The sequence below is a fragment of the Barbatula barbatula genome (genome assembly GCF_947034865.1).
Source record: "Barbatula barbatula genome assembly, chromosome: 2".
In the NCBI taxonomy this organism is placed as follows: Eukaryota; Metazoa; Chordata; class Actinopteri; order Cypriniformes; family Nemacheilidae; genus Barbatula; species Barbatula barbatula.
This window is the reverse complement of record NC_136767.1, coordinates 31,008,281-31,070,747: the sequence shown is the minus strand read 5'-3', so window position 1 is coordinate 31,070,747 and position 62,467 is coordinate 31,008,281. Positions and strand designations below refer to the sequence as shown.

Here is a 62,467-nt window from a genome sequence, read left to right as displayed (position 1 = left end):
TGACGTAAGTTTTGAACAGTTTTATTATGTCGAGGAGTGAAGTGGTCAAAAAGCAGAATTATGAGTCATCAATTGTATACTACATAAATGTGGTGCTTGTGCTGATTTTTCTATTTGTATTCCTTGGAAGAAGGAAAGTTAACTGGCACAAGGGAGAGTAAATTTCAGCATATTTATGAGTAAACGATGAATTTTAATGAATTATATTTCATAAGTCAGAGCCCAGAGAAGAGCCCTCTGTTGGTCATTTAGAGGAATGGCCGTGCTTGTATTTTCAGTGAGGTCACCTCCTCTGAAATGCTAAATAAACAGTTGAAATGCAAAGCAAATGCAAAATTAATTTCCTGTGTTTCCCAGCTGAGCTAATGAAAGTCTCATTCGTTATTCATCCCTCGTCTTTAGCTGTTTTGACCGCTGACTATATGCAGGGTCAGAGCTTGGAATGAAGGACCCCCAGAATGTATTTAGCTCTGGGCCCCTTCGTGTCAATATTAATATCATTGTTTTTGTCCCCTAGAATGAATCTCACACCCTTTACCCTTAAAGCCAAGATGATGTAAATGTTGTCATACGCTCAGGTGGTCTTCTACACATTTCTCAGGGTTATCAGTGCGCTCATTGACACAATCCAGCACATTTTAGTTGTGTTAAATATAATGTATTGGTGTGGAATGTTAAATACAGATTGCTCACACTAATTTATGTAAATGTGTTCTCATGCAATCGGAGGTAATCCTTATGAAACCTCATTAAACTTGCATTCAAACACATTCACTCAGGAGTCAGCGATAGGAAGTACAATCAGGAAATGTGCTTCTCTCCTGAAACCTTAATTATATTGTTACGTGACCAGTTACATCCTCAGACGTGCACGGTTTTGTCTTTCTTTGTGACCTATTTTCTGAATGTTGAAAAAAGAAGAAATTGAGATGCACTAAAGATTCATTCAGAAAACTGAGATGCACTAAAGACTAAAGCAAAAGTTTCCCTTTTTACAATTGATGTCTAGGAGAAAGAATTGAGATATTAAGGTGATCTGTGTATTTTATGAACAACATTTCACACAAAAAATGGAAAAGAATTTGTTACACAAAGAGCATAAAGTTACACGAGAGATTTCATATGAGTCTAATATTGAGTTTAAAACAATGACATCTTGATATATTTTAAAGTTCGCAATTTATGCTTTTACATTTTTATTACACGGTTTTATGTCTTTGAGTTGGTCATATATCATCTGTTCATGGTCAGCAGCTTCTTATGAAAGATCATAATTTATAGGACATCTAAGATGAATATTGATTTATTTTTAGATTTGTGGGTAATTTCTATAGAATGTTCCCATCAGGTTGTGACCTTTTGAAGTGCGGCTGTAAAACAGACAAATGCGTCTCTTGCAAACACAGAAAGACAATTTTTTTATAGTTGTTGACCATGTTCTCTTCAAGTTCCATCGTAGGTTTTTTAGATCATAGCTGAGCATAACAATAACCGCTCGCCTTGTTTGGCATCTTTCTTTCATTCAACTGTGCCGAAGAAAACAATCACAGCTTGATAATTTCAGATCTGAAAGTTTTATAGCTTTTGTATTCATTTCTCTCTGGAGGAAATTAGATTGTTTCTCCTGGAAGCACAAGTGTTGTGTGGTGATAGCTGAACGTGATTACAAAATTAAGTGTTGTTATAAGGAAGCTGAGCTCTGAAGGTCCGACTTTGATATGAAAATCAAAAACAATTCAGGCTTTGGCATAACAAGACTTTATCTATAGACCTTACAACACCTTTGCAGTCATTGCAGATGAAGTGGAGTTCTTTGAAAGCATTTTAATGCAATATATACAGTATGTGAAGTCTACTGATTTACACCCTTAATCTGGCTTGCGTCTTCTGGGAGGAAATTCTGTTTCTTTCATAATTCAAATCTTAATGTTCTTGTCTTCCTTCTGTGGATCCCGCGCTGCATGTTTGCCTGTTATGCATGACTGCGGACGTCGGCGTGCCGTTTCTTCACATTTATTGTCTTAATCACTGTCTTGTATTTGACTGATGTTGTATGACGGTGTGTAATGAGAAAACGCTTGCATCAGTGAGACATGGGGTCTGATGGACCTTGATGCCTGTCAACAAACTCAAAACCCTCGCTTGTGTCTGAGTCATTGAAAAATGATGGACTATTAAAAAACACGCTGAGCCTTCAGTCTTGTTAGATCATTTGCCTGCTGCTTTTTAAAACCTTCTTTATTATAAAAGGGAGAAATAAAAGCAAAATATCGTATTGATCTTTAATAGTGATTTGAATGCTTTAATGCCAACACATTGACTCATCGATCCGATCATCAAGCACATTTGAATCAAACTCAGGCTGTTTCTCAATTCCATGAATGCAAAGAACGGACTTGTGTTCTCGTAGAACGATGAACTTGGAAGGACGCGCCGCTGTGTCTCCTGGGACTTCAAAAGGGTTCTGTACGCGCCCAAGGCTGCATTCGATGCGTCCTTCATATCGAGAACACATCCGCGTACTTTCAGGAGTTCTTGCGTAGTGGATCTGGACATTGACGCTTGATGACGTAGAGCGAGCACACAAGACCATTATAGAGAAACGGCCTCAAACCACATCGGCTCTGGAGATGCAGGATCTTATACCTGCGCTTTTACCAAAAGATTCATGAAACTGATTTGTGATCAGCATCAGAGTGAAAATGCACCCAAGCGTAGCTCCCTGAGACAGAACGCAGGTGGCCCGGTGAGACTCCAGCTGGTGACAGATTGTGTGTGTAGGTGAAGTGATGACAGCACAGAAAACACACATTTATAAAAGACATTATAGTGCCACCCGTGCTGTGCCAACAGACGCATCTTCATTCTCCGTTTAGTCGGCGTCTGTGGGCATTTCAAATCAAGGTTTTGTGACTTTTAGGCTTTGTTCGATTTTAAGCTTTTCTTTTTTTAAACTCTGCCAGCATCTTTTTTACATTATAATCCTATGGAGTAAACTTGGTTTTAGTCCTGAGCGCTTTTTTGAAACTCTTTCTGCAGCTCAGAGCGTCTTTTGAAGTTGGAAAAAGTCAAACTTCTCTAAAAAGAAAAAGCACCCTACGTCAAGCACCTTTTTCACAGCTAACCAATGACAAGCGAGTAGCGAGACCTGTCGTTTCCATCACAGCATGCGAGGAAGGTGATTGGTCAAGCAGGATCAAGCTCGAAAAATTTATATGCAAGCCGAAACGCATAGTGAGCATAGTTTTGTATAAATATTTTATAAGTTCCCACATTCAATGACTTTTGAACTATAGTACAGTTTTGAATTATGTGAACAGTTATTCGAAGATGCTCTCTGTTTATAATTCATAAATGGCTTTTTGAAAACACCACGCTGCAAGCTTTTTTTTACTAAAAAAGCGCCACTGTCATATTTTGTCTAGTCCAAAAAGATGTCAAATGTGAACACAGCCTTAGGCTATGGACAGTATGTAGCTGTGTGGTAAATATCTCTGTGCTAGGGCTCTTAATAGTTGGAACATGACTTGGAATTTTGATCGCAGAATTGACAAATCTGAGCTCAGATTTACGCATTGTTGATCTTCTGAAAACTCTAGAGACTCTTTTTGTAAGAGAAATATCTGCGACAGGAAAGTTAAGCAAAGGTTTCCATTTGTTCTTCATTTAATCTAGAAGATGTTTAAAGAGTAAATATTCCCTGGTTGCCATGCATTGTTAGTCAAGTCAAGTCAACTTTATTCATATAGCGCTTTTTACAATTTACAATAAATATAATCAAAACATATGAGGTTATGCAGTGAAAACACAGGTCAAATATCAGACAGACTTCCTATATGCAGTGTTTAATAAAACTATATTCTAGTTAGGGTCTTTAAGTTAAGTTATTTGTTAATATAAGTATTTGTGGGGACATTCGGTCCTTCATATTGTAGAGTCTATTTAGAGGTATGTGTTTTGGTAAAATTATGATTGTTGTTTCATTCTGTGAACTACTAACAATATTTCTCCCAAATTTCAAATGAAAATATAGTTTCTATTTTCATTTATTTCCAGAAAATGAAAACAGGAGTAACAGGTGAAAATAACAGAAAATATGCTCTGTATTTTGTTAAACCTCAAACACTGCAAAGAAAACAAGTTCAAATTCACTTGGAAGCAATACAAGACGTATTTATTTAGGAAAATATCAAAACATATTTCTTTATGTGATAGCTTTGATTTTTATGTCTTGTCAACCTTTCACATTTCTGTTGGTTGACTTTGTCACTCCCGTGGTTTGATTTAGTTAAAATCCAACAGATACTGGACTGAAATGACCACAATACATTTAGAAATGATCATTTAGGCAAAAATTGGAACGGTTTCTTTATTTTTTCTGTGGCTATATGCAGCATATATACAGTATCATAAACCCCATAGAACAGAAAAGAATACAATGTTATATAATGGTATAATATATAATTTGTAACGTGTATATATATATATATATATATATATATATATATATATCACTTAAAACCCTGTAAGTGATTCTGCATCTCATCTCATCAGTGGCATTTTAAAACAGCTCGAGTTGAGAGTGGGACGTCGCCCCCTACCAGCTTTAACCTCATTACTTTCCAATCAGCGTGTGTGTGTGTGTGTGTGTGTAATGTGTGTGTGTGTGTGTGTGTGTGTGTCGGGGTGAGAGGCTTATGCAAATGCGGCTCAGTTGACGGAAAGCACAACTAATTGAGTGTAACTCTGGCAGTGAGAAGTTTTCAGCCTCTTCACGCTCGTCTCATCTCGTCCTGTGACTGACACCACAGCAGAAGAATTTCAGATGCCTGTAAAATAAAGCACAATGAACATATTCTGTCCATTAAATGTTCATTTTTGTCCCCAAAGATTGAAGATTAATATTCGACATTTACATGTTTGACGACGGACATTTTCAAAAATGTTAAATTGTTATAATTGTTTCAGTGTAAAAGAAAATAATGGATTTGGATAAATCTGAATTCATGGTCACATTAGGCATGTTTGGTTCCTCGTAGAGAAACGTAAGAGGATTAAAGACAGAATGATGATGATGTCGTGGCATTCAGAGACGAGCGCTGAAGATGACATTCTCCTCACATTCTCTTTCCTCTGTGCGGATATGTGACTGTTGAATAATTCATGTCACCACCACCGTGCATAATGAATAAGCCAGTGTGATTAAACAGACGTATGCAAATTAGAGAGTGTGTGTTTGTGTGTGTGTGTGATAAATGTATCTAACGTTTCCACCTTTAGACAGAACGAAAGAAAACGTCCAAACAAAGAGACTCGCTGATAAATGACAAGAGAAACTATTCAGTTCATGAAAAACCTTGTCGACATTATTTGACACTCTTGACTGCAACAGTGGAAGAAGCAGACATCGTTCCATTCTGTCTTTAAAGTGATGCGGGCAGAAAAACGCTGCTCTAAGATTAAATAAAAACGTTTCTGGAATCTTCTGCTACAAGAAATGTTTCGTTCAATCAGAAGAGATCTCAACAGCGTTATACTGAGAAGTTTAACTGCGTGTCAATGTTCGTCTCAACAGTTGATGCTTATAAACGAACACGAGATCTCTATTCTGTCTCCTGAGCTTTATACAAGCAACCTCCGAGGAAAAACACGTTCCTCCAGCGTGTTTACTCTCCGTGTGATGCTGTGCATTCAGATGAAGTTACGTCTATAGTGGATCATCCTGAGGACCTGAATGACGTGTGTGTGCGCATGTACTGCATTGTGGGATCACGTACGGGGTTCCCACACAGCCGGAGGCAAACCATTAAAGAACATATGCAGTGTGTTTGAATGTGTATGTGTTTTGACCGGTTTAGATGAAGTTCTTGTGAGATGTTTTTATACATAAATAATTCTGATCATTTTGCTAGAATATCACAGCTCTGTTTTCAATGTCTCTGGAGCCGTGCGCTCAGCTGCACAAATAACCCACACTTGATCTTCCCAGAGCGTTTAACACCAGCTGCACGACCCTCTGGACTTCATCTAACAAGGCTTTTTTAACTTATACGATATAGAACATTTGCTTTGTCTTGTGTCGTGAGATCAGCGGTAAACTGTGGATTGTTGACCTGTGAACAGCATCTCTCTGTACTCATACTGTAGATGCCGATAAGCGTAGGACCGCGGCTGGACAATCAGACTCCATCTTCCTCTTCCTGATGTTGACCTGGCAAAAATAGAGAAATAGAGAGAGATGTTCTGTGATGGTGGGGGTGACATGAGGCAGTAGGTTAGAGGTTGGTATGCTGGGAGATTTACTAAGCACTGTAAAGTCACAGAACGTTCTTTCAAACAAACAAACAAAAAACTTCAAACATGGCCTGAAAAAAACATGATATTAAAGTAAATGTTAACGTTGAGAGTGAAATTATATTTTTATTCATATGGTAGTCATGCAGTTTTACTGTACATGTCAAAGTACTGTGATATTATCATCTGTTGCCACTTTACCATAATGCTGCTTTATTTTTGCGGTTTTTACTTTCAATGATTCATCTTAAATGACCTCCAATACAATAGTATACAGTATTGAATAGTATCCCTTGCAAATATATACATTTACAATACTTCAAGTTCATTTTCTTTAACTATACTGTACTTACTGTAAACAAAGTGCATTTTTAAGTATACTTAATGTAGTAAGCACTAGTGCTAGTATACAAGTAAGTGTGCTATTTAAGGACTTGGCACAGTTTTTGTTTATTAAAGTACACGTTTAAGTATTTTTAAGTGAAACAGTATTAACTCAACAAGTTTACAACTACCTTTTTATTGATATTGCAACTATACTGCATGTGAACCTATATGGCATCCTGATATTTTACTGGTTCAATACTTTAGCATGTTAAAGTTGATGAAATTACAGTTAGAAGTAAACATTCAGTAAACTACTAGTAAAGTATTTTCTATGCTGCAAGTATACTTGTTTTTTCCTTAATTTAACTTAATTTAAGCAAAAAAGTATTTAGTCAGCCACCAATTGTGCAAGTTCTCCCACTTAAAAAGTGTAATTTTCATCATAGGAACACTTCAACTATGGGAGACAGAGTGAGAAAAGAAAATCCAGAAAATCATATCGTCTGATTTTTAAAGAATTGGTGGAAAACAAGTATTTGGTCATCTACAAAAAAGCAAGATTTCTTGCTCTCGCAGACCTGTAACTTCTTCTTTAAGAGGCTCCTCTGTCCTCCACTCATTACCTGTATTAATGGCACCTGTTTGAACTTGTTATCAGTATAAAAGACACCTGTCCACAACCTCAAACAGTCAGACTCCAAACTCCACTATGGCAAGACCAAAGAGCTGTCTAAGGACACCAGAAACCAAATTGTAGACCTGCACCAGGCTGGAAAGACTGAATCTGCAATAGGTAAGCAGCTTGGTGTGAAGAAATCAACTGTGGGAGCAATTACTAGAAAATGGAAGACAAACAAGACCACTGATAATCTCCCTCGATCCGGGGCTCAACGCAAGATCTCACTCTGTGGGGTCAAAATGATCACAAGAACAGTGAGCAAAAATCCCAGAACCACACGGGGGGCCTAGTGAATGACCCGCAGAGAGCTGGGACCAAAGTAACAAAGGCTACATCAGTAACACACAACGCCGCCAGGGAATCAAATCCTGCAGCGCCAGGTGTGTCCCCTGCTTAAGCCAGTACATGTCCGGGCCCGTCTGAAGTTTACTAGAGAGCATTTGGATGATCCAGAAGAGGATTGGGAGAATCTCATATGGTCAGATGAAACCAAAATAGAACTTTTGGTAAAAACTCAACTTGTCGTGTTTTGAGGAGAAAGAATGCTGAGTTGCATCCAAAGAACACCATACCTACTGTGAAGCATGGGGGGTGGAAACATCACGCTTTGGGGCTGTTTTTCTGCAAAGGGACCAGGACGACTGATCCGTGTAAAGGAAAGAATGAATGTGGCCATGTATCATGAGATTTTGAGTAAAAACCTCCTTCGATCAACAAGGGCATTGAAGATGAAACGTGGCAGGGTCTTTCAGCATGACAATGATCCGCCCGGACAACGAAGGAGTGGCTTCGTAAGAAGCATTTCAAGGTCCTGGAGTGGCCTAGCCAGTCTCCAGATCTCAACCCCATAGAAAATCTTTGGAGGGAGTTGAAAATCCGTGTTGCCAAGCGATAGCCCCAAAATATCACTGCTTTAGAGGAGATCTGCATGGAGGAATGTGCCAAACTACCAGCAACAGTGTGTAAAAACCATGTGGAGACTTACAGAAAACGTTTGACCTCTGTCATTGCCAACAAAGGGTATATAACAAAGTATTGAGATGAACTTTTGTTATTGACCAAATACTTATACTTATTTTATTTAGTTATCTGTTATCTATTTTTGGCACGTTTTCGCTTTAAGAACTACTACTATCTGTTGTCCTTTTTGGGTATTGTTAATTTTGACTGTTAATTCTTGAAATATACTACGAAGTGCACTTAACGTTGATTTGGAGTATATTCCAATGATCAGTGTTAGCATCACAGGTTGCATTTCCTCTATAAGCTATTCCACCCCACAGCTGACTTACTATATAAACTATACACATCTTGTAAGCAGTAACAATAATATGAATTAATATATTAATTTGCTATGTTTTTATGGTAGAAATATCAGGTACAAACATCTCAAAAAATGTCTTGGCAGTAAAATCTCTCTGGTTCTGTTGGGTTTGGCACATGTTTCAGAAGTTTGTCCTGCCAGAGTTTATCCCTCGAGCCTGCTGAGATCATCTCACAGGAGACACGAGACCTGTAAGGTACAATACAGCACCTGTCCTGCAATAAATACTGCTGACTGTTATCTCAACACAGTCCACCAAACGCTTTAACATATCTCATATATCTTGACCAATAGCAATGTTGTTTAGAAGGATGTTGCTACATCATTTTACAAAATATATACTTTTTTTAAGGACCTTAAATATTCAATATATTATTCACAAGTTCGCCTCGCATGTAATAACTACAGACAGGTGACGGATATAATGCATATTTGGAGAGGGCTCCGGGCTCGGTGGTTCCTCCAAACCGGAAATATCAAACAATTGGTTCAGATGAAACACTTGATCTCACTCAATAGATTTTATGATGATATCCAATATTTCTGAGTATGACCTCTGATGTATATAACAGCAGATACAATGAATGATTTGCCTGTAATATTAATCATGTACAGGATATTTGGACAATGTGCTCACAGAACAATGGGTGTACAACAATAGATGATTAATTGTGACGTATCAAGTTTTTCAAACGTGTGTCAATGTGATAAGGCTGGACTTTCACAACAAAATCTGAACTTTGAGTAAACTGAACTCAGTCTTGATGATTCCACACCCCACTCCTAAATACACCCACCAAGGAGAGCAAGGTTACCAGGGGCAGGCACTAGAAACTAGCCTCAAATTTCTTCAGGACAAACCGTAACACCAGGTGTTCAAGTCTCACTTCTCACACACGATCACACAGTAAAGTCAATCGTCAATAAGACTGGCTAGCTTCCTGCCCTGGACCTCGACTCCTGTAATATAAATAAATAAAATAAATGTAACTTTTAATCTGTACGTTAAACAAACAATCAAAGTTACAGAAAACAAAGAATAACAAATAATAAAGCAATTGGACGATCCCCACTGTTTGTGCCACTACAAATAGATATCAAAACTAGATGCCACATTAGCATCTGTTTCTAAGGGCCGCTATTCGTAGGTCGTCCGCCATATTGGAACGGTGCGAGCCGTTCTGTACTTTTTGAACTTTTAAGCAAGTATTATTTATGCTCCGACAGCAAGATTACACACTTACTAAAGTTTGAAAAATTGGATCACAGGGAACGCCATCTTTAAAAGTAGAAACATCAACCATCTGTAATGAGCATTTGACAAAACTCTTGTTTAAACTTCAATTGTTATGTGATTTTATCAAAGCATCACATGTAAGAGAATTATTTATGTTTATGGTTCGCGTGTCTGAGGACTCGAATCACAACATTCATTTTACAGCAAAGTTGACCCTCCACACACATACTGAACTTCCTTCGGTCTCAAATCAGAACACTTCACACCGGAGGTCACAGACGCTGGATTTGCAGACCTACAGTCCCAGGTTTTTTATCACGAGCTCACAGCTTGACAGCAGACATCACGAGTGTGATTCTGTGGTAAAGGACTCTTTTCCCACTATTGTGACAGGAGCGTTTGATCTGAGTGTTTGCAGTAAGCACCCGTCTCTCTGCTTGCCGAACTCTTAATTTCATGTCGACGCTGAACAAAGAGCTTCTGGCCGCAACGTTTTCATCTTCTGACGCCGTGACAGCTATGTGAAGGAGATTTAGCCCCCACACCAATTTTCACTTCGTTTCCTCTAAAAATATTTAAGAAAATGTCCAGTGTGATCTTCTTTCTATATTAAACCCTTTACCATACAGTTCTCAGTTGTGTTTCATCTCAGACGTTTCTCGTTAAACTGCGTTTCTCGAGTATGAAGGTGTAAAATAGAAAAAACTTCATGTCGAGATCTTCAGTAATATTGACTTATGATTGCAGACTCGACAAATCTGAGCCTAGTTTGACACATTGTTGACATCTCTTCTCAAACTCGGAGACATTTGTGACGTGCTTTCCATTTACTGTTATCTGTCTAGGAGAAATAATAAAGATGTTAAAGCGATGTCATCCGGGATTTTTCTTTCTCACGAGCGGTTATAAAGTGATCTGAAATCAGCGTGTTTCTGTCTCTCACGTCTCTGAACTGTCCAGAGTGGATCTGCATCAGCGGGCCGTGATCGCGTCGAGTCGCTCACTTCGTCTGATCATGCAGATTTGTGATTGACAGCGTCTTGGGGTTATTTTTGAGTCAGCGCAGCATGTCACTGGTGTTTTGTTTAATTGTTTCTGGCTTACTCGGCATTTCTGCTTGTTTGGCTTATGATAAAGGTGCTTGTGATTCGTTCAGTTTGTTTTTTACACCCTGCGCGTGTCCTATACGACTATAATATTATCAGATGACTTATTAAACTGTTAAAGGGATAGGTTCTTTTATCATTTAAATCTGTATGACTTTGTTACTTCTGCAGAACACAAAAGGAGATATTTTGTAGAACGTCGATAAACAAACAACACTGAACCCCATTGACTTCCATTGTATGAACACAAAACCACAGTGACATTTCTCAAAATATCAACCGCATGAGGATGAATAAATAAAGTCAGAATTTCGAATCTATCTCTTAAAGTTGTTGGTTAAGAGGAAAACGTGTGTTGTGATATGACATTCAGCCTGCCCATCTAGAAGACTGACGCTCCTATTTTTCTACTATATAGTTGCTTATATTTGCCAAACGGCTCTTTGTATTTTTCATAGCTTTCTTGTAGCTCAGTGTTAAGAGCATTGCGTTAACAACGCAAGGTTGTGTGTTGAATCCCAGGGGATTGCAGATACCCATAATGCAATGAAAGTCGCTTTGGATAAAAGCGTCGGCCAAATGCCTAAATGTCAATCGTTCGGTGTTGTGTCTGTCAGGAAACTGTTGTTGACCCTCTCATATATCTTTAATGAAGTGTGTCCACATATTTTTATTATATATCATTGTGACAAAGTGCTTTGTTGGCTTAATTCGTGCAGGTTTTGCACAGAGTGCTCTCTTTAATAGTTTCATATCCTAAATAAAACATGCAGTAGAAACAGCGTCCGTCAGAAAAATGTGAAGGTCACAGTCTCTCCCACGATGCTTGAATTTGGGCTGAGACTCTCTTTTAATAGTACAGCCAGACACAGAACACCAACCCAACATATGATGCTCTATAATAATAATAATATTCAAAGAATGACTTAAAAACGTCTCAATGCAATATCAAACCAATGGACACACAAGCATAATTTTCAAGCCAACATTTCACCTTTTCTAATGATTAAAAAAACAATATGATGGACGTTGTGCGATGTATTAGTTGTGCTTTCACTGTGTGACCTTCACACTAGAGGTCTTCACGGGTCCACTTAGATCCGAAAACCCGAGGTCCGGCCCGAGACCCGAGCGGGTTCGGGTCTAAAAGATTCACGGGAGCTTCGGACACGGGTCGGGTATATTATTAGTGTCTTCGGGTCTCGGGTAATATAAAGTAAAAATTTTTTTGCTTAATTGACCCGAGGAAGACCCGAACTATCCTGTACAATATCCTGTCACACATCGACTAACATCACCTCAACAACAGAAGTCTGGTAATAATGATGACATAAGTGCACAAAGACTTTTTTTAAATCAGGATGGTTATATATGTCGGTAAGATTCTCTTCAGCGTGACTCGGCTGTAAGAGTGTAAGTGCTGTTTTTCTCAAACTTTGAACTTTTTCTGCATGAGCATCAACTTTTTGTGCTTGTGCATTCAAACTTTCTGTTAGGGGGGGAATATTTGAGCCTGTCATGAAATATTCAAAAGTTAGAAAGACTCGACCGAGCCAAGACCTCTCCACCCGTCTCTCTTCCTCCTCTTCTCTCTCCACATTGGCCACCATTTCTCTTCACTCTTTCACTTTCTCCATTCTTTCCTTCACTTTCTTCTTTTTCTCTCCTTTTCAGATCTTTTTCCCTCTATTTCTCTTTTCCTGACCTCTCATTTTCTCTATTTGAAGGGTCGTTTGAAGTGGTCTTTTTCTCCTCTTTCTCTTTTCTTATTCTTCGTTTCTCTTCCATCTTCTATTCTCTCTTCTTGCGTTTCCCCTCATCTCTCTTTTTTCTTTTTCCTCTACTTTTCTCCCCTCTTTTCCCCAATTTCTCATTTCTTTCTCTCCAATCTTTTACTTTTTTTAAAACATATTGTCCCACTTTCTCTTTTCTCTCTTTCTTCAGACTCTCCACACTCATCTTTTTCACACACGAATGATGATTGTGTCATTCACTCACCATTATTTTATTTTAACCCTATGTGACATTCTTTATGTTATAGGCAAGGCAAGTTTATTTATATAGCACATTTCATACACAACAATGGTAATTCAAAGTGCTTTACATAGAAGTTCAAAGTGCTTTACATTTACAAATAATACAAAATTTAAAAACAGTCAGACAGTCAGAGGCACAGTGCACATTAATTTAATGCAAAGTTAAACAGATGTCTTTTGAGTCTGGATTTATATGTGACTACTGTGGGAGCACATATGATCTCTTCTGGAAGCTGGCTCCAGCGGGGCTTTAATCTTTAGGCGATAGGGCTAAGTATATCTGTGTGTCGTCTGCATAGCTGTAGTAAGCAATTTGGTTATTTCTCATTATTTAGTTCATTGGGAGCATGTACAGGTTGAATAGGAGAGGTGCAAGAATTGAGCCTTGAGGGACTCCCCATGTCATGGACTACAAGTCTTGTCTTCCGCCACAAGCGCTCTGCTTTTCTGCATTGTCTTTTCATATTTTGCACCGCTGTTGAGTTTCTCCAAGGTGCTTTTTGTCTACCACTCTTCCTGACTTTCACAGGAGCAATATCATCAATTACACTTTTAACCTTCGAGTTAAAAGAATCAAGGAGAAAATCAACAGAGTCAGAATAATGCTTGGTGTTAAAGATATGGCCTTCATAAATAGTACACTAGTGTTCTCATTTAAGCATCTCTTCTTGACGGACACAGATCTAACTTCAATGGCAGGGGAGATCAATATATCAAAGAAAATACAGAGATGATCAGATAGTGCTACATCCTTAATAACAATCTATGAAATGTTTAGACCCTTACTGATAAGTAAATCTAGAGTGTGTCCACGATTTTGTGCGAGTCCATGTACATGCTGAGTCAGGTCAAAAGTTTTTAAAACAATTTTTTTTTTATTTTGTTTTCTGCATTATCTATGTGAATGTTAAAATCTCCAGCAATAGAGAAACAGTCAAACTCTGAGGAAATTGTGATAACAGGTCTGTAAAGTCCTCAGCAAAGGCTAAAGAATATTTTGGAGGCCTGCAAATAGTGATTAGTAAAACGTGAGGAGCACCTTTAAACACAATACCCAGATATTCAAAAGACGGGTAATTACCAAATGATATTTTCTTACATTGATCTTTAAAAAGAGCAGCTACTCCCCCACCTCTCCTAACTGATCTGCAGACACGCATAATAGTAAAGTTAGGAGGGGAAGATTCATTGAGGACTGTTGCACTGAAGCTGTCTTCTAGCCAGGTTTCATTTAGAAACATAAAATCCAGGTTGTATGTGGTTATTAAGTCGTTGACTAGAAGTGATTTATTTTTAAGTGAGTCTTGCTTTTTGCCCCGATATCAATCTTGGTTCGACGTACAATGGGCACCAGATTAGTTTGGTTTGCTGTACGGCTATTGAAGGCCTTAGACTTTCTATCATGTGATAGAACAGCAATAGAGAAAGATACAGGCACACTGGATTCCCGCTTGTTCTGTAAACATTTGATAAAGTTACTGTTATCATACCCGACACATATCACTTAGAGCTGGTATCAGTTGTTTTTGGTTGATCTCGAGCAGATGGAGGAGGGTATGGGCCCTGGCGTTGTGGCAGAGGCCGAAGAGCTCTCCCAGGAGGAGGGCCAGCTGGGTCCGCAGGCTTTGGTGGTTGTGGGGCTTGTCGTTTTTTGGTTGATATCTGGTGGCTTCCAGCAAGTTTGGTTCCAGCATACAACAGTTTTTCCATTTTCTCAGAGAAGCACAGAAGTAGAGATGCTGGAGAGAGAGATAACGTGTCTGGGTAGAGGGGCTGTATCTCTGGTGTTATTAGAGGCTGTAATACGCTGTCCTAGTTTCCCTGGCTGTTTTCCAGGAAGTCGTCCTTGGGTGCTGTATCTTGGAGCAGTTCTAATATGTCACAGTCTGTCTGTGTTGAGCTCGGTGGGCAGGGCTCAGCTGAGATTGTGTCCATGAGCAAGGGTTGTAACTGAGTTACATGTATAAGGGTTGTAACTGAGTTACATGTATAAGGGTTGTAACTGAGTTACATGTATAAGGGTTGTAACTGTGTTACATGTATAAGGGTTGTAACTGTGTTACATGTATAAGGGTTGTAACTGAGTTACATGTATAAGGGTTGTAACTGTGTTACATGTATAAGGGTTGTAACTGTGTTACATGTATAAGGGTTGTAACTGTGTTACATGTATAAGGGTTGTAACTGAGTTACATGTATAAGGGTTGTAACTGTGTTACATGTATAAGGGTTGTAACTGAGTTACATGTATAAGGGTTGTAACTGTGTTACATGTATAAGGGTTGTAACTGTGTTACATGTATAAGGGTTGTAACTGAGTTACATGTATAAGGGTTGTAACTGTGTTACATGTATAAGGGTTGTAACTGTGTTACATGTATAAGGGTTGTAACTGAGTTACATGCATGAGGGTTGTAACTGAGTTACATATTTGTCTGTTGTTTTGTTATGATTCTCCTTTTTTACAAACAAACAAACAAGCGGAGGGAACCTGTTTTTCTTTTGATCTATAATTTGACATGAAAACTGTCATTTCATTGGATAGCAAAAATGTAATCGTGTTTTGTTAAGTAGACATGAACAGTAGTTCTGTGGTTCTATTTTAATAATGTGTTCAATGATGTTCAGTTATTTGAGTGTGTGTGTGTGTGTGTGTGTGTGTGTGTGTGTGTGTGTGTGTGTGTGTGTGTGTGTGTGTGTGTGTGTGTGTGTGTGAATCACTCTGTTGGACATCTGAGATCTGCTTTATTTCCCTGTTAACTAAACCTGATACACACTGCGGTCATTCAGGCGAGAGGTCAGAGATCTACATCAGCAAACCTACTTATCTCCAGCTGAGAACTGTGAGAATAAATAAGATCATTTCTGACTAATGTCATTGTTAATGTGTATGTTTGTATGGTAAACACTGTCTGTGGTCTTTATTACTGAGTGAGCCATGTTACCACTCATACCTTTGGAAACATCCCTATACTCCTTCTTAACTTTTATTTTTGGTCAAGTCAGCTTTATTTATATAGCACTTTTGACAATTTTCATTGTTACAAAGCAGCTGTACAAGAAAACATTGACTATAAGCAAAACATATAAGGTTATGCCAGCCAGTCAAAACAAAGGTCAAATATCAGACACACAATAAATTCCTATATGCGGTGTTAATGAAATAAAACTATACAATTTAACCCCCCCCCTGCTAGGCAAACAGTGCAGAACAGTATGCAAACGGTGGCGAGGAACCCAAAACTCCATTGGAGGAGAAAAAAACCTCAGATGGAAACCAGGCCTAACCAGGGGATTCCAGTTCCCCTCTGGCAAAAACTGCAGCCTCTGCACAAGCTCGACAGTGCTTGCACAACAAGGCAAAATAAAAAAAGTTAGATTTAAGATTATCATTAATAATCTAATAGCGACTGAAGTTTTGTAGAGTCGCCACGTCCTTCGTCCAGCTCTATCATCACAGCATTTGTCAGGTCTGGGTATGGACTGCGTCCTGCCCGCTCGAGTAACCTTGGAACAATGAGACAAGACTGGCTGAGAGTAGAGGACTGTTCTGCACTCTTTGATGCAGCAAATGCATCAGTTGTTATTGGAAGTGTTCCTGGTTCCGGTTGATCTAACTAGTGCAGCCTAAACCTTCAGAATATATATATTATGATAGTGTAGTGTATGCAAGATTAAAAAAAAGATCAAATTGGGTCTTTATCGCTTTTTATGTGCGGTGAGAAAACAGTAGTGAAAACAGATGCAATTGGTCTGCATGAAACCGACCGATGCTGGATCCTAACATTTACAATTATTTGCAGTTATTAGTAGGATTTTTCACATTTCACATCAATGACGAAACTATGGCGTTTACGTAAATGCTCCTGATGGTTTTGTATCTGTATTGTAGAAGGTTTAATAATTCATGTTGAACAATTGTTGTTTGTTAACTTAACCATTTAAAAACATAAATGATTACACAAGAATTAAATTAATTGTATCCAAATATTTTGTCTTGTGCAACATTAACTATAAAGGCAAAGTTCACCCAAAGATTTTAATTCTGTCGTCATGACATGGATGACTAACGTTCTTCCGCAGAACACAAAAGAAGATATTTTAAAGAAAGTTGGTAACCGAACAGCACTGGCCCCCATTCCCTTCTATTGTATGGACACGAAACAGGGACCTGTTTATTATGTGCGTAATGGCGGTGGCGCATATTAATATATATTGTCTTTGCCTGTGATCAGTTTTTGAACTCTTGATGTCATTGACTATATTAATATTAGGAAGCGATGAACACAAAAGGGTCATTTCTGCTCTCAGGAACAGGAAGACTTTCATATTTCCTGCTTTACTTCCTGTCTTCAGGAACGGTTGTCGTCTGAGAGGCGTGTGTCCGCTGTGCCATCTGGATAAGGTATGGAGCGAGAAGAATGCTGAAGCCTTTCAGTGAGTTTTTAAAAGGTCATGACCCCACCTGTCCTCTACCCATTCATATATTTACTGTATGGTACCAAGAGAATGTGAAGCTAATAGCGGTGCTTGCCCATGCCTTGTTCTTGCTAAGCAGTCAGTGTTAAAGTGTCATGTGAAATATGAAGGGCATACTATGCAAATATGCAAAGTTATTTCACATTTTAATTGTTTCAATGTAATATTTTGATCTAACAAATCCTGAAACTGAAAAAAGAACTAGACTTTAAGGCCATATCTTACAGTGTTGGTGTTAAGTAATATTAATATTGTTGTTAGTTTGTCGTGCTGATTTACATCTTTTGATTTTTTTGGGTGATTCTCACGAAATCTTGGTTTTCACGAAAAAACACTTCAACAAATTCCCTTTTATATTCATTTAAAACAAGATGTGACATGTTTAAAGGCTTTCATTTCCTAACTTTTACTGACAGTTAAAGACAATTTAAAAAAACGTTTGACACAAAAAGGCCTTAAATTCTCATTACCGCAACCACTTAAAACTGTCAAACTCATAGCTTGTTTCGCTTACATTTAAATCGGATGTTTGCTTAAAGTTTTCTGCTATATTTATTTGATTTACTTTTGAGATTTGACCGTTGCTCTGCTCCCGTGGCATCATGGGATAGAGAAGTGTCCTTCCGATCCACACTCACGAGTCTCCGCGCGTAGTAGACCATCCGTTTATTTCTCACCTACTGTTTTTTGCATAGATTTCGGACATTTAGTATTCATGAATCATGACTCATACTCATTTTCGCCTATATAGTAACATCTAAAGTAGGCCAGTAATTATTACAAAAATAATTAGTACAGGACAATATGTCTAGCAGTTGTGAAGTTGGTACATGTCTTTAGAAGCATCATTTATTTTAGACTTAATTGTTGACCAGTTGTGGTCTGTGCAATAAATACTAAACGTTCTTAACTATTCTATTGTGTTTTATTTTTCCAGTATATAGTAATGGTAAGATTTACAATAATAATGTATTGATATATAAAATATTGAATTTAATAGGTCTCTCACATTGACTCACGGCAACATTAAAACTGTGTTGTTTAGTGTAAAATGTTTTATACAAATAATTGATTCTATGTAGTTTCCATTTCATCCATTTAACATATTTAATATTGGGTGCATCCGGGTTATTTGATATATTTGAAAAATGTTTAAAAGGTAATAATAGTTACATTCCCTAGTTACTTTTATAATGATGTAACTCAGTTACTAACTTAATTACTATTTGTTAGAAGTAACTAGTAACTATAACTAATTACTTTTTTAAAGTTATGTACCCAACACTGGTAATGAGAAGGGAAAAAGTCATGTACACAGCGTGTACGTTTTTAACTAGAATTATATAAAGTAATTTGTTAACTTGTTTGCCATTTAAAATGTACTAGTAGATGTATTTCTTCACATAAAATCAAACGTAATGTAAATGTCTTTGCGTGTGTTTTTTTTTTACTGAGGATGAATGAATATTTTGCCAATCGTTTTTGTAAATTGAGAACATCTAGTAGAACATCCAGTACATCGCAAGAATTGCACCCATATTGCTTTTCAACTTATTTTATTGTTATTTCATGTATATTCATTTACTAATGTCATCAAATGGAATCCTTGTAAAGTGTTACTCACTTTGTTGTCTGTCCAGCAGGTAAAGGTTTTGCATTTTGTTAGTTACATCACATCTCTTCTCAATAAGTACTATCATTTATAGTATCATAAAATCGAGATCTTCTACAGTTTTGTGCCTCTCAAAACACTAATAAAACGTTTAGCATCTCAGTTGATCTTTTCAAGGGTCATTTGAGGAAGCTGACAGCTCACGCTTCCTTCTCAAAAATAAATATTTCTGCTAAATAGGAAGATGTTTTCTTTATGAATGTTTCTCAGGATCTCACAACTTAACAGCGCAACTGTGTTTATGTTTCCGCCAAAAATTCATTTGTGTTAAGAATCCAAACAGCCGCCTGTGATGAAAACATGCTCCCCGGCAGTCTTCAGGGTGTTTCGGAGTGATTGTACCAGAGATGTAAACATCTGAGACGAATACTGAGCACTCCATTAAACCTACTGAGCAATGAAAGAGCAACTTTTGAGCAAGAACATTTCAGGATCACAGACTCAATGATGCATTGGCGTCACCGTGGCGTCTTCCTGCTGCATTCATCCGGATCATAAATCCTACCGGCGCAGATGGAAACGGAGCGGTCGATTCAAGGAATGTCAAGAGGCAGGTGAATAACACAAAAGAACGCGTGTAAAATTAGTCTGAGCATTTGTTCCCGCAAACTTTAAAGGGTTGCCGAAACACTGAAGCAGAAGATTGATGGAAGCCTAATGCCCGAGGACAATGATATTGCTCAGATGTTGCTCTTTCATAGCTTGGCAGATCCATTGTGTTTAATTTCAAGTCTCTGATGTGTTTTTCTCAAACTGCTTAGAGAAATTAAAGAGGAACGGCGTTTAATTGATGAAACACATGAATACTATGAATGTAGATTGTAGAGGTAAAATAATCTGCACTGTAAAAAAACTGTTTTAATGTATTTTTGAAAGGCAGTCAAAACACATAAAATTAAAAAGACAGCAAATTTACAAGAAAAATGGGGAAACCGTGTAATTTTACAGGGAAAAAACATTATTTTACAGCTTACTTTTGGTACCCCAGCTGTACCCAGCATGCCAGAAATCTTTTGCCAATGTATGTTTTACAGTTTATTTATGAAATACGGTGACAAGATTGCAAATTTACAAGAAAACAGGGAAAACGTAATATATATACTTATATCCTTATATGTACAATTATTTTACGGTATATTTCTGTAACTCCAGCTGACAGAAAATTTCCATTTTTTACTGACTTTTTTTCCAGTGTGGATTTGTGTCAATTTGATGAGAAATGTTTGAGTTCATATTGAGATCTTCAATAATATTGACTTTTGGTTGCAGACTTGACAAATCTGAGCTCAGTTTGACACATTGTTAATCTCTTCTGAAACTCTTACGACAGACACATGTGTCCGATTTTCCTTCTCGGGCGAGATGAGACTTCCGCAAAATTTCCTTTAGTTTCCAGTTAGTTTTGTTGATGTTTAGGAGAAATAATCGAGACATTAAAGAGATCCACCTTTTGTTGTAAGGAACAGAGGGGTGTGTACACATCTACAGTAAACCTCCTGTTGTGATTCAAATGAGGTGAGCTATTCATGGCTATTTTCTCTGGGGGAATTTACTTTAGTAAAGTTAGTCATTTCTTAAGAAACAGTCTCTAGAAATAATCAGTGGATCTATTAGTAGTTATGTGGTTTGTAAGTGAAGCTTGTAATATTCACACCGCCTGCTCTTAATGTGATGTTATTTTTTCCTCTGTGACTGTTGGACTTCTTTATAGGGAGGATACGTTTTCAAAATCAAGGTTTTTTTACCAATCTGGGCCGGCTCCTCAGTTGTCCTGTCGATTGTTTGACTTAGTTTCTCAGATCACGGTGACCGAGATCAAAAGAGACAAAGTGACCTGAGAAAATCAGAAAACAACTCTGCCTCGAATGTTTTGATGAATTAAAAAGCAGAGTTGTTGAGGTTTATACTTAAACAAATTGAAATGTATAGACGAGTATATTAAAAAGAGAAATGTGATAGTTGTGTTTAGTTTGATTGGTGTCTGGAGAAGTTCTGCATTTTGTTCTGTGGCTCAAGACCTTTGAATTTTACTGTTTTTTATTGTCATTTTATTGTCATTCTTTGTTTGTTTCTGTCTACATCCTTTCTAAATCACTTTAAATGACCTCTGTGAGATCAACTCCAATCAACTCTAGTTTAGATTTACAAGCTACATAATAAGTGGATTAATTTTGTTTTTCAGGATGTTTATTCATTTAAATTTCATAATTTAGCAGACGCTTTTATCCAAAGCGACAATTAAGTCATTGTGCCCTCGAGGTATAAAACACAGCAGCCCACAATAGTACTGCATGTATTAGAGATTCGAGCGGCTCGGGGATCTGGATGAGGGGTTTATTTTGACCAGAAGCTTCCTGTTGACCAGAAGTGTTGCATCCTCCTTGGAGCCTCTGCACTTCACAGCTGCTTCAGGTATATGACAGGACTGATCTCAGATCAGTGTCACCATTACATCGTTTTGAGATAACGTCATGTTCGTTGTTTATTTATAATTTTGTCTTGGCACAGACGTCCAGTTGATAAGACCCGAACGCCATGTGTTTCAGGTCACCTTTGCTGAGTTGATGTGTGTGTGCGTGCGTGGGTGACACACAGGGCATGAACTGTTTATAAATGAGTGTGCATTATTTTGGAGACGTGCTGTGTCTCTCCGCCATGTTTATTAGTGGTGTCATACACCAATACAATTATTATTGTTCATACTTTGTCTTTATTTTTCTGCACGTGTCTGTCCTTCCGTCCACTCGTGTTCTCTTTAAACTTGGACCAGTAAGCATTTCCCTAGCAACCGCATCACAATTCCCTGGGAACAATGGAGCTACACCCTATCAGCCACCAAAATACATAAACAAATGTTGCTTCCATTGGCTTGGAAAATTAACAAAATAGTTTTCTCTAATGCCATTGTGTCTTTAAAAGATTTATTTTTGTCTTCTTTTGTTTATCATTTCCACAATTTCAAGCGCTCTCTCTCACTCTCTCTCTCTCACTCTCTCTCTCTCTCTCTCTTTATCTCTCTCTGTCTCACCTCACCTCACCTTGCATTGTGCACCGAGGGTAATGAAATGTCAGTGATATGGAGCAGAGGTGATAGGAAATCTCCTGCAAGCCCAGCGTAATACAGAATGCCGCCCGTTTGCACTCCAGCTACTATGCGTCACACAGTGTCTCCTGAATTTACTCTGGGTGAAAGTTTTCCATACGCACTGATCTTGGATCAGCTTTCCTGCTCATTATCTGATGCAAAAAAATCAAATGATAAACAGAAAACACACATCCAAAGGCGTGATTCTTTTATGATGCTGCTTTTTTCTGTAAAGGGGAAAGATCATTTTTAAGTGATTTCTCTTGAACAGCGTTATTTAAAAATAGCGGTAGTTGTTGTGAAATATTAATAAGCGGACACGTGCCAATCAGGATTTCAGACTGTGTTTATTTACTTTAAAACACAAGGTTAAAGTATAAGATCCATGCTGAAGAGGACGTGCTGTGATCATAAAATCAAATTCTCTGTAGTTTTTTTAACACTGATAGAGAATCAATGTGATGTGATAGCTCAGCTTGGCAGTATGTTTTTATGACCTTTGAAACAAGTTGTCTATCTCCGCAAGCCCAAGAGCGTTGAACTCTGTTGAACACACAGTTTCCACTGACACTCAATACAGGAGTAGTATCATCAGACTAATGTGATCTGTCGTCATAATCGACTTTACCAATGAAAAGCACCTATTAGCACCTATCGTACTATTGCTCTTTGTATGACATATCGCTTATTGCTCCCCGAACTCTTTGTAAGTCGCTTTGGATAAAAGCGTCTGCTAAATGACTAAATGTAAATGTGAAAAGAAGTGTTATCAATGTCAAGCATATCAGATGCATGGAGAGAACTTGGAGAGAATCACTCAGTGCTCTGCTCACAGATCTGTATGAAACCTTTCTTTCCGCTGCCTGTATATGACGACATTATAGCATATTAACTGAAATAGAAGTGAATGTAGTTTGACCTTACATAATGAACCCTAATGTTTTTATCATCTTAGAATGAGCTAATCGTTATATCATTCAGAAAAGAAGCGGAAACGTGACTAGATGTTTGTTCTGTGTCAGCCATCGTTGCCCTTTGAAAGGGAGGGGCGAGTGAGCCATTGGTTGCATTTCACAACCTCACCACCAGGTGACGCTAACATCTCCACATTGCTTCTTTACGTGAAATGGTTCACCTGTTTTGATATCTGTTGTTATTGACTCATACAGGAACCAAAGCAACGTAATCTAAACGACTCAAGTGGCTTTATACATGTGCTCTTTAAAATTATCTTCTTCATGACGTATACAAAATAAGCTAGAAATAAAATTCTAAACCTTTCTGACTTTTCTTCTTCTGTAGAACACAAAAGATTTGGAACCAGATGAGGATGATCCCACGACCGCCATGAATAATTCTCCACATATTTGGTGAGTTTCACGTTTCCAGAGAGCACCTTTTTCTCACCTCGACACGAATGGGGTCTTTTGTTTTTCTAAGGAGGTTTTCTTAAGAATGGTTTATCTTTGTTTGAGGGGGTGGCCTGCAGACCCGGAGTTTGACATCGACATGCTCAAGTGATCAAACACACAAGAGTCAATGGACGTGTTCGCTGTCCGTCATATATCCCGTCTCATCCACTGAGACCTCACAGCGTAAAGAGCATCTCTGTTTCACCACAAACCTTTGTGTTCTGAAGTTCTCGCTGACTTTGCTTTTCAGCCCATGACAAAACCTCTTTTGACTTGAGTTTAGAGGACGGAGAAAAGAAGACATCTCAGGAGAGATAATGATGTGCCTTGGGAGAATCCTGGGAAATACGTAAAGGACTCCGATAGGATGTCTTAAGAGTCTTGTGTTTGTGTGAGCACAGTTGAGCTACAACATTAGAAAGCAAAAACAAAAAAGAGAGAACTGAAATAGACAGAATTTGATTGGATCTGAAATTGTTAACCTGAATCAATTTATTACAATCCTGATTCATAAAAAAGGGTTTTATACGTCGGGGGTTCACAGACCATGACAGAAAGTGAGACTGTAACCCAAGCGTCAATGAATCCTGTGATATGAAATAGAAGTGATAATTCATTGAAATAAGTTTTACTTTGCTAGAATTTTCATAAGAATCTTTACATTGACTTTCAAGAAACACAAACAAGAATCATTTTGTGAGTTGGGTATTTCCCGTCTGTCGCTGCATGAGAGAGAGAACTTAAGCTGCAGTTCTGACACGGTTGACTATTCATAGTATGTTAAAGACTTCTGGTAACACTTTAAGATCACACCTACATTGAGGAATTCCGTATGTTATGACCTAACTGCAGTTTAGAGGTCAGGTCAGGGTTACACACTCATTTACTGTCATACAGATACACATATCAGCACAGAGTATGAGTCAATTAGAAAAGGATTAGATGTTGATACGATTCTGTAGGAATGTGAGATCGACACATATTAACATTCACAGCCGGGGAAATCCTTTGACCTGAATACGTATCGTCTCACAGACTGTGCGCTCGTGGAGAGATGAATGTGAAGGTATCAGAGTACGGTATGCATCTAATACCTGTAGACAACAATACCAAGGATTTCAGGTTAACAGGTTCACAAACGGGTGATTGAACTAAATGGTTTCACACATCCGCACGCTGCGTTTCAATCTTATGAGGACAAACCCTGTTAGACGGATTTGTTGTTTTGGCACAATGGGCAAATTACTTTCAGTCAATGGGCAATCTCCATCAACAACCAAGAGCAAAATTGGGCCGCTTGTTATTTTAATACTAAACATTTCTGTCTTTCTTCCTGTAAAGATGCAATACAATACAACATTGTAAAAAGCACTATATACATAAAATTGAATTAGAAATAGAAATATGCTTTATATAGTATAGTACAGAAGTTCTCAGACTGGGGTGCCCCAAGATGAATCCAGAGGGGGCCACAGAATTTGTGGTATTTTATAAATCACATAAATTTATTATATATTTTATGCAATCGAACATTAGAGAAATAAGACCACCAACCAAAAGAATGGATGTTCCAGTGTTGTATAACTGGACATGTTTTTGGTTGAATTAAAATTCATCTTTATTTGGGGGGCCGCAGAGTGATGCACTTTGCACGAGGGGGCTTTACAACAACAAAGTTCAAGAACCACTGGTATAGTATATAGTTGCTCATTTGAATGCTTGAGAGGGTTTAATATTTAATATTACACAAAATGTATTATTATTATGTCTTTTAATAACATTATTGTTACAAATGATTCAACTAATTTGACCGTTCGTGATGTTTGAACGTCGTTTCTTACATTAAAACCGAAACTAAACTGCTTTTGCTAGCGGAAGGTCTGCATTCGGTAAAAATGACCTAATAAGATATTTCAAATTCACATTTTATGTCCAGTTCTTTTTCATGTGGCAAGTAGCCGTATAATAAGAGGGATAATGTACAAACAGCCGTCTGTTATCGTGAAATAAGCCCCTTCAGTGTGATTCAAGAACCTCGGGGTGAGCACACTGTCTGGGCTCATTTCTGCAATCACAACCGGTTGCATGTACATTATCTCTTACTTAATTTGGTCCCAAGTAGTATTAAAAACTAGACACTTACAAGTATACTACTGGTAATTATTACATGAACTACACAGAAAAATAAGCATTTGCTTGCACTTACATGTCAATGAGCTTAAAGTAGACACGTGTTTTTATGAGTGTGATGTAGGGATGTGCAATTAATCGAAAATTAATCGTAATCGTAAATTTTGGCCTCGCTCAATTTCAAAGACAAAATAACCGAGGTATACGATTATTGTACCGCATGCCATTTTGTAAGGATCCTCTCTTTTCTTGTAGTATAAATCCACAGCGCACGCTTTCCTTTACAGCGGTTCAGCAGTGCTATTTCTTTAAATAAATGTTTCAGTTCAATTCAGAGGTTAAAAGCCAAGTTTTTCTATTTTCTATGTTGTTTTAAAGATTAATGAGTAATCGTGTTAAATAATCTGGATCTCAAAATTGGCCAAAATAATCGCAAATATGATTTTTATCATAATCGAGCAGCCCTAATGTCACGTGTTACACATTATGTCCCTCGGTTCGTCATCCAGTTTTCTCTCTAGCATTGCTTATTTATTTCCAGCTGAAGGATAAGTGAATGAGCCAAATCTGTTATATAAAAAGGCAAATCAGTAGTTTATTGTAACACTGAAATTTATCATCTACATACATCATCATTAGGTACATTTTATTTGGCAACCGTAATATCGTCAGTGCATTCACGACTGATCATCTGGAACATGTTCATGAAGACTAAAGCGGTCAATGTGCATTTCAAGATACAATACTGCAGTCAAAAGAAAGAGCTTCATTTACATCAGATCAATTCCAATGCCTTCATGCAATAATACAAAAACAGCAGCCGTATGGAAAATATACATACATGCATGTGCAGAAATAAACAAATGTGTTTAAGAAGAATACATGTTGCACATTTCCCTGCTTTTGCACACACGATTTCAATCTGTGATTCATTCATTCAGTGCAGATCAGACCCTCAAATTCTTAAAAAACACTAATCATGTGTCCTCACAAATGACCTACACATTTTCTGTGTATTAAGGTCATATCATGTATCATGCGATCCCGCAGACAAAATGCACAGTTTTTCTTCAGACTGGTGCACGTCACATGCAGAGGATGATGAAATCTATGTTCTGGTTGATTCCTTTTTATGAAGTGAATTCAGAATGTTTTCTTGGTTTGTTTCAGGGGTCTCAGAATGGTTCACAAGAACTTTCTAACACTCGAATGAAAATGTTTGTTGCCATTTACTCGAAAATTAAAACGGGGGTAGTTGACGAATAAATCGTAAATGTGTCAAAATCTGGAAAACAAACTGTCAATATTACAAACATTGCATTTTCTTGTATTAATATTTAAGTTTATCATATCAGAGATGTATCTTCATTGTTAGATTGTCTTTCTAAATGTGTGCTTTCACAACATGGGTCTGGCAACCACCCAGGACCGGGGGGGCTCATTTGTAAAACGTTGCATAGAAACCATCCTAAATCTGATTTTACGATAATTTCTCAAAGGGCGTATGTGTGATTCACGATGTGATTCATGTGTATCAGATGTGAAATCTATAAATCACAATCTTGAATTGATGATCTTGAAATTGCGCGCGGCCGTTTCAGATCTCAGCCTTATGACGGGTGTCTAAATAAAGTCATTAATATATGACAAAGCACCTGTCAACGTCCAAATTCTATACGAGCGGAAAGAATGGCTCAAATTTCCAAAAACCTGTAGCACTCGGACAAGCAAAAGTGCACACGTCTGCTCAGACCCTGACGCGGTGCACGTGGAGCACTTTTCCACGTCGGAGACTGTTTTTGTAAATATGACCGTTCCTGTGGAGACTCCAGATTCACTTGATGCAAATCCCTGTTTGAAATGATGACCACATTTTTTAGGTAAATAACGCATAAAAAGGGTTCAAAAAGACTCAACTCCAAAGAGGAACAGATAGAGATTACACACAGAAAGCAAAAGATGGAGTGTTTACACCTTTGGTGCACTTAAAGGGGTCTGAGATTGGTCACTTTAAAGAAAGCTCAGGTGAACGTGACACGAGGATTCACATGAGGTTGTGAGTGTGTTGTTGGCCTCAGAGATGTTGATGATAAATGCTAAGCGTTCTTTTGCTCGGTGTGTTATATCTAAAAACCGGGATCAAAAGTGTCATGTTATAAATATAGCCTCTGTTTGTGTGTATGTGTGTGTGTGAGAGAGAAAGGTCATGCATTTATTTCTCAGCTCTTCACAGAGGTTCAGTCCTGTTCTATTGATAGTTAGGAGTCTGTTCTTCATTCTACTCATGCGGTCGACCGTCAAGTTAAACGTCACATTTCTGCACAAACTAACTACTGTAGTATTCTGCTGACAAGGCTGCACTTTTCTTCAGATGGCAGCTGTTTGTGATGTGCTGTCATTCTGTAGGTTTGCTTTTCTCACGTCGGCCCGTTGTTTTGTTGAGAACGCGTTGTGTTCATTGGGCTCGGGTCACTTTAGTTCAGATGGGACAGGCCGCATGTTGTAGTGATGGAGACAAAGAGAAGCACAGCGCTGGCCAGAACCGCCGGACCGCTCGACCGATAAACGGTACGTCCGTTACGAGACTGTACGGGTCGAAATGTTCCCACCATTGGTTTCCCGTCGTGGAATTTAAGGGAAGAAAAAGCTCGGAGCTGTTTGAAAAAAAACAAAGAAGTATTCAACAAATGTGTTATACTGAACATAACCGTGTAGTAAGTACGCTTATGTATGTTTTATCCAGTAAGCATACTAATATCAATGAATTAGCAGTGTACTATTTTACTAGTACTTGGGAGTAAATTGGCCCACTTTTAGTCTATAATTGTGTACTTTTAAGCATACTTAATGTGTAACAGTGATAAACTTTAAGTGCACATTTAGTTTACGGTGACATTTTTATGATGTTACAAGTGAACATGTATACTGTTAGTTTACTAGTTCAATACTTGTTTTTCAGTTTATTAAAGGGCACGCTGAAGTATACTCTCGGTAAACTAGTAGTTTAGTATTTTTATGCCGCAAGTATACTGGTTAGTTTTCTTAAAGTACACATAACATCGGTGACAATTTTCTGCATGTATCATTTTTTTACATTTAGTATACTATGTATTAATATTAAGATGTTTAGATATGAATTTTTATGCATGAAAAATGTTCTTTTGAAGTACGTGAAGTAACTTTTCTGGGTTAAGTAAGTGTACGACGTACATAAAAAGTAGACTCAACGTGTTAGTTGAAAGTGGTACACTATTATTGGAATGGGAACTCATCATTGAACAATTTTTGCATATATTTATAAACAAAATGAATAAAACGTGAAGTGCACACTTAACAACGAAGGTGCTTCACGATGCCTAAACGGTTCCGTAAAGAACCTTTAACATCCGGAGAACCTTTCTGTTTTACAAAAGGTTGAAAAAAAGTTCCGCAGATTATAAAAAGGTAAGAAAGAGACCAAATATGGATCTTCTATGGCATCCCTGTGAAGAACCTTTTATGCACCTTTCTTCTTGTCGTACCTGTTCTTTGTCGAGAGGAATGGGATTTTCAAAGAAAGTCCAGACCACAACTTCCGTACATCCCGGTGTGGTCAGTGATCCTTCGTAACGGTAATAGTTGGTCATATTTTCCTCCGGCAGAATGAACTGGTTGAGTGAGATCTTACGCAGCGTCACGTTTCCATCTGCACGGAAAAATCAATCTCCTCTGAAAAGATGGTTTACGCAGCTTACAGCTCAACAAGAATTTCTTTAACAAGAAATCATTTACATAAAGAAATGACGTGTTAAAATTGTGTTAACATTGCATTGAAGTGATCAGAGAAAGCTTTTGTCTGTAATCAGGTTTTGGACGGACTTGTGTTCTGTACGCTCCTCAGGGCATAAATGAACTGGTTGTACTTTTCGTTCGGGGTGTTTGACTCCTGTCAGAAAGAAATGGAAAGATTTCTTTATCATATTTGTTCATATTTGTTCAAAGCTGAAGAGTGTGAATATCAAACCTCGTAGAAGAATCCCAAAACGGCGATGCCGGATGGATCATTTGATGCATCTTGTATCCTGTTGTATCTTTGTTTTATATGAACGATATGGAGCTGAAGAGAGAGTTCATACATTCAAGAAATAATAAAACATGAATTCATCATAATCACTATAAAGTGTTTTTTTAAGGAATAGTTCGCCTTCATAATGACAATTGTGTCTTAATTTACACGCTCTTGTCTCTTTTGGTCGTTGCAAACCTGTGTGAATTTCTTTCTTCTGAAAAACACAAAAGAAGATATTTAGAAAAATGTAAGTAACAGAAAACCCTTGGTCTCCATTGACTTGAAATGGTTTTGTGTCCGAACAAATGGAAGTCAATGGGGACCAACGTTTATACGAAAATATCTTCTTTTGTGTTGTGCACACAGGTTTAAAATGACCAGAGGCATTTTCATTTCTGTAAATAAGTGCAGAATTTCGCAGGCGAACTAGTACTAGTAAGTGACTTATATTGCTTTTTCATCAGGCTTTCCTGTTTGGTTTCTCTTTTTCCAAAATGCACATGAAACAAATGTGTTTCGTGCGTTACGTTGTTGTTCATACCTCCATAGGATACTGCTCTCCATCAACGGTGTGTTCAGAGCCCGGACCTCCGTCTGTTCCCCAGTGAAGGTGAAACTGAACGGCTTTATACGCGTCTCCCAGATTTCCTCCCGATACTGCGGCTGCGATGGGTATATTCACCTGAACTGAGATTGAGAAGAACACATTACATCATGTTGTCATTCTTCGTCTTCAACTTCTGCCGGTCTTGAGTCTGTGCTCTTACCGGAGTGACCGTTGTTCCTGACGGTGCTTTCGAATGCGTTCTGGTAGCCGGTGAACTTGAAAGGCGTCAGTCGCTCGTCCAGTTTGGTTTTCTTCGTCACTATGTTGATGGGAGACTGTCTGGCTTTTCCACAATCAGCGTTTACTTCACTCCAGCGCTCTGGACCTTGAGGAAACATGGGGATGTGATGCTGGGATGGGGGCTGGATCCAGTATTGAGAGGTTGAGATGTTTGACTTACCTTTACAATGTCCATCACAGCTCACTTGCGTCTGATAGCACCAATCTGAACACAAGCAAACAGATATATGCTTTATCATTCATTTCTCCGTGTCCGTTTTCTTCAAGAGATGTTTTACTTCCTATCAGTTTGGAGTTGAAGGCGTGTGAAGCTGTATGTGTCAAGCGTCACAAGGCATTTTATGAATTTTCTTTTATTGCTTCTATTTACATTTGACTACAAGCCAAGTATCACAGGATGTCCAGAGAGACATTTTCCAGCATGTATTTTGTTCTCCTTGGTCCCCAGAAACGTTTAACATTTCGGTTTAACACTACAATATTTCTCAACAATAGATAAACAAACCTTCCGAAAACTTTCATATCTGCCATGACTACCGATTTAATTCACAACATACTGTACCACATTATTTGGATTTAAGTGTGTGAAGTGTGCAGTGCATCATATTTATGTGACATTTCGCGCTTTGATCTTCATGACGTCATTTTTCCTCCTTTCGTTTTGTCGTCAGCATTCATACATCTCAAACTGGCATTGACGGGTAAACAGGGTTAAGTCGAGTTTGTACGGACGGCACTTGACCTGCTAGAAATCGCAAATATGTTTTTGTATTTCTCACGATTTTATTTTCATCTCATTTTGCTACAATGTCAATGAAAATCGTCTTCGATTGTTTGGTTGTTGCGTTTTGTGTCTCGCACACAAAGAATTGTTCCCGTATCTAAAATCTATTAGTTGTTATTCTCCACCATTCAAATGACTTCAATACACAGGAATCAACTTTCTATTGTTTGCTAAGTGAGCAGAGACACAGCTGAGGGTTCGAGTCTCCGTCTATCTGCTCGCAGACGACTCACAGGGGTCACGCTCTCCTCCTTTATTTTATCAATATTTAACAATGCGTGTCTCCGCCTCGGAGACGGAACAAATATTTCCACCGTATCTCACAAATCAAATATTTATGAAAAACACACACGCCATTGAAACAAACGGGTCAGGTTGGGTGTTTTCTGTTATTTCTGAGTTTGGTCCCACAGGTCGATGGCTTGCTTGTGGAAGTGGAATGTTGGTGGAACGGCACCACGGCCAGGTCTTTCGATTTCCTTCTGCGGGGACGTGATAATCAAACTCATGCGACGGCATCTCTCTTTATTATCTCAATCATTTCCTTATAGACGTCAACGAGATCAAACTGAGAACAAATTGAAACTTGCTATCTGTTCATTTTAGGAGAAAAAGTCTCTGTTTGAGAAGAGATGTCAACAATGTGTCAAACCGAGCTCAGATTTGTCACGTCTGCCATCAAAAGTCAATATTATTAAAGCTCTCAATATGAACTCAAATATTTCTCAAATCCAGATTATTTGACCTCTACAATCTACATTCATTTTACACGTCCATGTGTTTCAACAATTACACTCTGTTTTTCTCTTACGTAAATGTAGGAGACCGAGTTGAGACTGAAGTGAAACAGTATTTGTTAATGAATGTAAGCTGTCATTTAAGTCGCCGAGCGAGCACAATACCTGTCTGTTCCCTGCGATGTGTTGATACGAATTAACAAACGCCTCTTTGATCTAGAGAGCGGCACGAGAAACAAAGTGAACAATAGCCGCGGAGACAATGCAAAGAAAATAAACAAGATTTAACTAAAATCCAGCAGTGATATGTTGTGGTTATGTGACTCATACATGTGATGATAGTAATACATGTGAAGACCACAGTCAGCAGACATTGCATCGTAACTCTTTCATTCGCTACATACAAATATACTGTACAAGATACATTACTACACAATGTGACTGTTTGGGCTACCGTACAACTCGTACGAAACGTACTGTGCATCGTGTAGGCTTTAAAAAAGAAAAAAGCAAAACGATGCATCATGTTGGACACAATCTCAAGCTGTGTCTATGGAATATCTACAATTATATCTACACAAATAACAGTTTCGTCGAATATCAACACAACTACTGTAAATGTCCCACACCTATAATTACACAAAAATGATTTTTTTCACCTCTACTCACATTTATTTTATTTTATTGACTTAATTGAAATTGCTAGCGATGATGGAAGTAAGAATAAAGTCACTTTGCTTAAAACAAAGAGCTCACACTTAGCCTAGCTACATTTAAAAAGTGGGTTTTATGTTTTGGAACTCTTGGCCAATTACGATACAATCAACATTTCATTGACAATAGTATTTAAACATTTGGACAAAATGACTTTGCGACTGTCAAAACTAACTTTTCTCAGCTATCTTTGTAAAGATTTTAAGTAGTTGCTGTCAGGGGATGTTAATGGATATATTTGACACGTCTCTTTCGTCACCACCTGTCCGATCAGCTCTGACTTCTATCTCTTTTCTTCACCTTCAAAAAAGCGACATGAGACGGGTTTTGCTTCACTTGTGCTTTTTGATGTCCTAATGTTGTTCCAATTGCTTCTATTGTTTACCTCACGTGTAAGTCGCTTTGGATAAAAGCCTCTGCTAAATGACTAAATGTTAATGTATTAAATCAAACCAGTTCAAGTTACCTTCACCTCTGCAGGTTATGTAATACAAAAGGTGATCAGTGCTAAAACAATACAGTTTCACTTCAATAACTATTTCCAGTCTGGTCAGGGCGCGCGTTTCCCATCTGTCAGCAAATTGAGGATGCGTTACGCTGATGTGGTAACCATAGCAACAGTCCGACAATCGACAGCTAGATGCGACGATCCCAATTTTACACGAAATATGTTGTGATGATATCAATTATTTAATTAAATCAAGATAGTTTGGTAAACAACGGCACAAACCCAGAGAAACACTCGAACTATGCGCACAGGTGCAGTTCTGGCCGTGACGCGAGTGATGCTGAATGCTGTGTCGTTGTGTCTTCACTCGACTGCAGTGAGCTGGCAACCGACTCTGAGTTATTGGAGCCCGTCCTACAGAAGGGACACAATCTGACTGTCCTTGAGGAGAAAACAGCTCATTCTCCAGAACGTGATGACGAACAGACCCATTGCGCAGCTTGCATTTATGCCTCTGGGACTTGTTGGGGTGTTTTGCGCTCGAGCAGACTGTGAAGGTATTCACAATATAACTGCATGTTTGGGTATGAGAATGTGCACGTGTAAATCAGCTGACATTATATGGAATTGTATCCTGCGACGAGATTTCATGTCATTTAGCAGATTTCTTTAAATAGTCACGAATCAAATGTAAAGCAAACAGTGTGGTGGTCCTTATTTTGTTTGACGTGTGATTGTTATTGAATCGTTCAAAAACAGGAAAACACTGTTATATAATCAATTATCAATTATATAGGAAAAACAATTATATAATCAAAAGTATAATATCACACAGTGATGACTGACTCAGTCAATGCTCAGTACACAATCACACCCTCAGAATTTGGAGCACAAACACATTTGGTCAATTTTATTATTAGCCTATTAAAAGCACTTTAAGACCAAAGTGGGTTTCTTTAAATGACAGTAATACCAGTCAACGATAACTGCTGACTTTTAAACATATCTTATCTGTTAATGTGTCATTCGCTTGCCTTGATTCGTGAAGTATAAAGTCAATTTTCTAATCAGGGTTTTGCACAAGAACGAATAATCTGTTGCATCCAAAGCATCAAAAACTTTGACATTTTCTGGGAATGCTGCAATAAACTGAATACATAAAGAATGAATGCAAACACACTCACCTGCACTGCCGGATGAATGCAGAATGAATGACAGAAGATAAAGTGAAATCAGACTCTTCATTGTGACCGACTGTCCTGTGACTCCCGCAATGAAAGTAAATGGGACCCTCTGAGAGTCTGATCTCCTCTTCTGTTCTAATATATCTGTCAATGAACACGATGACTCCTCCCACAACACATTCATCTTATAAACACACTGATATGGACAGCATCGTCATTGTAAAGTTAAATCACAGTATCGATGATAAACCATAGAGTTAATGACAGAATTATTCATGTCTGTCGTCTCTTTTATTAAACATATTCCTGAAAAAGTCAAGCCTTGCTTGAGGCTGATCATTTTCAAGGTTTGACAGGTCTGAAGTGCATCGAAATTGTCAATATTTTCCAAAATATAAACAAAATTCTGTCATCATTTACATATTGTCGTTCAAGATTCATATGGCTTTCTTTAGTGGAACACAAAAGAAAATATTTAGAGAAAGGTCTCAGTGGTTCAAACAGTGGAAGTCCGAGGGGTCAATGTTTTTTTGGTTGTATACGTTCTTCAAAATATCTTCTTTTGTGTACCGCAGAAGAAAAAAGTCATACAGGCTTGAGGTTGTGTCGGGTGGATTAATGATGGAAGAGTTTTCAATGTGGGCTGAAGCGTCCCTTTAAAGATCCTTTCAGAGTTCCCTCTGTAATCTGATTTACGGTCGGGGTTTCATTCCTGTCTAAAAAGAGAGATTTAACCGTGTTAAGGTACTAAATGACACATTTTTCCCCACAACCTCAGTGACATGTTGAATTTGAAATAAATGCATGTAAAGAAAAAAGACGGTATTTTGGGGACACCTAGCGGTGGATGAGGCAAAGACAGCACAATGAAAACAATGATTCTATTACATCTGTACAACATCTGTCTCTGCAATTTCAACTTATTTTCTTTTCGACTCGATTTCAAGTTTTATTAACTCACCACTGGCCAAAACATGTTGAAAAAGTTTAAATGACATTTTATTTTTCTTAGAAATTGAAGGCAGCAAATGATTTGAATAAATCACAGCATCAATTCAATCTGCTGCCCTCTGCTGGACTTTTAGTCCATTTCCAAAAACTTTCATAATGTTTGGACATTAACTTGTTTAAATTTATATTTGTTGAAACAGCCAACTTTATTCATCTTATATTTGCAGATTTCAGAGCAATACAGTTGCACATACATGTTCAGTATATATGACTATATTTAAAATATACAAATACAACTATATTTAACTATATATAAAATATATGGTATATAAAATGAAATAAAATAGTATCAAAGTGAATGTTAAGTGCAAATAAATAAATAAATCTTCTAAATACATTTCACTCTTTCTTGCTTTTACGCTTTGATCGAAAACAGCAACGGTTTTTGATGCACTTACACGCTTTAAAGAAGATGTAGGAGACCACATTCACAATAGTGATGAGAAAAACAAACACATCCAGACAGTCATACTGATACCAGGTCAGATCATGAGCCTCAACAGGCAGATGTTTCGCACCTTTATTCTGCATGACACACTCGATCCAGAAATCTGCTTCATCCAGAGGCTTCATCGGTCTGTCATGATGGGTTCTGATCTTTATACCTGTGAAAAATACATAAACCAAAACTAATTTTATCAAACAACGTTCAGTATTAAACTTTTCGTGGTATTCTGGTATTTAGCTCTCAGTTTTCTTTACAGTGCTGTAAGACACAGGTGATCTTTAATGATGGCGTTAAGTCCATCCTCCAGATCTTGAGTCATCATTTTTTTAAGTCCATGACAACAACCGCTCCTTTGGCTTTCATGTCTGGCTGGTCAAGAAACAAGGGGATGCCGGCCATCGGGACACCGTGATATATGCCCTCATAAATGCCGTTCGTGCCTCCATGAGTGATGAACGCTTTGATTTTGGGATGACCTGAACTTAAAAACAATGTGCGGGTCAGATTCAAAAGATGCTTATTACTTATTTTAAAAAGGAAATAATATCTGAAAGAAACCCAACAGATCGTTTTGAGGGATCCAGTCATAGATTCTGGTGTCCGTGCCGAGTGTGTCTGGCTTCTCTCCAGTGTATCTCCATAAGACCTTTAAAACATCACAAAAGATGACAACAAATCCCAACCAGACTGATATAAGAATTGACGTGTACAAGTGATCATAATGGATCATCTGGACTTAAGAGTGACATATTTATCCTATTAAATGAAGTAGAATGTGAAGGAACCTTCTGGGGTATCCGTGCCGGTGCAGAGGCGATTGTGTTGCTCCTCTCTTTAGCGATGTTGTTCACCATGGACCCCAGAGAGAGCATCACTATCCCATCATCCCCTGAGCTCTGCACAAACTTCTCCATATCCTGCACGTTTTTATAACATTTATAACATTTCTCAATTCTTGTGTATTCAAACTGACGTCATACATGTCTGAAGTTATTTATCCAGAACATTATATGGTTGTCCAACAAGCTCACTTTATCACTCATCAAAACACGAACAGGTGACATTGCACGATGCTCTTTTGTAAAACAAGGATTCACTGCAAACAGTACATATATATGATGCCACTCCAGCTTCACATTTATTCATCATTTCAGCATGCATTGTGTCAATTGCAGTAGTGTCTGTTGAATTTAAAAGAAACCTCGGGAATAACAAAGTCGCCCAAAACTGATGTGAAAGACTGAGAGAATGCAAAGACGCATAAAAGTTGTGAAAACATTGCATCTTTTCTGTTTTTTTTATTTTTTGCAAATAAATAAACAATATTTATGGGGATGTTGCTATATGGATGCTAAATAGTTCAGTCTTATTTGTGAATTGATTCAATAAATGTTTTGGAAAAAATGTTTTATTTGGACCAATATTGTCACTAGTTCATAGAATAAAACGATCATAAACACATACCCATAAAAATATACAATACTGTATATACCTATTTAATGCAGGTCCATATTGACATCACAGTACAAACCTTTGTTAAAATATATTTTGCACGGTTATATAATAACTAGGGCTGTCAAACGATTAGTCGAGATTAATCGCATCCAAAATAAAGGTTTGTGTTTACATAATATATATCTGTGTACTGTGCCTATCAATGTTTCTATTCATAAACACACAGACGAATGCATTTTAAAAGAAAAATATCCAACCGTAAAATAAAAGATCGTTCATATATTATTTAAATGTTTGGTAAATATAAATAAATACATTCCTTAATATATTAAGAGTTTGGCTCCAAAATGAGCATTGTTAAAAACATGTTATGTTTTTATTGTCTTAGTCAGCTGTATTTTTTGAGTAATTATGGCTTTCATATGTTGATTTATTAATATTAATTGAACTGCAATCCATGATTTCTGAAAGAAGTATTTTCTCTGAACATAACTCTTAATATCTACATGTCTGTGCATGTGTTTATAAATACACAATTAATATACACAGTGCACAGACATATATTAAAGTAAACACAGACGTTTATTCTGTATGCGATTTATCCTTTGACAACCCTAATAATAATTGAAAGCGTGACCCCAGCAAGCTCCCATATATGTGCGCATGCTGGGATCAAGCCCATGACCTTCTGCAAAGCTTTTGAAAAGAAATCGGTTATAAATGTTGATCATTCTGATTTCTATTAAAACACGTAATAAAAGGGTGCTTTTGGTGTGTTTTGGGGATCATCCCTCTGAAGTCTGGGAAGCTCAAAAATGGACAGATGCACCTTGGGTAATGGCTTGGCTGGGATGCAGTGGATCCCTCCGACGTATATCAGCACCATCACTTTGTGTCCTCTGTCCATCACAACCTTGAGATTGATTTTCTTTCAGAATAACACATACCAATAACCCCAAAATAATTTTGTACAGTAATGAGTGCTATTACTTCTGGCAGGGACTCGGGGTCTCAGTGAATCAGGGTCCCCGTCGAATATCCAGACGCCTATATATATATATATATATTCGTTTTTTCACACACACACACTCCATATATATATATAAATATTCGCCATATATTCGTTTTTTTCACACACACACTCCGCTGTCTGTCTGCGCAGCGCAAATTTTTTTGGAGAGTTTGGTTGTTTATTTATTTGATTATAACATTGAGAAAATACCATATATTTACCAATTACATTTGATCAAACCTTACACCATTCCTTATGTTTGTTTGCTTTATTAGTGAGCGTCCGTGTATATTTGGTTTAATTATTTTGGGGTCAAATTAGGGGGACTAACAGAATGAAAACATTTTCCTTCTCAGAAGGGCACTAAATCCCTTTCCCATTCATTCTCCTTCACAACATTCTTCCCAATGTGGATCTCTCACAACCTTCAAAAAACTATGACCGAATTCACTGCTGTCTTCTCATCCACTGGATAAAAGCTAAACCTTTGGGGCTTTTGTATGAGCTCATTGGACCCTGGTGTGCACCGGGTTGCTGCTCTTGGTACAGCCCTGTAGTTGGATAAACAATGGCACAAACAAGCGTGTGTCGTTTTCTTAATGTGACAACACTGTTGAAAAAGTGGGACATCTTGTCAATATGCGAAGTGCGAGACAATCGGCGAAAATTATGTGTCGTTGGGCTGGTCACCCTGGGTTGAATCTAACCCCAATGTGATTTGTGAGAGATCAAAAAAGGTCTAGGACACATATAGTTGGTGGACTGGATCCCCATGCATGAAATGACTTCAAACTCAGACCAAGATGTCTTTCCTTCTTCCTTTCTCTGTAAGTGTTACAGCATTTTGCTTTTTGAAGTATAGATTTGCCTAATCTGATTACGGATCATCGGATTGTCAGCGTGCCATAAAAAAAGTGCTCTAGAGAAGAGGGCTGGTGTCCAGACAACAATGGCCGTCCATCCAGCCAGCGGCGCACCTGCCTGCACTCTAACCGGCCTCTCCTGTCTCGCACAGATAACGCTCTCTACCCTCTCGCTCTCTCGCGCCCCTTCTTTATTTGGTCGAGGGCAACTATAAGGATTGATGACCCCTCCGGGCCCGTTTTGGGAGGCGGGCCTCAGACGGAGTGGTGAAAAATTTAACATGCAGCATGTGAATTGGTTTCGACGTATAAAGAGATCAGGGCTAATCGTTTGGCACCAGAGACTCTTCTGCATTCAGAGCGATTCAGGGGAGGGTAACGGAGCGCAGGAGTGAATGCGTGCGAGGGGGGGGTCGGCCCGTGGTCTGCTCTATTGTGATAACAGATTTAGGCAGAGTGTGAGGCGGCGATAAGGAAAAGCACCCTCAATAGAAGATTAACCGCATGCTTGGAGTGGAACTGTGGAAGAGAGGTGGACACTTGGATGGAGAGGAGCACAATAGAGGAGCTGAAATAGATTTTGTTTATTATTTGTTATTCTGTATTTTTATTCTGTATTTATCCGAACAACCTCGGCCTTTAAGATGGAAGTCGCTGTGTGCGAATGCAGTATTTATACATTACAAATCGAACGTATTAATGGCGTCTATAGGTTTGAATGTGCAAATCTGGCATTTTTTTTTAGGATTTGGAAAAACAAATATTTCAAAATGTGATTTGTGACTCCTTCACGAGGTTGGATTTCTTTGCTGTCATTGACGCACACGAGACGCTTTTTGGATGTTGCGACATTCTCAGATTATGCGGGAATAACACGATTCATCCGGTTTTGCACAAACTTGCGGATCCTTGTGTGCCACAACCGACACAAAGACATGTTTGTGTATTTTCTGAATCGGCTCAAATTCTGTTATACGTTAAATGTTCACTTTGGTTTTCTGTGTTTGGCTTTAGGATCACACCGTTGCCTTGTTTGTGTTTAATGTTAATTAGTAAAGAGGATTTTAAGCAGCTGTTTAAGCACAGACCCTCTCTTCTGCTTTCACGATCCTAACACAGATAAACTACATCAATATGTTTTACACATTAGGTTAAACGCAGTAGACTCCTTGCTGGACTGGTCAGAACGGGAATAGTAAATCATCTCAGTTGAGTAGTTTACATGACGTCATTTTACTTGAAATAAGAATTCAACTTAATGAATTATTTACCACTGTGCATTAATACTAATATATGGTTTTTCCACACAAAAAAAAAATTAGGATTTAATAAGGAAGTACAGTAATGAGAGTGGGGATGTGCTCGATTCATAGAATAATATGAATGTGATATTATGGTCATAATATTAAGGCTTTGTTTTCTTTATGCAAAGTAAACCCGGTCTCAAACAGCCACATGATTTGATGCATTTTCCTTACATCATCTTCATATAAACCAGTCACATATCAGATGTCGTGTCCTATATTGAGATTTGAAAATGACACAAACATACACACATCGTCTTTCCGTGCGCCTGATTGGTCACTGGCGAGTGTGGATTTTGACTCTCTGACCTCTGCCATTTGACCAAATGTTAAGCTGTGTTTACAATTCCCTCTCTCATGTGTCTCGGACACTTACAGGGGTCATCGCTATGGTCACACGTCTCTTAAACATCCTCAGCAGTGGACATTTATCTGACCACACCAGTCGGAACAGACCAACACAAACACACAAACTGGTTATGGAGGGTAAGTAAATTTGCCGAAGGTCTTTGAGTTTTCAAAGCATTTTTATTATCAAAAGACTAATAAATTAACACAATAAATAATATGTTTTTTTAAGTATTAATAACACAATAGTTTGATTGCCAAAAAAAGCATTCTACAAATCTGAAGAATAAATGCACAAAAATAATCTTTGGCGAAACGTTTTGTACACTGCAAAAAACTCTTACTCTTTGTTTCCTCTTTTTTACATTTAATTTAAATATTTACTTGAATTCAGAAGATAAACATACGTTTATGCTTATCATAATAAAACACGATTTTTGAATTAGAATGTGTTTTATTTCCACCTCACTTGCAACAGCTATTTGTAATTTTAAGCAAGAACATCATACCGTAAATCCACATTTTGTGAGATTTCTCTGAAAGCAATACATAAAAACTTATATATATATATATATATTAACTATATCTTGGTTTTAGGGATGTGTATATAATTGCATTGGAAAAGCAAACAAAAAAACAGAGTAAGATTTTTTGCAGTGTGTTGTGGAGTAAAATAACTGATAGAAATTTCCAATAAATACATGCACTCCATTTACAGTATAAATACAAAATAAATACAATCAAACATATTGAATTTCCAGATCCAGGAGGTTGTACTCCCTTTTGGAATAAAACGTTCTTCAGGGTTAAATTCGGACAAGAAATCAAATGAGATGAATACTAGTGGAGATGCTTTTAAAGTGCATCCATAATGCATGAGCTCGAAAATGATGTAGGTTTCAGTTTTTTACAGTAAGCATCATTAAATAACGCCAGCCTTTTTTCAGTTCTGAGTTTACACAGATCAGCTGTGTCCACATGAAACAAAAGGAACGTGTTATTGTGAATATAAACGTTCAGAGCTCCTGGAATCCATTCGACCTTTACATCTCCGTAACATGACATTCACATTTTCTTCTGTTAAACGTCACAATCCATCAATATAAAGTCCACACCTCAGTTCAGCTTCATCACCACGCTTCAGAGCCGTCGCAGCTGGATCCGGGTGATGGCGGGTCGGTGTCGCTGGTCCAATTGCGTTCTGTGCGCAGGTTCTGCATGTTCCCCGCCAGCAGAGAGAGAAGAGCGGCTTGCGACTGAGCCGACGGTTCTCCACCCTGCTTCTCCAGCAGAGTCACCAGAAAGTTGATGTAGCGCATGGCCAGCCGCAGGATCTCGTTCTTGCTCAGCTTCTTCTCGGGCGGGTGAGTGGGGATGAGCTTCCTCAGCTCGGCGAAGGCTGTGTTCACATTGTGCTGGCGCCAGCGCTCGCGAGTGTTGGTGAACACCTTTCTGGTCATGATGCTGTGGTGCTGATGCTGCGGAGATACAGAGATCATGAATTGATACCAATGTCTGAGCGATACAGCATTGGGTAAAGTAAAAATACATTTAAAAGAAATCACATTAAGAAGGGTTACAAGTGTCTTACCTCTTTTCGGTTCCTTTGAGACCTATGAATGGTGGCGCATCAGGAAGATAACTTGGCAAATAAAAAAACAGTTTCTGAAAGACCGCAGTGAGATATTTGCTGGTAGGTAACCAACGAGTCTCAGCTCTCTGACATCCAGCTTTTCACCCAACAGAAAAGAGAGAGAGCGAGGATATGAGGGTGGGTTGGGCTTTGGCTTGTGTCTCTCTTCTTTATAGTTGAGCTGTTGTGTGACGTCGTTGGACGAGAGTTTGGGGGGTTGAGCACATACTGAATGATTTTACATCTGTTATTAATGCGTTTAAATAGATTAACATAATGCATCATGTTTACATTCACAGCGTTTGAGGATTAAACACAAAGACTGTAATGTAAAACAAACTGCTTATTGTGTGAAGTGAGAGAAGGTAAAGTAGATTTATAAGCTTTTGTCTAAACGATTGAAAAATGTTTATGCTTTGATTTTACATATTTTATAAGCAAATATTTTACTGTTAAGGTAAAAGAAATGTCATACAAAATTTCAGATTTAAAATTTCCACTATATCTTAAGCTGTACATTTTTTGTACATTGCATGAAGTATGTGTATGTTGCAAATGAATGTTCTGAAATAAAATAATAAAACCTCTATTAATTAAGTTAATTCATATGTATAATTATTCAAAGAACACTAGAAATTGAACTGAAATTTAAATAAAAAACTGTGCAGCGATATTAAAAATAAACAAATAAGCAAACAAATAAATAAAATGACAAACACGCGTAGCTAAATTACAAAATATTACTACAATTAACATAAAAACTATGATATAAACAAAAAGGCTTTTCTCAACAAAAGCTAATATGAACATAAATATGAATAAAACTACAAGTACTACAAGTGAATTAAAACACATAAACACTTAAAAAGTGGAAATAAATTAAGAGCCTAAAATAAACCTATATGTCAATATTAAAAATAAATAAATGATAAAATGACAAAATCTAAATTGCTTCAAGTATGTATACAAACTAAAAAAGAAAAAAATTATGAAAACGACAAATATAAAAACAAAGCTAATTTAAAATATATTTACATCCCAAAGACTGCATGCTCAACTTTTCTGGACCATTCAAAGTAAACTTATTTCTTATAAACAGACACACTGCTGTTAAATAAGCCCATGTGTTTCTTTTGTTGGGATGCTGGACACCCACCTGCTAACAGATCTTTGACAGCAACTCCAATAGTGAAGTGACATCATAATGAAAGCTCTTCCTCTGATTGGACAAAAAATAAAATACTGCGTATATTCACTGTGACAGAGTAATAATATCTTTTGTCTGAATGATGGTAATCTTGTTTTGTATGTCCTGGGGCTTCGTATAAATGACACTGGGTTATGACAGGGGCAAGCTTGTGGATCAGTACATTCTTTGGGGCCCTGAAGTCCCTGAGCTCTCTTCTCGCCTCCCTCTTGCACTTCCATCCGGCCCGCAGATCAAAAGCTGCCATCTCGCTGCTGCCATTGTTTCTGTTCTCCTCCAAACCGTCGAGTGTTGATTTTAGATGCACGCTGCTGTGTTAAAAGTCTCTCTGAGAATTGCGAGGGATTTGCATAATGGGATTATGGAGGGATTAGGAGTCGGGCAGAGGACAGAGAAGCTCGGAGGGGTTCCGTAGGACTCCACTGAATTCACCACCCCATTCATATACAGAGCCGACTGCTCCACACACCCTGCACCTGCACGGACGCCTGTCAGAGCTGCCAAAAACTTCAGCGAAAGACCCCTGTACTCGCTCCAAACCCACACAACATATTCTCTACCTGAGCTCACAATCACACTGGATCCTGCAGGAAGGACAAATGAGTCAATTAATATGTAAAATGATTAAAACCACTCAAATTATTAAAGTGATCTAAAGTTAATATATCAAATCAAATAAGTAAACAAACTAAATTGACATAAACCTATAATATCTATAAATGTAAGTAAATTAAAGCACTTAAATGATTTAAGTGGAAATAAATTACATTTGAACTAATACAAGAACTGAAATCAAATAAACCTATTTATCAATATTACAAATAAATAAATAATAAAATGACCAAAATTTTAAAATTGCAACAAATATATATACAAACTAAAAAGCAGGAAGACAACTAAAAATACAAAAACAAAAGCTTATTCAAGATATTTAACATATCCCATAGCCGGCATGCTCAACTTCTCTTGACTATTCAAAGGAATCGTATTTCTTATAAACTCTTGTTCTTGTGTTTCTTTTGTCGGGATTCAGGAAGGACAAATGAGACCTTATTAAAGCGATAGTCCTCAAAACATTTTAATTCTGTCACGAATGACTCTTTCTCTTTCAAACCTGTATACTGTATCTCTTCGTTTGGTTGAACACAATGTCCAAGAAACGTCACTTGCTTACATTCTTCCAAATATCTTTCCAACAGAATACAAAATAGTACAGGTTTGGAACAACTCTAGGGTGAGTAAATCACGGCTTCATTTTTGGGTGAATATCTCAATTGCTCTCGACAGGATTATTACATGGAGACTTTAACTCGAGTCTTTTGCTTCTCACTCCGATAATGTCACATAATGAGAATTACCTCCAGCTGGGCTCTGGTTTGTCTTGACATTAAAATCTAAATAAGTCAAGTCAAGTCGAGGATTTTCATTTTCATCAGATTATTTGAGCTATTTAGATACTGTTGATAGATTTGAACTAATAGTGTTTAATAAAAGAACAGTCAAAAGACGTTGGATTTGAACAGCATGCTACTTTCTCACCCTTCTTTTGTTCTATCTGAAAGAGCGGTCTGATTACGGGCTGTTAGTGACCCATTACTGTTGTGTTTATATAAAACCCGCTGTTTATTGCTTTTGGACACACGTATTTACCCCTCGTGTCTCTGTGTCCAAACACTGCCCAATGGGGCTATTGGAGATGCCTTTGTCCAGGCAAACAGCGTCAGTTCCCCCCAAATGAATGCTTAGGGTTTAACAGTTATTTATAGAGGCTATTTGAAGTCTGAAGGTGGCCAAGGCACACTGGCATACAGAGAGAGAAAGAGAGAGAGCGAGAGATCTGTGGGAGCTCATTCCAGCGAGGGGCTGCAGTTGAGACTGCTGGAGCGCTGAGATAAGACCACCACCAACCCCCCCATCACTCTTTCTGTCTCTCTCTCTCTCTTCGTCGTGGCTTTTCTCTCTGTTCTGAATGTCAGTGATAAGAAGATTGTGTCGTAATTGAATGGCCATCTTTTTATCACGCTCATTTAAAAAATAGCGAGGGGCTGGAAATGTGTTGGAGATAGATAGCAGACTACCCCTCATCATCCGAATCAGTACCTTGGAAAACGTTTTTTTAACACCAATTAATTGTGATTTATTCCGTTTGTGCACTGTAAAACCAGATAAGTTGGCAATACTCGTCGCCTCGAATGTTTTGAGTTGTAGAGGTTCTTGGTTTAAGCAAGCAGAACTTTCACATCTTCATTGCTGTTAAATTTAAATCTTAGTTAGTGTGACTTAAATATTTCATTCATTCATTTCATGAAATTAATTAGACAGAACTTAAAAAATATTTAAATATAAAAATTGTATAACTTTAACTCGATCTTTTCGGGTTTCTTTATTATGATATATAATAAATGACATATATAATATATAATATGACATATTTCTTAGTCTTTATATGCATTAATGAAACACCTTGTCTTATGCAACCCCTAGCGAGCAAGAAGAGACTGATCTCAGAACTCAGAATTGGTAACCACAAAACTGAAAAATATGTCTAACTCCTCTAAATATCCAAGATAAGTGAACGTTAAACACTAACAAGTCTTTAACTTTACTGAAAAACACATACGATAAGCATATTTTCACATTTGCTGTCCTAATGCAGTCTAACGCAAAGCATGCTGGGAATTGGAGATCCATCTCGAGCAATTGTGTCGAATTAATGTGTTTCAATTAAGCAAATTGAACAAGGATCTTTTTTGAGTTTTAGTCAATATTTCAATATTTAAATCAACTCAATGGCGGTATTAACTGTGTCATTTGCATTGTATTGACTGTCAATGCCGCGTTGTGTACGAGCGCTGTCATTCAGATGCATCCTTAACACCTGCTTCTGTGTACATACTGTAAAACTATAAAGCACACGCTCGCTCTCAACTGCAGGTCAAAGGCCATCAGACCTAAAGCCACAATGAAAGAACCATTTTATAAAGTTACATTTGCATGTCTTATAAAGCAGACAAATAATAATGTGTAATTCTGGGAAATAATTTACATTTACTTGTATTTCTTCAAAGAAATCTGTATCTAATTAAAACGGATAAAATGTGTAATTCTAACAGCAAAGCTGGCAAACAGATAAACGTATAAATGTAACTGACGAAATGTTTGATTTAAACAGATTTTTTTCCATTTTAATTGAATTCGGAACAGTATCACGCTACACTTAAGTCATGTTTGTTTTCACATTTATAAAAACTGTGAAATTATATCTACAGTAGATCTGTTAATATTAAATGATATCAGTTTTACCATTTTATATTAAATTAAAGTATTTGAGGAACATACAAGTCAGACAATATACAATCATAATACATAAACACAACAAATGAAACGTATCAAATAAAAACTCATAAGGTTACTGTCTCAGAAAAATCTCAGTCTGGTCTGTCCATCGTTCCTGCCTGGAACTCTCTCACACAGCAGTTTTCCTCTCTTACACTGCAGAGGCACTAGAAACACACACACACACAGCAATCCGAGTCATCACTAATAATGAAAATTCAGTGATGTACTTCATTAATAATAACAATGTAACTCATTTGTTTTAAAGTTATGGTTATGGGCTGAAATTTTCCCCCTCGATGGTACTTACAAAAAAAAACGTAAAAACAGTTTAACATAACAATTACTAAAAAGGGCACATTTTATCGTTTTTGTCTTTTATGACTATACTGTGCTCACGAACAGAAATATCTACAATTATCTGACCGTGACAAATGGACAATAATTTAGAAAAACGTGTACAGTGTTTGTTTATTTGAAATATACCTATATATCGTGATGAATGATATAAGCTCAAAATTTACTCGAGCTAAATGTACACTAAAATATTGATGCTACGTGAAAATAAATATCACCACAATAACAGGCACCACACAGTTATACAAGTATAAAAGGTCGCGTGTAACACTGTGTAATGAATGCTATTTCAATAGCCAGGATAAGCACTACTATATAACATTTTCTAACGAAACAATTAAAAAGATGTCTGTTTGTGTGTGTCTGTACCACTGTTTGCATCTTCAGTCCTCGGTCTCTTCCTCTCTTCTGTCCTGCGATCAGCCGTGTTCTCAGGTGATGTCCAGTGAGTCTGATCCTGTGGTCTACAGCTGAATTCACACGCAGTGTTTCTGAAGCTCAGCATCTGAGGGCCCGAGAGGACGGCAGCTTGCTCTGGTGTTAGATCTGAGATGAAATGAACGTGTCCTTCATCCTGCGGCTGCCAGACGTTCACTGTGGCTGAATCTTGGCTGAACAGTGTGTTTGATAAAGTCCAAGCCGGATCTAGAATGTATCACACGTTTCGCAAGCAGTGAATATAATTCCTGCTACACATGAAACTATTTTTAATGCCTTCGTAACATATGAATTATTAGATGATCATTGTCACACTTGTCGATTAACTTAAATCTACGTTTTGGTGAGTAATAAAGTCCGTTTATACTCATTTTCGGTGCTTTGAGGGTTTGTTGCTGTTTACATTTCCATTATGTTTAAAATCTGGATTGAACTATCCGACACAAACCTACCTGAGGTGTGATTTTCCTGTGTAAAGCACAGAGGCTGACCAATCGGCTCTCTAAACTGGCCGACAGACGTCTTCCCCTCCTGCCTTCCAGAGAGAGAGACTGTGAAGTACTCTGTAGACTGCTGTGATTGACAGATCTCTGTCTGAGGATGAGGAAGATGAGGTGAGATGTTTGTCTGTGAGGAAGCTTCATCCTGACTCTCTGAAGCTGCTGTTTTGACTTTGTGTTCGGCTATAATATCATTGAAGAGCTGTGAGGTAACAGCATATAATACAACGGTTAGTCACATGACATGTCGCGAGCGGTTCTTGGTCGGAATAAGTTGATATGATAAATAGTCTAAGAACCTTAATGACTTTATGAGGGACCTGTGGAAACATTTCTTGCAGATCAACAAGAGAAGCTTCCAGCAGCCACTGAAGAGACGGAGCTCTGCTTAACATCAGCTGAGCTACGAGAGGATTGATACAGGGAAACCGAAGCAGACAACGCTCCTCCTGAAACAAACCAAACAGATCCATAACTACATAAAGCAGGACCAAACTTGACACAATCTTACAAATGTCTCTTGTTATTAGAGTTTGAGAAGAGATCAACAATGAGCTCAGATTTGTCAAGTCTGCAATCAAAAGTCAATATTATTGAAGATCTCAATATCATTTCTCATCACATTTACTTGATTCCACATTCATTTCACACCTCCTCTTCTTGCGTTTCAACCATTAAACTCTCATTTGGTATTTCTTTAGTTAACACTTACATTTAGTTTTGAGTTGTTTTTAAAGCAGATTAGTAATAATGGCACACTGTAATTGCGATGAAATAAAAACACCTCTGTGGGTAGCACACTGATCCAGTCTCTATCCAGCCAGCTCAAAGCATCTCTGTCTGAACTCATGAGCGTGTGTACAGAGATCTGATAGATGTATCTGGCTATATCTTCTTCCTCACACGCCAGTAACACCTGAAACACACAACAGAGCAAATCTCACCTGGACAGAAGCTTTAGAAAAACGTGACGTTTTAATATACATAACACAAGAAAAACAAATCTACCTTGACATCAAATTTCTCAGACTGTTGTCCGAACAGCACGAATGAAGAGTAGATGAGAACCAGATTTAGATAGATGCTTCTGGAAATCCTTGGAGTGGAAAATGAAAGGCTATGAACACAACTAGATTCACGGTTCCCGAAGAAAACAACAGTGCTTACAACACAACAAAATAATGCTAGTATACAACATTCAGACTTTTGTCTATAAATAGAAATATGACACTGACATTAGTGAACATTTTGAAATACTGTATTACTATATTGTTTTCGTTTCATGCTAATTGTGGTTTAGCAACTTTGCTTTAAGCTTTTGTCATTTTATAATTGTTATTTGCTTTTTGGGTACATTTTATTTATAAATTGAGTGCTAAAACAACACTTCTAATTCCTGTTTAACGTGTTTCCAAATAATATGTAGACATATATTTCATTAAGCATTTGACACACATAGTGCTTGAAAGCACAGTACGATAATTTTTTTTCTTTTTGTGCATTGCGCGTAGACATCAGTAGATAAGTAATAATGCTAAAAAAATGAGCATACACAGGGTGTGAATGTGTTTCAAACTAACAGCGCTCTGTGACTCTCAGAGCAGTGAAGGATGAGCCAGCAGCGTGTGAACTGCAGAGAGAGAGAGGACAGTCTCATGACCACACGATTAGATGCTTTCTCCATCTCCAGCTCGCTCAGCTTCTAAACACACACACGCACGAGTTAGCGCAAGATGTGTTACTTTAAGACTGCTGGTCTGGTGACTGTGTGGGTGGAGTTTTACCTGTATGAACACAGCAGTGTTTTCATCCACAGTGATGACATCATAATGGTCTCCGCCCAGCTTCTGGGCTGACGGAGGGTGTTTTCTCTCCAGCAGAGTCATGTCATACCTGCCCCAACACAGCCAGACGTCGACTAATGTCACCTGCAATGCGTCACATGATGCACGAACCACGCTTTAAATGACAGAGATCGTCCACTCACGTGGTCTCCAGAGCACGCTGAATCCTCGAGCTTTTCAGCAAACCGTCGGTGACGAGCAACACAAACGGAATCGAGTCCATATATGACGCAGAGTTCCTGTCTTCTGACAAATTCGAAGTAATACATTATTCAAATAACAGATAAACACATGCGATATCATACGACAACTGTTTTCTGATTGGCTGTTACTGTGTTGCATCATGAAGACACATGTGTATAGAACACATTGTTGGGTATCATTATGCGGACTCACTGAATTCAGCCACAGCCGTGGAGAAGGAGATGTACTTGATGTTTCTCTCTGAACACAAACTGCTGAAGGGCGAGTGATCCACACAGTGAAGCTCGAACACCAGACTGAAACTGCGCCATGGGAAATCAGCCCCGACGTGCTGACGGCACAACGCGACACAGCTGCTGCTGGACAGACTGAAGCCAGAAGAGACAGATATGTGTCCGAAAGCCAAGCAAGCTGTCTTCTTCTATGGACATTCATAGCAGTGCACGTTACATATAGCCACTTGAATATTAATTATTATACATCTGCTTTAATGGCACAAATATTTTGAGGGAATGAGGTTGCGGAGATGATTACATCACATGTTGTGGAGACACCACCATCCACAACATCCCATTTGCTCATTTACACACCTGTTCATCACGTCTCTGCAGGTGACTCTGCTCTTATCTTCCTCAGGGACTACTGCGCACACAGAGTTTCCTAACAACACACACAGAATCCAGTAATCTGCATTGACATTTATAAGAAGATGTCTTGAAAAATGAACTCACCTGATGCCTGTCCGAGAGCTGTGAGCACTTCTGTGTTTACAGGCTTCACAGTCAAAACTAGAACCTGTACACATTCAGTCATTAAACATTCAGGAACTCAAAAGAAAGGAAACTTTTCCAGAGGGCTGTTCACATTTCGCGTCTTTTTTCAACAGCGTTTGGGAGCTCATGCTCCCCTGGAGTCTGGCGTTGCTAAGCAACCATGGACCCCTCTTGCCTTTAAGATGAGGAGGTATAAACTCAACTCAACTTCTTTTTTTTAGCGCTTTTAAAAATGTATTTGTTACAAAGCAGCTGTACATGAAACATTTTTAATATCAGCAAAACATTCAAGTTTTGTAAAAAAACTAAACAAAAGTGGAAACACACAGAATACACACGCACACAGCTTCATACACACACATGCATGAAACTGAGACACACAACTCCACACGCACAGAACAAAAGGAAAATCAGGATATATGGTTTATATACACTTAAAATATCCTGCAAAAACTCGGTTACTAGATTTATTTATGCTGTGATCATCCGTTTCTCCATCTTCGCTGATCTTTTCTATATTGATCGACAAAAAGTGAAGCTGATTGGTTGGTACCCGTCACATGACCTGCGGTGCGCTTGCGGCATTCTGAAAAGTTGAAATATTTTTATCTCCATGCAGCACAGATGCGCCTAGAAAAAGAAGCTTGTCGTAGCGCATGTGTGTCGTGAACGCATCCCTCTCTATTTGAGTGTGTTTGTTGTGCGCGTTAAAATAACAAACTTGGCAAAAAGATGCGAAATGTGAACGGCCCCAATTTGCCATTAGCTGACACGTACACTTTTGATATAATTTTAATCTAAGCATGTATTGAATTTCAACTAAATCAAACCTCAGGAGTGACATTAAGTCCTCCAACAGCAATGTGAAAGACTGACAAGCATGACAAGACGCATGAAAACTGTGATCTAAATCCAGGTTATCACACAAAGATATAATTTTCGAACTTTTCCTAAATAAATGTTGAAGTATGACTTTTGTGGTTCTTAAAAGTGATTATGAACGTGTATTTGAGATCTGAAAAAATACATATTTTCTGTTATTTCATTTTCAAACAATATTTGGTAACACTTTATAATAACTGCTATTGATCATTAGTTAAGCATTAGCAAACAGTTAATACATCATTTATAAAGTATTGTCCCTACACTAACATACATCAGTAAGCAGTTTATAGGTATAAATGCTTTATTCTTCATTCATAAGTGGTTGTTTTTCATAATTTCTAAATTAAACAATACAAATTCAAACCAGTTATTTAGGAGTTGTCAGTACATCATACGATCATTAATGAAGTGCTAAATAAATTATTAATGAATTATTTAAATGATACATCTTATGATGTAGTAAGATAGTAATCGTTACTCAGTGTTAATGAATGTGTGTAATAATTCTCTATTACTCAGTTTATGAGTAATGCAGGTAGTCATAAAACATTTAGTACCTGTCAGTTTACTATTTTTGTGATCTCATGTAAAGTGAGCACTATTTATGCTTCACAAAGCTTTTACAAGGTTTAGGTATCGGGTAGGATTATGGATGCAGAATATTTGAATGCAGAATATGTGCTTTGTAAGTACTAATAAACAGCTAATATGAGTATAATGGGCATGCTATTAAATAACAGTTAATAGTGAGAATTGGTTCCTATACTGAAGTGTTACTGTACAGATAAATAAAAATGAATATAAGAGGAGTAAGAAAACTATCAAAAAGCTATAAAATAAAGAAAATAAGTTAAATACTTTGGTGTAGCGAGAAAGATTTGTTTTTTCAGAGTGAAAAATTAGTAAATTAAGTCACAAAAAAGGTGTCAAAATTAAATCTTAAATTAATATCTGTATTCATAATTTATAACATTTTAACTGTTTGCTAATGTTTAATTAATGATTAATAGCATGCCGTTGTTATGGAGTGTTACCCAATATTTTATTTGAAATTTGGTAGAAATGTTATTAGTAGTTTTGAGAATTTTCATTTGACCTAAACACATACCTATAAATAGTAAATTAATAAAACCTGAAAATAATTTTGAAATAGTTTCATTTCTGCCGCTGTATATCCAAGAACATTCAAGGGTCAATTCACTGCAGAGATCTTTGTCTACTATGCTTTGACTTTCCTGTTTCAAATATATTTTGTGAAATGTTTTGCTTAAAACGTGTGTTATGATATGGTACAGATGCCACTTGATTTAGATTTTTGATAAGTGAAAGCAAAGAAGAATGAATCTCACTCTGTTGTTGTGGTTCATGTTGGAGTTCATCCATGTGCTCATTTGATCCTGAAGCTCTAGTAGTTTCGGGTCGGGCTCTGATCTCTTTCGACTGAGATACTGCAACACCTCAAACTTCTTCATCAGCTCATCCAGACACTTGAGATGACAGGAGCTCCTCACCTGACTCAGGTAATCTAATCAAAGACAAACATAGCTCACTTCCTCTTGTTTTATATCTGTACACTCGTACTGTACAATACTGAATGTCTAAAACTGTACGCAAGGTATTTTAGAAACAACTGAGATAACGTCAAACTTAAAAACAAAGAGAACTCCAGAAGGCGTCCTGTCCTGAGGAACAAGCGTGTATCCTCATCACCATATTCCTCTGTCTAAGATCACATCGTTTCTATGACAGGTGAGTGTTTGGGTCGTATTTACCAGCAGCTGTGTCAAGGTCACATTTGAGCAGAAGTTCCTTCAGAGTGACCAGAACATGCAGAAGAGTGATGTCATCAAACACACCGTCCGCACCTGCCACAGAAACATCAGAAACACTGTACATGTTGTCAGATGTGAACACCGACGTTTGCAGGTGATCTTTTCTCACCCTGCTGTGTGTAATGTTTTCTCTCTTGTTGCTTTAGGAGGAAGCGTGTGAGTTCGGACGACAGGGTAGCGAAGTCTCTGTTGTTCAAAGCGGTGACGCCCGACTCGACCGCTCTGCTCAGACAAGGCACAGCCAACACATTCAGCTCTCTGTACGCGCTTCTCTGGATCTCTGAGAATTCAAGAGAATCGTTTCTTCATCTTAAGTCAGTCATGAATAAATAAACACGCGCATCTTGAGGATGTTATACCTGTGGCCTGAACATATATGGTCTCGTTGATGGTTCTCTCTTCACGGGTCAAGATTTTCTCAGTCGATGCAACATTTTCTTTTGCATTCGTGACCATATTTGCTCTCAATGTTATTTCAGTCGAAATCTCTCTCGCGTTCACCTCTAAGAGATTTAAACATTATTCATCACTTTAAGTAACTTCATGTCTTTGAATGTATTTTCTTCTTAAAGAAAGTAATGTTTTTCACATTATCTATGGACGAACAGTGAATTTGGTTTTCACCTTATATGGTAATGATTCCTTTCAACTTAAAAATGCAATGCGTAACCTAAAATTGCAGGTTACGTTAAGTGTTTATTTATATGAATAATATATTTATTCTATGACGTCTCCATTTATTTCCTCGCAATATTGTACCCCACAACTCAACTTATGAATCATTATCGTTACGGATCATGATAAGGTAGGGAAACAGTTTGATTTTAATCGAGAAAACAAAAGTCCTGGATGAAATTCACTGTACCTGCAGATGCTGGACTGCTCTGTCGAGGTGTTTGGACTGGACTTTTCCGTGAAGTTCTTAACATCATGAAGAAGGATAAAGGGTCCAGGTTTTCATTGGATTTAACCTGTAAATGATTAACATGTCTGCCATTCGAACTGTTTAATAACTGTGATGATCTACAGGTCATTCCTTCTCTCTTTTGATCAAACCGTTCGGGACGTTCATGCACAGTTGACATCCCCTTCATATCTCTGTGCTTCGACGGAGGGGATTTAAACACCTCTTTAGAAAAGATGGGCTGCTCTCCAGACGGACAATTGGTTCTGGAGTCATTTCTCTCAGGGCATCTTTCTGGTGTTTTATGTTTAAAGGATGTCGAGTTTGACACGTCCTGCGCTGTTTGTGCTGTTTTACAGTTGATTTCTCTAGTTTGCTCCATTCTTAATAACTTCACAGGCTTCTCTTCATCCTCGTGTGCAGGTCCTGCTGTCTCTGGATGGTTACTCTGGGCCGGGGGGACTGCAACGGGACGGTCTTGTGGTGGCAGGGGGACAATCATTAATGATAGATAACTCAAATGATAAATTCAGCACTTAGCTTGTAAATGATATATTGAAATATTATAAAAATAAACGACTTACCAGCATTTGCAGCAAACAGCATCTCTGTAAAAACATATTACACAAACTATGAGGAAAAGATTGCATTTTGTGCTTTTGTGAGATTAAAGAAGCCTAAGTGCAAAGTTCTTCAAGGTTCCAGATCTCACCATCGATTTGCAGAATGGACAGTGGAGAGAATTTTTCAATCTGGTGTCTGGTCTCAATATCGGCGGTCTGGAGGTTCTCAGCATAGACACACAGATCTGTCAAGTTCTTGGGAAGCATCGCTCTGGCGTCAGTGAAGTGAGGCTGCTCCATATTCTCAACATGTTCAGTCTTCACCTTCAGGAGCATGAGAAGGTCCGAGAGTGTCCGAGTGTGAACCGAAGGCTTTGACATCTGTGGTTCTGTACACATTTGTGAATAGATCAAACCATCAGCATGAATTTAAGACGAGGCGGAAATGGACCGAATGTTTATTAGAAATATACAGACTTCTGTGAATGGAACTTAAGCATATCCCGTCATAAACCTCTTGTACTTACCAGCAAGAAAAAATCCAGCCACACACTCGCGATATTTCTCTGCCATCCAAACAGATTTCTCCCTATTTTCAAAGTCACTGTCTGACATGAAATGTCTAGGAAAAATAAAATATTGTATATCTTCAGTAGTGCTTCTACAATCTGAAAGAACAGTCCACAAGGTTTGATGTCAATGATGAAGTCTGTACAGGGGGTGAACTACGTCTTTAAAAGAAACGACAAAAATTCAAAGTTAATCATAGGAAAAAAGCAAGAAACTTTCTGTTTATAAACAGGTGACAGCTGCTCAGGTGACAGCGGCCCGTCGGGCAGAAACAGGTGTGCTGGCGTGTCATTACACGGTGAGAGAGGCAGATCTAACTCCATTTCAGTGTATAACCTCAAAGCACCTGGAACACAACACATTTTAAAAAGCACAGCTTAAAAATACATGAGTAAGTAAGTGCTTATTAATTGTGATTGAATGAGAATTGGTCATTCATCTACCTGGCGACTTTGGCTCCCCGAATGAGTCCCAAGAGCTGCTTTCTTCAGTTTGCAGAACCTCTAACTCAGTCTTGTGTTTATCAGCAGATGTGACTATTATTACAGGACATTTACTGTATGTTAGAATGTTACCTGGACCTTAAAATAAATGTGTATTGTGTTATGTAAACGTTCATTTTCACCTTCCATGTGAATGTTTGCACAGGGTTTTTTGTCTTCCATTAATTCTGGAGTTAGATTTAGAAGATCCTGCAGCTTTCCCAACGGGAAACTGGTCTCATGCCTCCGGACAGATTCCACGTGGACTTCTACGGGTAACATGAGTGACTGTTGGAAAAAAACTGGCTTTTAAAATACCAAGAGCGGTTTATTATCGGTGAAGGAGATTTTTTTGAGGTCACCTCCTCATTCAGCACCGCCTCCTTTTGGAACACCTCTGTCAGGTTTTCTTCAGTCGCTGTGACATCAGAAACTCCATCTGAAACTGTACTGTACGAGGCACAGTGCCTACGAAAAATACATGAAGGTGGGATAACACCACCAACTTAACCAAAATAAACATTTCCAACCTTTATGGCCATTAAGATTCATTTCAATGCAATTAGTTCGAAATAAAATCTTGGCACTGCTTAGTTGGGTGACACATCAAAATGCAGAAATAAACGATATTTTGTACCTAAAAATGACATCGTCTGAGAGCATCGCTGATGAATGATGAAAAGGATCTGACACGGTCATGAGCTTTAGCCTCTGCAGCATTGTGTGAACTGAAGGAAGGTGGTTTTTGAATCTCAGACGGTCGGTGAATATCACTTCCTCTGGCAGAGTGAGATCTGACAATTAGAAGACGAGGTAAAATTACATGAATCCAAGAACAAACGAAGAATAAATATCCTTATGGTACGTAATGGAGTTGCATGAGGATGAGTAGAGTTATGAAAAATACATATGGGTTGAAACAACACTACCACTTTCAGGGAACAAATGTTTGCGTATTAAAAATGAAATGGTTCCCACCATCATAACTGAAGTGTGAGTCATCGAGTGTGCATGGAGTAAAACTCTCTTCCCATGGTGATGTGTTTTCACTGCTCTCAACTTCCTCTGAATGCCAGAGGGCTTCTGTAGCGCTAATACTGCACTGAGAGCCGGGGTTAGAGCTGGGAACCACTTCATCCGTTCCACGTCCGGTCCGCACCTGGAAGACACTCAATCTAAACACAAAACAACCCCATATGAAGAATCAGCACTGATCACAACTGAGAGAATGTTATAGTCAGCTGGACATGAAATCTGCTTACACAAATACCAAAGCACATTTATAAATAGAGATCAATAATATTAATGGAAAAACATTTGTATAGAGTTTAACCTTTCGAAACGATCACGAAAACGTGTGCATTCCTTTAAGTCTTCCATCAGGGATCCAGTCACAGGTAGTTTACTTGTGGAGATTTTATTACCTGTCATCAATAACATTAGATGATTCTCAATACCAAAGTATGCAAACCAGGGTTTTTATCATTTACTAACAAAACACAAATGTTAGATGTCGATAACGATAACACTAAACATGACCGTTTATCGGCCGATGACGATAACACTAAACATGATCGTTTATGTGTCGATGACGATAACACTAAACATGATCGTTTATCTGTCGATGACGATAACACTAAACATGACCGTTTATCGGCCGATGACGATAACACTAAACATGACCGTTTATCGGCCGATGACGATAACACTAAAAATGACCGTTTATCGGCCGATGACGATAACACTAAACATGACCGTTTATCGGCCGATGACAATAACACTAAACATGACCGTTTATCGGTCGATGACGATAACACTAAACATGACCGTTTATCGGCCGATGACGATAACACTAAACATGACCGTTTATCGGTCGATGACGATAACACTAAACATGACCGTTTATCGGCCGATGACGATAACACTAAACATGACCGTTTATCGGCCGATGACGATAACACTAAAAATGACCGTTTATCGGCCGATGACGATAACACTAAACATGACCGTTTATCGGCCGATGACGATAACACTAAACATGACCGTTTATCGGCCGATGACGATAACACTAAACATGACCGTTTATCTGTCGATGACGATAACACTAAACATGACCGTTTATCGGCCGATGACGATAACACTAAACATGACCGTTTATCGGCCGATGACGATAACACTAAACATGACCGTTTATCGGCCGATGACGATAACACTAAACATGACCGTTTATCGGCCGATGACGATAACACTAAACATGACCGTTTATCGGCCGATGACGATAACACTAAACATGACCGTTTATCGGCCGATGACGATAACACTAAACATGACCGTTTATCGGCCGATGACGATAACACTAAACATGATCGTTTATCTGTCGATGACGATAACACTAAACATGACCGTTTATCGGCCGATGACGATAACACTAAAAATGACCGTTTATCGGCCGATGACGATAACACTAAACATGACCGTTTATCGGCCGATGACGATAACACTAAACATGACCGTTTATCGGCCGATGACGATAACACTAAACATGATCGTTTATCTGTCGATGACGATAACACTAAACATGACCGTTTATCGGCCGATGACGATAACACTAAAAATGACCGTTTATCGGCCGATGACGATGACACTAAACATGATCGTTTATCTGTCGATGACGATAACACTAAACATGACCGTTTATCGGCCGATGACGATAACACTAAAAATGACCGTTTATCGGCCGATGACGATAACACTAAACATGACCGTTTATCGGCCGATGACGATAACACTAAACATGACCGTTTATCTGTCGATGACGATAACACTAAACATGACCGTTTATCGGCCGATGACGATAACACTAAACATGACCGTTTATCGGCCGATGACGATAACACTAAACATGACCGTTTATCGGCCGATGACGATAACACTAAACATGATCGTTTATCTGTCGATGACGATAACACTAAACATGACCGTTTATCGGCCGATGACGATAACACTAAACATGACCGTTTATCGGCCGATGACGATAACACTAAACATGACCGTTTATCGGCCGATGACGATAACACTAAACATGACCGTTTATCGGCCAATGACGATAACACTAAACATGATCGTTTATCTGTCGATGACGATAACACTAAACATGACCGTTTATCGGCCGATGACGATAACACTAAACATGACCGTTTATCGGCCGATGACGATAACACTAAACATGACCGTTTATCGGCCGATGACGATAACACTAAACATGACCGTTTATCGGCCGATGACGATAACACTAAACATGACCGTTTATCGGCCGATGACGATAACACTAAACATGACCGTTTATCGGCCGATGACGATAACACTAAACATGACCGTTTATCGGCCGATGACGATAACACTAAACATGACCGTTTATCGGCCGATGACGATAACACTAAACATGACCGTTTATCGGCCGATGACGATAACACTAAACATGACCGTTTATCGGCCGATGACGATAACACTAAACATGACCGTTTATCGGCCGATGACGATAACACTAAACATGATCGTTTATCTGTCGATGACGATAACACTAAACATGACCGTTTATCGGCCGATGACGATAACACTAAAAATGACTGTTTATCGGCCGATGACGATAACACTAAACATGACCGTTTATCGGCCGATGACGATAACACTAAACATGACCGTTTATCGGCCGATGACGATAACACTAAAAATGACCGTTTATCGGCCGATGACGATAACACTAAACATGACCGTTTATCGGCCGATGACGATAACACTAAACATGACCGTTTATCGGCCGATGACGATAACACTAAACATGACCGTTTATCGGCCGATGACGATAACACTAAACATGACCGTTTATCGGCCGATGACGATAACACTAAACATGACCGTTTATTGGCCGATGACGATAACACTAAAAATGACCGTTTATCGGCCGATGACGATAACACTAAAAATGACCGTTTATCTGTCGATACCGTTAAGACTAAAAATGACCGTTTATTGGCCGATGACGATAACACTAAAAATGACCGTTTATCGGCCGATGACGATAACACTAAAAATGACCGTTTATCGGCCGATGACGATAACACTAAACATGACCGTTTATCGGCCGATGACGATAACACTAAAAATTACCGTTTATCGGCCGATGACGATAACACTAAACATGACCGTTTATCGGCCGATGACGATAACACTAAACATGACCGTTTATCGGCCGATGACGATAACACTAAACATGACCGTTTATCGGCCGATGACGATAACACTAAACATGACCGTTTATCGGCCGATGACGATAACACTAAACATGACCGTTTATCGGCCGATGACGATAACACTAAACATGACCGTTTATCGGCCAATGACGATAACACTAAACATGATCGTTTATCGGCCAATGACGATAACACTAAACATGACCGTTTATCGGCCGATGACGATAACACTAAAAATGACCGTTTATCGGCCGATGACGATAACACTAAACATGACCGTTTATCGGCCGATGACGATAACACTAAACATGACCGTTTATCGGCCGATGACGATAACACTAAACATGACCGTTTATCAGCCGATGACGATAACACTAAACATGACCGTTTATCGGCCGATGACGATAACACTAAACATGACCGTTTATCGGCCGATGACGATAACACTAAACATGATCGTTTATCTGTCGATGACGATAACACTAAACATGACCGTTTATCGGCCGATGACGATAACACTAAAAATGACTGTTTATCGGCCGATGACGATAACACTAAACATGACCGTTTATCGGCCGATGACGATAACACTAAACATGACCGTTTATCGGCCGATGACGATAACACTAAAAATGACCGTTTATCGGCCGATGACGATAACACTAAACATGACCGTTTATCGGCCGATGACGATAACACTAAACATGACCGTTTATCGGCCGATGACGATAACACTAAACATGACCGTTTATCGGCCGATGACGATAACACTAAACATGACCGTTTATCGGCCGATGACGATAACACTAAACGTGACCGTTTATTGGCCGATGACGATAACACTAAAAATGACCGTTTATCGGCCGATGACGATAACACTAAAAATGACCGTTTATCTGTCGATACCGTTAAGACTAAAAATGACCGTTTATTGGCCGATGACGATAACACTAAAAATGACCGTTTATCGGCCGATGACGATAACACTAAAAATGACCGTTTATCGGCCGATGACGATAACACTAAACATGACCGTTTATCGGCCGATGACGATAACACTAAAAATTACCGTTTATCGGCCGATGACGATAACACTAAACATGACCGTTTATCGGCCGATGACGATAACACTAAACATGACCGTTTATCGGCCGATGACGATAACACTAAACATGACCGTTTATCGGCCGATGACGATAACACTAAACATGACCGTTTATCGGCCGATGACGATAACACTAAACATGACCGTTTATCGGCCGATGACGATAACACTAAACATGATCGTTTATCTGTCGATGACGATAACACTAAACATGACCGTTTATCGGCCGATGACGATAACACTAAACATGACCGTTTATCGGCCGATGACGATAACACTAAACATGACCGTTTATCGGCCGATGACGATAACACTAAACATGACCGTTTATCGGCCGATGACGATAACACTAAACATGACCGTTTATCGGCCAATGACGATAACACTAAACATGATCGTTTATCTGTCGATGACGATAACACTAAACATGACCGTTTATCGGCCGATGACGATAACACTAAACATGACCGTTTATCGGCCGATGACGATAACACTAAACATGACCGTTTATCGGCCGATGACGATAACACTAAACATGACCGTTTATCGGCCGATGACGATAACACTAAACATGACCGTTTATCGGCCGATGACGATAAC

The 62,467-nt window shown here is 38.3% G+C and overlaps 4 protein-coding genes across 4 annotated transcripts; all 4 read right to left on the bottom strand.

Annotated features, from left to right (window-relative positions):
• Positions 1-26,357: 26,357 nt before the first annotated feature.
• LOC306891100 (carbonic anhydrase 4-like) lies at positions 26,358-34,689 on the bottom strand. The gene is made up of 8 exons (XM_079451120.1): positions 34,544-34,689; positions 30,837-30,881; positions 30,597-30,761; positions 30,371-30,516; positions 29,785-29,877; positions 29,640-29,706; positions 29,303-29,466; positions 26,358-28,435 (listed from the first exon to the last, which is right to left on the bottom strand). Exons 1-8 carry the CDS (start codon positions 34,602-34,604, stop codon positions 28,256-28,258), a joined length of 921 nt encoding a protein of 306 aa, XP_079307246.1. The 5' UTR covers positions 34,605-34,689; the 3' UTR covers positions 26,358-28,255.
• A 487-nt stretch (positions 34,690-35,176) lies between these two features.
• LOC306903318 (UDP-glucuronosyltransferase 2C1-like) lies at positions 35,177-38,364 on the bottom strand (the record flags this gene model as incomplete). Its single annotated transcript, XM_079472387.1, has 7 exons — positions 35,177-35,259; positions 35,953-36,159; positions 36,257-36,260; positions 36,348-36,478; positions 36,561-36,648; positions 36,788-36,919; positions 38,287-38,364. The coding sequence occupies 7 exons, from the start codon at positions 38,362-38,364 to the stop codon at positions 35,177-35,179; spliced, it is 723 nt and encodes a 240-aa protein (XP_079328513.1).
• A 3,334-nt stretch (positions 38,365-41,698) lies between these two features.
• tal2 (T-cell acute lymphocytic leukemia 2) lies at positions 41,699-42,902 on the bottom strand. Its single transcript, XM_079475719.1, has 2 exons — positions 42,576-42,902; positions 41,699-42,462 (listed from the first exon to the last, which is right to left on the bottom strand). Exon 2 carries the CDS (start codon positions 42,442-42,444, stop codon positions 42,115-42,117), a length of 330 nt encoding a protein of 109 aa, XP_079331845.1. The 5' UTR covers positions 42,445-42,462; positions 42,576-42,902; the 3' UTR covers positions 41,699-42,114.
• Positions 42,903-46,860: 3,958 nt separating this feature from the next.
• Positions 46,861-55,727, bottom strand: shoc1 (shortage in chiasmata 1; the record flags this gene model as incomplete). Its single annotated transcript, XM_079472375.1, has 19 exons — positions 46,861-47,327; positions 47,887-48,162; positions 48,408-48,657; positions 48,755-48,904; positions 49,240-49,371; positions 49,464-49,551; positions 50,036-50,157; positions 50,240-50,348; positions 50,443-50,545; positions 50,696-50,871; positions 51,094-51,163; positions 51,235-51,298; positions 53,511-53,686; positions 53,934-54,026; positions 54,103-54,273; positions 54,353-54,496; positions 54,859-55,374; positions 55,482-55,505; positions 55,610-55,727. 19 exons carry the CDS (start codon positions 55,725-55,727, stop codon positions 47,242-47,244), a joined length of 2,868 nt encoding a protein of 955 aa, XP_079328501.1. The 3' UTR covers positions 46,861-47,241.
• Positions 55,728-62,467: the final 6,740 nt, after the last annotated feature.

Excerpts from the sequence above, each read along its gene's own strand:
- LOC306891100 (XM_079451120.1), bottom strand. The coding sequence starts at position 34,604 with ATGAAGAGTCTGATTTCACTTTATCTTCTGTCATTCATTCTGCATTCA. Across the intron at positions 30,882-34,543 it reads GCATTCATCCGGCAGTGCAG|ATTGGTGCTATCAGACGCAA; the intron begins GTGAGTGTGTTT and ends GCTTGTGTTCAG. Across the intron at positions 29,707-29,784 it reads TTTTGGGATTCTTCTACGAG|GAGTCAAACACCCCGAACGA; the intron begins GTTTGATATTCA and ends TCTTTCTGACAG.
- tal2 (XM_079475719.1), bottom strand. The coding sequence starts at position 42,444 with ATGACCAGAAAGGTGTTCACCAACACTCGCGAGCGCTGGCGCCAGCAC.